Source organism: Erpetoichthys calabaricus, chromosome 6 (assembly GCF_900747795.2).
Source record: "Erpetoichthys calabaricus chromosome 6, fErpCal1.3, whole genome shotgun sequence".
NCBI lineage: Eukaryota > Metazoa > Chordata > Cladistia > Polypteriformes > Polypteridae > Erpetoichthys > Erpetoichthys calabaricus.
The window spans coordinates 152,550,727-152,622,815 of NC_041399.2; the positions used below are offsets into that span (position 1 = coordinate 152,550,727).

A 72,089-nucleotide genomic window follows, 5' to 3' on the forward strand; every position below is an offset into this window, starting at 1 on the left:
TGGAATCTGTGGTGGCCAAGCCTCAGTGAATTTATGTTTGCGGATCCTGTTGCCACTGTCAGCAAGAAATTTTACTGTTCTAAAATACTATTATTCTTATTTCAGGGAGGCACAGTGGTGCAGTATTTAGCACAGTTTGGCCATAATACATGGATGGCAGACACTTCCCTAGCCCTCAGGGATACTTAAAAGTTCATTGCACCGTTATAATCCACTCAAAACTAGTTCAGTTCACCATTTCCTTGCATTTAGCCAAGTTCTGTAAGATTTCAGTGATTTTGCCAAATTAGAAGCAAAGAAAAAGAAATGGGGTTTGCTTATCACTAATTACCAGTAACGACAAAGACTTACTAAGAGGAGAGCAGCATATACAGAGAAAGAGTAAAAAGAAGCTTCATTTAAAATCACAGTGCAAATATTGAGATATGCAAAGTTCTACTTGGTAAAATTGGTCTTTTACAGCACCACTAATGAAAATAGCAATAAGCAATAGTAGAGACCTCGTTCTGTTGAGAGCTGCCAGGGAAGAGGAAAAGAGGAAGGCCTAAGAGAAGGTTTATGGATGTGGTGAGGGAGGACATGCAGGTGATGGGTGTAACAGAACAAGATGCAGAGGACAGAAAGATATGGAAGAAGTTGATCCGCTGTGGCGACCCCTAATGGGAGCAGCCGACAGAAGAACAAGAAGTAAAGACCTCGTTCCATCTCTGTCGGGTAGATCTGTTATGAGATAACCAGGTATCTCTTCAGTATAGTGAGTCTCCCATTAGAGGAGAATCTGTTGTGGAAAAAACTTTCCTCCATCTTTAAAGAAAGCAGTCAAGTAGCCTAGATAAGAATGCAGAACATTTCTTTATTTTCACTGAGTTATGCACAACTGTCTCAGTCCATGGAGTGAGCAATCACTTAAACAATTCATAGGTGTTTCTACTTTTTTCTGATTACATCACCTCATCTAATATGTCATGCCATCTGAATCTTAATATGCTCCTCCAATCATCTAACACCACCAGTAATTTCTGATTCCTATTCATCCTCCCATTACTCTGAATGCTGTTTTGTTAAGATGGGTGTTTTGTGGAATGTCCTATTGATCTTAGATTCATAGAAGGGGTTATGGTCTTTCCCATTAGTTTATTCCTGCTTTCTTAAGGGGGGTGGGGGGGTTTGCTACTCATTTACTTCATTCTAACCCTGGAAAATCACATTGGTAGCTTCTCTAAGAGAAAGCAGAGACCTCATGCACTTTCAGATTTAAGTTGCATCTAGTTAACCCTTGAGTTATATTCAGTCCTTTTCCTTGTGTTTAATAATTCATTCTGTTATGGCTTCATATATATATATATATATATATATATATATATATATATATATATATATATATATATATATAGTGGTGCCCGGTGGGCACCCATGCCCGGCCGGGATGCCCAGGAGGGTTGGAGGAGGGCTTATGCCTCCTCCAGGACACGAGGGGGCATCCTCCCTGGTGGCTTTGGGGACCATGGGTATGGAGCTTGGAAGCTCAACCCTGTAGGGGCCCATGGTCACCGCCAGGGGGCGCCCCAATGCCTTGGGAGTGTTGGCCCTCAGTTCTTCCGCCACACCGGGAAGTACTGGGGGGAAGAGACTTGAAGACACCCATTGGACTTCCGGCTTCACCATGGGAGCTTCCGCCACACAGGGGTGTGGCTATAAGCCCTCAGGATGCACCTGGAGTCCTTCTGGGAGGAATAAAAGGAGCCGCCTCCCTCCAGTAAGAGCGAGAGTCGGGTGGTAGAGGACGAAGCTTGGTGGAGAGGAGTGGAGGCAGACCAAAGACTGAGAAAGGCATTGTGCGTGTGGCCAGGACTTAAGGGGTGACTGGTGCTGAGGTACTGGGTATGTGCACTATATATTGTATAAATAAACACGTGTGTGGTAAAACCATCATGTCTGCCTGTCTGTGTCCGGGCTGTTCCCCACAATATATATATATATATATATATATATATATATATATATTTATATATATTTTTATATATATATATATATATATATATATATATATATATATATATATATATATATATACAGTATATATACATATATATATATATATATATATATATATATATATATATATATATATACAGTATATATACATACTTGTAATAAAATATAAAAGACTATTATATATTAATTAAAAATTCCATAAATCCAGCCTGTGGACATTTTACCGGGGGATAATACATGCATGTCCTTTAAGATACAAATGCCACAATCAAATTTTAGCAGCTGTATCTAAATGCGAGCTGACAGCATGTTTTACAAATCAGAAAGGAATGAGGGGAAGTGTAAAAATAGGTGGTTTCTTTATATATAATCAGTAATTGTACAATGTGTATATTATGATTTTGATTAACCAACCATTTACTTTACACCTAACTCTAACCACAAGATCTAAAAATAATTTGCCAAAAAAAAAAACTTTAGCATGGTGCAGTCAGCCAAATAAAAAAAATGTTCTATTTGTTGTGTAAGGTTGCAGATTCACTGATGTTAGTTTGTGAGTGCTAGACCAAGTTATAAACAGAAACAGAGGCTGGAGTCTATACCAGAAGAGTTGAAAACATTTAACAATTAATTTTACGTAACAGGGACTGACACAGAAGCAATATAAAAGAAGTAAGGTTTAAAAACCATGAGCATATTACAAAAAAAAAACTACACAAATAAAATCAAGAATAGCCAGAACCTTGCAGAGGCAAAATCTAGAATTCATTTCCACGTTGGTGCAGGTGCCTTAGTTGTGCTTCATGCTATACTAATAGCCATTGCCCACATGGAAATGTTGGCAACAAAAACATAGATGTAGGCAGGTGGTACCTAGAAAAGGGCAATCAGGAACAAGTCAAGTACTCATATATAAGGAATATGCCCAATGAGAAGGAAAGCAGGAACAAGAATCACAGACACACAGCTTGGGATTTAGCTGACAGTGCAGACAATCTTGACCAGTCCCCAGATGGTTTTCATGAGAACAGTGGGCAACCCATACTTGACAAGGGGTAAGCAGATATAGGTATAATATATACAGTAAGTATAGGAACTGAATGAAATAAACAAGTAGCTATCACACTGTACAAAATGAATTGGGAACAACTAAATGACGGAAAGAATGGAGCTATAGGTTTGTGTCCAACAGCTCCCAGACAAACCAACCCAAGATGAAGCACCAAAACAAAACTAGAGCACTAGTAAGAATGCCTTGCTCACAGTCCAGCTTTTACAGTGCCTGTGGCATCATTGAGGTTCCATGATGCATGATACTGTAAACAGCCAAAACAAAACAGGGACAAAAAATAAATGTAGAAACAGAAGTAAAAGATCCTGACAACTGTGGTTACTCTTGCTGGAGATTCCAAGTTTCCATAGATATATAATATTTACAGGTCTTACTCCAGGAAATATTTTAGAAGGGGATCAGGTAGGTGTAGAACCATGAATGACAAAGAAATTTGGGTAGAGAACCTAGTTTATTTTTAAGTCCATCCATGTGAGCAGATACCTGTTGGTGGCATGCTGAGGAGACTTCAACAAGGTGCAGTCATCTTTGCTGACATCTGATGGATACTATACTAATAGCACCTTTCTTACTTTAGATAACTGAATGCTGATGAGGTAGAATCCTTTTTTTGTTTGTGTGATTTTGTTTTACAGGTATGTGGCTTTGGTTTTATTTCCTTGCCACTGTGTCTTACAATAGAGACTTTCAATGACTTTGGATGTTTTTTATGAGTCATGGTTTACTGAGATTTTAAATTGTTCTAAGGTATTTTTCCTTTTTTGTAGCCAATTGGTTTGTAAATGTAATTTCTATGTCTCATTTTGGTTTAAATATAGGGTGTGTTAGGTCTCAGTAACTCTTGCTATTAGATTAGTTTATAGAACTGAATTAGGGCAATTTTTTGAATATTCCAAGCAAACTTGGTTTAATTTTATTTGAGTCAGATTGAAAACTACTTTGAGGTGGTCTTGAATAGTTCAGAAGGGAACTGAGAAAAAGTGCCTGTCACATTTCTCTGTTCAAATATCTGTGGTTTGATACTCCGTCCATATTTGACTGCCACAAACACGCACCTTAGGCAACTTCCTATATTTCATATAACAATGGCTAGCCTAGTCCTGCTCAGGGGAATAAAGTTTAAAAAAGAGTGGCAGAAAATGTGTCCTATGGTAAATATAAGATCTATAGTTGTCTGTAGAGCATAACATAAAGGGCATATTTTGTATCTTCCGGACAACAATGCTAGTTCTCCAGCAAGACATGCTCATACACAGACTAGGTCAAATATTAGAAAGAGTATGAACCACAGACATCTTCACAGATAAACATCCGCTGAATCCGAACACAGGGGTCTGCTGGAGCCAATCCCAGCCAACACAGAGCACAAGGCAGGAACCAATCCTGGGCAGGGTGCCAACCCACCGCAGGACACACACAAACACACTCACACACCAAGCACACACTAGGGCCAATTTAGAATCGCCAATCCACCTAACCTGCATGTCTTTGGACTGTGGGAGGAAACCGGAGCGCCTGGAGGAAACCCACGCAGACACGGGGAGAACATGCAAACTCCACGCAGGGAGGACCCGGGAAGCGAACCCAGGTCCCCAGATCACCCAACTGCGAGGCAGCAGCGCTACCCACTGCGCCACTGTGCCGCCCAACAGATAAACATTACAGTTACTATATCTAATTTGGAGCAATGTGACACCATACAGTGTGTGATTAACAATAAAATAATACATAATCACTCTTATTATTCCTGCCACACAAAAAGGAGTGCAGGCTTTAAAAACAACACAAGGCAGATCATATCCCTTCATATTTCTGGACCCACTGAGTTGGCCTGATCCTTGGAAGCCTAGCCCCAAACTTAAATGGCAGGCAGTTTTTAAAATAGCTAAGTATCAACAATGTTCAAAACAAGAGAAAAGGAAAACCATGAAAAGCTCAGATGTAAAGATAAAACTAAAATTCTTTTCATATTTAAGTATTGTAAGATTCAAAAAGGAAGCATAAAAAGTAAGCACAGAAAATAAGCAAAAAACAGGTAAAAAGACAAACAAATCCAATAATTGCAAAACAGATATAGTACCTAAAAGTTGAAGCAGGGGTCAAAGACAGACTGTCCAAATAAGAAACACAAAAATCACAACAGGAATCAAAAGCCAAAAAAACACAATTCTGAAGCTACAGTGCTTCTTCCTTTATACAGCTCAGGGTAGTCGCCAGCTACATCTTTCTGGTGGCCCCAGTCCCTACTGCTCTATATAAAGGGGGCAGGGCCAAAAATAAATAAAACCACCAGCTGTAATTTCAACATAATATAAAACAGCCACAACATTACTAAATCTCTCTATTACCAAGAGTCTACAAGACTTTTTCAGAGAGACACTTTCACATCCCGCAAGACAAGACTTACTCTGGGAAATAACGGAACAGCAAAAAGAGATTGAATATATTGTTCGGATTTAAACTTTAAGTCAGAGACCTGTAGATCGTCTAATTCGTGTTGCCATCAGGGAAAAGTAGTTTTTCTTCCCAATGAAGAGGCGTATCCATGAGAATTAAAAGATTTGTTGTATGGTGAAAGTGAAATCCACATACGCTGTCACGCTTGGGTCACAGAGTTGCAGAGATACACAGGAGACTTTAGAGACAGAAACATTATTCAAACACTTCAAACAAACATAAGTCTCTTTCAGGAGTGAATCGAGCTCCATGTGTATTCGGTGGGAACAGTTCCGTCTCTCAATTAAAAGAATTGAAAATCTTCCTCTTCATAGGGGCACACCTTGGGAGCGGGACCCCCAACAGGAGCAGAGGATGTCTGGGGGAGAAGAGAGACAAGGCAGTGAGACAAAAGGACAGCTGCTGTACAGGTTTTTAAATGTTCGAAGTGCCACGTGAGATGCAGATCACACGGTACGGCAGTAGCAGCAGCAGCAAGACAGTAGCTGATCGAGCAAAGAGGAGGTTAAAAAAAAAACTTGTTTCCCATTGTATCACCATTTAAGAGGGGGTTTCAGAGGAGAGACCGCGTCTCCTTGGGGTGCGTTCAGCCCCCCGCTTCACAATGCGAGTGGCAGAGATGCAAAGTGGCTGGCGCATAGCACAAACTGGGGGGTGGGTTTGGCAAGCGAAGCGAGCAGGGGGCAAAGCCCCATTAGTATTATATTATTGTAATGTAATATAAGTGAAATAAAACCAAAAACAAAATAAATAACATACTTTAAAATGAAAGTTATTCAAAAGATAATACACTGGCTGAACCATGGCATACACATAAATATTAGGGAAAAGAAAATAACCTTACTGATAATAAAATTTTAAAATATGCTTATAAAGAGACAAAACATTTGACAGTACATCTGTGTTTCAGTGTCTCAGAGAAGAAGTGAATTTCTACTTCTGTCAGAATTATAGAGTTTTCAAATTTAGATAGATAGATAGGTAGATAGATATGAAGTTATGGGAAAGAGTAGTGGAAGCTAGGTTAAGAAGGGAGGTGATGACTAGTGAGCAGCAGTATGGTTTCATGCCAAGAAAGAGCTATGTAATGTTTGCTCTGAGGATGTTGAAGGAGAAGTTTAGAGAAGACCAGAAGGAGTTGCATTGCGTCTTTGTGGACTTGATATTTAAGAATAAGGGGGATGTGCAGGACTACAGTAACTACAGAGGAATATAATTGATGAGCCACAGCATGAAGCTAGGTTAAGAAGTGAGGTGATGATTAGTGAGCAGCAGTATGGTTTCTTGCCAAGGAAGAGCACCACAGATGTTATGTTTGCTCTGAAGGTGTTGATGGAGAAGTATAGAAGTATAGGAGAAGTTGCATTGTGTCTTTGTGGACCTGGAAAAAGCATATGACAGGGTGCCTCGAGAGGAGTTGTGGTATTGTATGAGGAAGTCGGGAGTGGCAGAGAAGTACGTAAGAGTTGTACAGGATATGTATGAGAGAAGTGTGACAGCGGTGAGGTCTGTGGTAGGAGTAATGGATGCATTCAAGGTAGAGGTGGGATTACATCAGGGATCGGTTTTGAGCCCTTTCTTATTTGCAATGGTGATGGACAGGTTGACAGATGAGATTAGTGGACTATGATGTTTGCTGATGACATTGTGATCTGTAGCCATAGTAGGGAGCAGGTTGAGGAGACCCTGGAGAGGTGGAGATATGCTCTAGAGAGGAGAGGAATGAAGGTCAGTAGGAACAAGACAGAATACATGTGTGTAAATGAGAGGGAGGTCAGTGGAATGGTGAGGATGCATGGAGTAGAGTTGGTGAAGGTGGATGAGTTTAAATACTTGGGATCAACAGTACAGAGTAAAGGGGATTGTGGAGGTGAAAAAGAGGGTGCAGGCAGGGTGGAATGGGTGGAGAAGAGTGTCAGGAGTAATTTGTGACAGACGGGTATCAGCAAGAGTGAAAGGGAAGGTCTACAGGAAGGTAGTGAGACCAGCTATGTTATATGGGTTGGAGATGGTGGCACTGACCAGAAAGCAGGAGACAGAGCTGGAGGTAGCAGAGTTAAAGATGCTAAGATTTGCACTGGGTGTGACGAGGATGGACAAGATTAGAAATGAGTACATTAGAGGGTCAGTTCTGGTTGGACGGTTGGGAGACAAAGTCAGAGAGGCGAGATTGTGTGGGTTTGGACATGTGCAGAGGAGAGATGCGGAGCATATTGGGAGAAGGATGTTAACGACAGAGCTGCCAGGTAAGAGGAAAAGAGGAAGGCCTAAGAGAAGGTTTATGGATGTGGTGAGAGAGGACATGCAGGTGATGAGTGTAACAGAACAAGATGCAGAGGACAGAAAGAGATGGTAAAAGATGATCCTCTCTGGCAAACCCTAAGGGGAGCAGCCAAAAGAAGAAGAAGATTGGTAGATAGATAGACAAAGCACTGTTTGTTCCCAGGGGAAATTTGGATTTTAATAGATGGATTTTTTTTTTTTAGTACACCTTTTGTTACTACAGTGCGGATTACATCTTACTACTTAAATGGTGTAAGAATTAATTCATGCTGTCAGACTGCTCACTAAACACTCATCAAATTATTTTTATTACTTCAAGACATTACTCCCTCATTCCTGTCTGTTTCACTTCTGATTCAGTCTAATAAATAGAATAGATTTTGAGTTTTTATGCAGAATGATGAAGAGTACTTTAGAGGGAATTTTGGAAGAGCTGTCAAATAGGCTAGGATCAAAAGGTAAAATCCAAAATCATCAAGCAAGTTTGAAAGTCAAATACAAACTCCAACTCAAGAAACCAATGCTTGTAATACCTAAAAGTGAATTTCTTTGGAGAATATTATTCAATAGTTATTTATTTTTACAGAGAGAGTTTTCCTTATTTTTTTTAAATCTAAATGATACACGGCCAACCTTAATAATAATAATAATTCTTTGCATTTATATAGCGCTTTTCTCACTACTCAAAGCGCTTAGCAATTGCAGGTTAAGGGCCTTGCTCAAGGGCCCAACAGAGCAGAATCCCTTTTTTGGCATTTTATGGGATTCGAACCGGCAACCTTCCGATTGCCAGTGCAGATCCCTAGCCTTGCTGGCTACCTGTGATTTTATACATAATGTGCAAAACACACACACCTATCAACACACAGTGTCACAACAAAAAATGGGAAACACACAACAGAAAGCCATATTCAGATATAATATACCTCAAGGCTTCGAGCTGGGACCAATTAATTTATCTCCTTCTTAGCCTGTTGGAGATGTCACATAAAAACACAATATTACACCAACTTTGTTTGTATGGGTTGTAACACTCCAATGTATTTTTCAAAAATACCAAGCAATGTTTCTTCAGTCATATTGTTATTTATTTAAAAGTAACATGAAATAGACGGTAATTATTATTTGTCTATAAATTTAAGGAAAAATAAATTATTTTAGTGGGCAGTATTTCTGCAATGATAAGGTGTGCAAACCATACTCTAAATGACCTCTATCAAATATCCACTATATAGTAATGTCCCAATCACATGTATGGTATAGTAGTATAATACACATGCAGAGCTATGTATTGTAAACCCCAAATATATTGACTACATACATAAAATATTTCAGGTTTCCCTTTGCATCATCTGCAACTTTAAAACTCAGTATCATGCACTCATTCTGATGTTTTTTATTTTATTTTTTTAATGGTCTGTTGGTTTGGGGATTTCAATAGTTACCGAATGATTGAGTAGATCTGGTCTTCATTCTTTGTGGCTGTTTCAATATTTACCTGAGGAGAGATACTGCCAATTTTCTTTAATGTAGAATTTAATTGCTGCCTTAAGCCTGTATTGCTGTCATTGGTAAAGACTGGTGGTGTTTCTTCATTGGAAGTCTTGGTTTTGATTTCTTCTTAATGACAAATAACCTCTTCTGGCTTTTCTGCCACTGGTGGACTGTTTGACAGAAGAGGACTCTGTGGGTCTCAAGACCACTATGGCGGCATGTGTCCCCATCCTCCTCGACAAGATCAGAACATGGTGCTACTGGTTTAAATTGCTGCCCAGTTTCCTCTCACCTGTTCTGTCCACTTTTAGATGCAGATATACTCCCCCACCTGCAGGTCAGGAAGATCCCTAGCTAAATAATCATATGTGAGCTTTGCTCCTTGCCTTTTCAGTTGCAACTTGTCCTGTACTCTACCCACAATGCAAGACTCGAGCAGCTTGTCTGAAACATTCACCTTTCAAGCAGTATACGGGAATGGATTACATTTCCTCTGTATTTCTTCACTGAAGAATATTTTTCCATGGATAAATTGCAGCTTTTTTTGCCCAAATTCTTAACTATTTTCACAGCTGATGCAGAGTTGCAATTAATTCTGGGTGTCTGGAAGAGGTAGTGCTATGATGAAACTTCAAGTCTCTAGCAACACACTTAAACTATTCACAGGAATGGTGTGGCCCATTATTGGATAGCACATGATTGTTTATCCCATGCCTCTCTTACCAGTTAGTAAAAAATCTTTACCAAAATCCTGAAACAAGTCAGTGCTAACAATTTGCCATGTACATAGAGCTGATGGGACATCATTGTCTTTTCTTGTTGTTCATGTTCATTTTCATTCCATGCAGAGCATTAGTTGACAGACTTCTTGATCTCTCTTTGCATGTTTGGCCAATAGAGTGTCTTGAGGTCATGCCTATAACAGGCACCTACTCTAGTGTGGCTTCAATGGATCAACACCAGGGGCCTCATGTATAAACGGTGCGTATGCACAAAAATGTTGCATACACCCGTTTCAACACTCACATTGCAATATATAAAAACTAAACTTGGTGTAAAGTCATGCACATTTTCACGCCAGCCTTAACCTGTGCGTACGCAAGTTTTCAGCTTGGTTTTGCAAACAGGCGGCACCCAGCATCAAAGCAGTGCTGCTGTTCCTGTGTGGTTTCCCTTTATTTTTTAGAATCACATCCCTAATGCAGCTTTTTCAAATACACTGAAATTAACTGCATATCGATTATTAGTTTAAGGCATCTGATTGTAACCAACCTATAACAATATAATGGTTCATGGAATTGCCAAACTATTCCAAATACTGTAGCTGCTTTAGCATTATTAATCTTAGTGCACCACTCAGAGTATTTTAACCCACTGTATCTGAGTATGGAATCACATCTCTACAGCAGCTGATTGGAAAGAGGATTATTGGGATACAGCATCTAGCACATGCTGCTTCGGCCATGTGCACAGTATATTTGAAGTTCTTCCATACATCAAAAGCTTCAGATCCGGGATCTGGTGGTTCAGAAGTATTTTCATCCCAAGAGTTTTAAACACACTCAATCAGTCCATCAAGTGCTCCCAGAAGAACTGTTTGCACTTATAAGTACAATTACCTCACTTTAAACTTGCACTACAGTTGTAATATTGCACAACCTGAGCCACTTATGCTTACATATTGTATATTTGTCATTGTTTTTTTATCGTATTATTATTATTATTATTATTACTGTTGTTGTTATTTTATCATTTTATAGGAAAATAAATTTATGGAGGATTTGCATATTGAATCTCATTATACCATACAATAACAATAAAGGAATTCAATTCAATTCAATAGAAGAGAGTGCGTATTTGCAGATGATAATGACTGGCTTCTAAATCGATTTAGATTTCCAAGCACTATCTTCTTGGAACTCTTGATATCATTTTTAAGATGAAATGCAGTAAAGATATGTATATTACATTATACAGATACATTTTTAACTTCATTGCAGTAGCAATGAGCTAGCGGCCCTTTCAGGGATTGTTCCTGCACTCGCGCTGTATGCTTGCTGGGACTGATGTGACCCTGGATGGATAGATGGATGGAATAATAAAGCATGTACTATGAAGATATTTCAATGCTCCTTAAAAGTTTTGAAAAATCAGCTGTTCTAATCTTACAGATGGCTTGACATTTATTAAGGAGCTGATTGTGTGGCGATTGGTTACTTGAAGAAAGAAAAGGAATGACTGTAATTGGGGTTTAGTACATTTGAAAGAGACAGTACTGCTGCAATAAATTATTTAATTGAGGTCGCGCACGGTGCAGCAAGCATCTTCCGGGTGGCAGGAACAATCTCTGGATGGGGCGCCAGCACGACGTTAACACTGCGCAACCGTGCCCTCTTGTTTAATACATGCTTTAATTCCTATCATCCTGAAAATTATATCAAGTACAAATCTTATTATTTACATTGTTCAGAGATCTATAATATCATGAATGTAATGTATTCTGTGTCCTGTCGGTTTAAGAGAAGAAGCTTGTAGTGATTTACACACAGAGTACATAGAAGAACGCATATAATACGAAGTATTTAATGAGCTATTTTAGTTACGATGAGATTTGAGAAACATAGTAAATTCAACAATTTTAAGGTGGAGTTTACAACGTTCTTTAATGACAAAATAAACTATGAGATTGAAGTGGACATTCTGACCTTTTTTTAACTGTGTCCCTATTTTTTTCTTTTTTCTGTACCCTAATACGCTTTTGTATGGCACTCAGTGGGCAATGACTCACCTTTTTTACGGCAACTTTATTTATTTATTTATTTATTTATTGATTTTATTGAAATCACACAACATTCCATACAAATACATCAATTTTACAAGAATAGGATTGAAAAATGGCAACTTTAATATCTTTGATAACTTGAACTTTCGAGTTTCTCTATCACTCTGTCACTTGATCAACTTCTTTTTGTTGTTTACACCACTGCTTAAACCAACAAATAGTTTTTCCTTGCCTCCACTTGGTATTAGTTGAAATTCTTCTATTTTCCCTGTGGTTTTACCATTGCCTTTTCACAGAATGCTAAACTTAAGGGATATTTATATTGATTTGTATATTAAAATATGTGAAATTCTGAGAGGAGTCGGGGTGGGGCGGCAGGCGCGTGCATGAGCATTACATTTCATGCTGACCGGAATTTATGTAACAAAGTTCATGGAAGTTGGCGTATGGACAGTTTTGTGCATCTGAAATTTTTTGTGCGTATGCACATTTCTACTTTTGTCCTTACACCATGTTTTAGTGTGAGTTCTACACACAGTGTTATGCATGAGGCCCCAAAACACATGAGGCAAATGCAACTGGCCACCCTGCAAGTGGCAAAAGCCTAACCTATCTGAATCACTCTTTATTGTGACAAGCTTGAATGGATAACAGTACCTAAGGACAAGGGCTGCTATTACTGGGCACTTCATTTTATCTACTGCTGCCTCATGCTTTGGCAGACAGTGCCATTTCACAACATTTGTCTATTATTTTTTTCATAGTGGCTTATATATATCTAAGAAATGGGGCTAAAATGTAGAAAGGTATGTCACAAAACCTATGAGGTGCCCTGCTTTGTTGGCATCTGTTGGTGTGGCATAGTTCATACTTCTGGTGTGGTATCTTCAATTGCCTTCTCCTCATTAGGGTCTATGTAAAAGCCCTCTTGTTAATGGTATATGTGAAAGTATATGTCCAGTCACAATACAAAGCTCAAGGCTTCCTCATCTTGAACTAAAGTTTCTTTAAACCAAGCCATAATCTCACCAGTTTGTACTTGTCCATCATGGCCTCGATCAGCCTCTGTATCCATATCTGCACAACCTACAATTAGTATATCATCAGCAATGTGTTCCACACCATCTAACCCAAAAAGGAGTTCATGCTGGTTCCCCTAGTAAATTCATGGTGCAACTGAAATACAAAATGAAATCTTTAGTCAATGTCTTCTACCTCAAGGGTTCCAGAATGTTGACATATGGGTGTTTTGTTCATGAATTCTTCACTGAAGGAATGCATCTCAGGCATCTGCAAGTGTGAAAATATGAGCTTTGAGCAGCTTCTATAAAAAGTCTTCAAATGTTGGCCTGATGTAATGAGGTCTACATAATGCCTGGTTAAGGAATTTAGGGTCTGTGCAGATTCTTAGCTTGATGAACATCTCTAACTATAACTATATTACTGTTCATCTTTTACACGTTTGTCCAACATTTTGTTGTTTTACATTTGTTGCGATCCAGATTTAAAGAGTTAGGTGCCAGGCTGAGGAGCAGAACTGGCAAGGTTTACTTCTCTGGAGATCTGTCTGTGCCAGGTAAGACTGAGATAAGATTGATGAAATTAGAAGGCTTACTGTGCGACTCAAATCTTGGTGTTGGGTAGAAGGGTATAGGTTTATTGGGCATTGGGTCTCCTTTTGGAACAGATGGGCCCAGTTCCACTACGATGGGTTACATCTGAATAAGAGCACCAATGTGTGAGGCATATGTGTAGGTTAGTTGAGGATTGTTTAAACTAGGGTATGGGGGAGCAATGAGTTTTATACAGGCCAGATTTAGAACTGTACATGGAGGAAGAAACAATTGTGAAAAAAAATGTATAGTAATACAAATTCTAATCCAATGTTTTAATGCAAAATTAAAATGAGCAGCATGTTAAAAATAGCTTGTCTTAATGCTAGAAGTATCAAAAATAAAACAAGTGAGTTGGAGTTGTATGTAGCAGAGCATAATTATGATATTATAGCAATGGTATAAACCTGGTTAAATAACAAAGATGAGGATGAGTATAACATAGAGGGATACACATTTTTAGGAAGGATATACATAACAGAAAAGGAGGTAGGGTTGCTGTTAATGTCAAACAGAATTTCAATGCAAGTCCTCTTCAGTTGGATGAGGAGCCCCATCTTAATGAGGACATGTGGCTTTGTCTGGAAAGCATTAGGGAAATAGGCCTTAGTTTAGGAGTGTGTTATAGACTGACCAATGCAAAGTGTAATTTCAATACACATCCTTTTGGTTATATTAAAAAGACAAGTTTAAAGGGGGATATTATACTCGTGGGGACTTTAGCTACTTTAATATTAACTGGGATAACCTTGCAAATAGTTGAGCACAAGAGCAAGAGTGTTTAGAAGTTATCAGTGACCGATTTTTAATACAGTAACTTAAAGCACCAATGTGGGTTGAAGCCGGTCTAAATTTTGTAATAATCAGGATAGAATTGAGGGTATAGAGTTGATTAAACTGCTAGAGTCAAGTGACCATAATATAATACAGTTCTCTGTGTTTTGGAGAAGTGTGAATGCTAAGACTAAAACTCTTAAGTTTAACTTTGGTGGGGTAAGTTTTGAGCAGATGCGGAAAAGTCTAAGGAGGATAGACTGCTGGTTAATAAGAAGTTGAAAAAGAAGCTGCAAAGGAGAGAGAGCTGTATAAGGTTTATAAGACTAATAACTCCAATGTGAATCATAGGGCATATGAAAACATGAGGGCAACAATTAAGAAGGATATTAGGGAGCCTAAAAGTCAGTTAAAGAGGAATACAGCAGATAAGGCGAAAGATGACCCAAAGAGATTCTTTTAGTATTTTACTAGTAAAAGAAAAGTCAAGGAGGAGGTGAAGTGCATCAGGAATAGTAAAGGGAAATTAAAAAAATACAGACAGTGAAATAGCAGATGCTCTAAACTCATATTTTTCTGAGGTCTTCACATGTGAGGAAGTAGATAACCTCCCAGTGGTAAAAGCGACTACTAAGGAGGTACTGAGTGATTTGGAAATTGTAGAGGGAGAAGTGCTGCTCAGATTAAATAGGCAGAAATCAAACAAATCACCAGGATGAGATAATATTTGCCCTTGAGTTCTTAAGGAGGTTTCCAAGTACATATATACATTTTTGACGCATTTTTTTTTTTTACACTGGGAAAATTCAGACAGACTGGAAAATGGCTAATGTTACCCCATTATATAAAAAGGGTGACAGGGCAGATCCAAGCAGCTATAAACCAGTAAGATTAATGTGCATCACAGGTAAATTAATGGGAGGAATTATTAAGAATAAGATTGACCAACACATGGCAAGTACAGGAGTTTTACTGAACAGTCATCCTGGGTTCAGAAGAGGGAGGTCACGTTTTACTCACATGCTGGAATTCTATGACAAAGCAACGAAAGGATCTGATCAAAGTGGAGCATACTGTATCTTGACTTTCATAAAACATTTGATAAGGTGCCACATGAGAGGTTAGGCATCAAGCTAAAAGAATTGGGAGTTTAGCATGTTGTTTGTAGATGGGTGCAAAATTGGCTCAGACACAGGAAGCAGAAGGTCAAGGTTTGAGGAACCCTATCCACAGGGTTCAGTGCTAGGGCTGCTGATATTTTTAATATGTATAAATGATTTGGATAGGAATATAAGTAACAAGCTGGTTAAGTTTACAGATGATACCAAGCTAGGTGGATTGGCAGATAATCTAGAATCTGTTCAATCATTACAGAGGGACTTGGGCAGCATACAAGCTTGGACAGATTTGTGGCTGATGAAATTTAATAAGTAAATGTAAAGTATTACACGTAGGAAGTGAAAATGTTAGGTTTAAATACACAATGGGAGGCCTAAAAATCAAAAGCATACCATATTAGAGGGATTTAGGAGTTGTAGTGGACTCTATGAACTGCCAGACAGTGTTCAAAAGCCATTAAGAAGAATGTTAAGTTATATCACACAATGAGTAGAGTACAAGTCCATGTAGGTTTTGCTCAAGCTTTTTAAATGCACTGGTGAGGCCTCATCTGGAGTACTGTGTGCAGTTTTGGTATCTAAACTACAAAAAGGACGTGGCAGCACTAGAAAATGTCCAGAGAAGAGCAACTAGGCTGATTCCATGGCTACAGGGATGAATTTTGGGGAAAGATTAAAAGAGCTGAGGCTTTTCAGTATAAGCAAAAGAAAATTAAGAGGAGACATGATTGGATATTTAATATTATGTAGGGAATTAGTACAGTGGATTGAGACTGTTCATTTAAAATGAGCTCTTCAGAACAAGGGGACACAATTGAAAATTTGTTAACGTTTGCACAAACATTGGGAAGTTTTTCTTTACACAGAGAATCATAGACCAATGGATTGAGCTTCTAAGTAGTGTGGTAGACAGTAAGACTTTAGAGACTTTCAAAACTAGACTTGATGTTATTTTGGAAGAATTAAGTGGATAAGACTAGTGAGCTTTGTTGGGCTGAATGGCCTGTTCCCATCTAGACTGAAATTGGACTTCAGCTGGAAGGTGTTCCGATAGGTCAATAGAAAACATTGTGATAATTTTCAAGCCTTCACTGCATAGGGTACAGTTCACTGTGGCCAATGTAGTACAAGCAAATTGGGCTAAGGTTCTCGCATATTGAACCTGACAAGAATGGCCTCTGTTGGTTTCCAAAATTTCAGATTGATGTGGATGATTCCTAACTTCCATTATACACTGTCTTTTAAGCAGCAATAAGGAATTCAGTCAGTCAGTCATTGTCCAACCCGCTATATCCTAACACAGGGTCATGGGGGTCTGCTGGAGCCAATCCCAGCCAGCACAGGGCGCAAGGCAGAAACAAATCCCGGGCAGGGCGCCAGCCAGCCCACCGCAGGGCACACACACACCCACACACCAAGTGCACACACTAGGGACAATTTAGGATTGCCAATGCACCTAACCTGCATGTCTTTGAACTTTGGGAGGAAACCCACACAGACACGAGGAGAACATGCAAACTACATGCAGGGAGGACCCGGGAAGCGAACCCAGGTCTCCTTACTGTGAGGCAGCAGTGCTACCACTGCACAACCATGCCACCCATAAGGAATTCATGATGGCCCAAATATAGCTTTAATTTTTTTTACTTGGTAAATTGGCTCACATCCAGTGCCAGTCTCATTTTGCCATTCCTGCTCATTAAATCACATGTCACCCCAGTGTCAAACTGGAGTTTCTGTTTACTGTTATGTATCTAACGACTGACAAATCATTTAATTCCTGTGTACTTTATAGCTTCTATGCTTTCAGTTGAATACAGTATATCTGTGCTCTGTTTATCTCCTCATCATCATATGTTGAAGAGATTTCCACCGTGTTTAACTGGAAAGGGTCTAATCTTCTTGAGCTCATTATACATATTTAAGCTAAGTGGTTAGACTATTTGAATGTTTATGAATGAATGTATGAGTTGTTTCCTCCTCCACTTATTTACAGCTTTCAAACAATGTAGCGTTTGAAGATTTTGTTTCTTACTTGTTTGATATATTTCGCAAATGTGGATAATATAGCTGCCACATCTTTTCTTGCTGTGTAGACAAACTACGATTGCACTTATAAATGTGTCAGGACTTAATTCCCATTACTGTCCTCAATGTGGGGGCTTGAATACCACTAAACATTTCGTACTGCCTTGATGGAAGTATAAATATTCAAATTCAGCTCTAAAAATGTCCCAGTTTTATTTAAATCTTTACATGGCATTTGGAGGTGATATGTTGGAAGCCATGTTCAGTAGATTTGCTGTCTTACTTGTCTGTCCTGTAGTTCTTGAAGCCCTGTGCTTCAGACAGTACTTAAGGCATCTATCATGAAAGTATTTCCTAACTTCAATGTAATGCTGGCTTGACTATAAGGTCAGACACTTATGAAATATTTCTAAAGCCAAGCAGAAAAATTAATCACAAAGACCACTTCATCATGTGAACTAACTATATTCAGCAACAATCAACTAGGCTCGTCCAAGACAATAAAACAGTTGTCTGCATGAAGACCCAGAACGTGACACATTTAACCACACTCTCACCACATGTATTGCTTTAGTACCTAGTAGATTAGAAATATTGCAAATTCAAAGTGATTTCCTAATATGCAAAATATGCCTTGTTTGTATGAAGCCAAATTCTCTACTGTATTTCTTTATTGACAATTTAACTGGAGTGTTTAAATTCTTCACTTACTACTCTATGGTTCATTTAATTTAAAAGTTGGCAGCAAAGAGAAGTAGGATGTCCCACTATACAACCCCAGTTCATAAAACACAAGATTAGATTAGATAAACTTTATTAATCACCATGGAGAAATTCAGAATATTAATGTCTAGTAAAATTTTGAGTCAATTACAAAATCCTCATTTTGACATATTCATTTTATAAAACTTTACCTTATCAATAAAAAAAAAAACAACAACAACAACTAATGCCTGTAGTCCAGAAGGCACATTGTGATCTGAAGATGCAGGCCTTCTTAAAAGTCCAACGATAAATACAACTGTAGGAGACATTCTTGAGAGAGCAAAAACATTATAATGGCTGGACTACCAATATTAATAATTCCCAATAAATCTCAGTGTTTTTATTAAGGTTAAATATCAGTTATAAAAATGTAATGTAGTTGTATTAGAGATGCTAATGATGTTGTTCAGGTTTCTATTTAAGAACTGATGAAATGTATGTTATTAGGGTTTATTGAGGAGACCTTCCAAACCTCTTCATCTTCTTGTTATTATGCAATGGATTTTTGAGTTATTGCCTTTTTAGTTAATTTTTAATTTACTTAGTGCTAATGTAAAATGTTATGATACTTGTCATTCATGTAAGGGGTTACTTAATTGTATATTACTCTGTCATGGACCTCTAAAATTTAATTTCCATGCATTGAGAATGTTAGAAAGACATTTTATATACATCTTAGATGTTTGGTTTGCATTAACCTTCCCTTTCTGTTGGAAGTCTGTCTGTTCAAACAAGCCCACAAGGCGTTTGACCTCCCTTACACCAGCTATCTTGTACAATCTTAATTTCTCTGAGGTTAGCTGTACTTTAGAAGGTCTGACATCATCAGAATGAGAGCTGTTATTTATTCTTTCTTTTTTACTACCAGATGAGGAACTCTTCATTTTTCTGTATCAGATTTTTTTAATAGACACAATTTTTGTAAAAGGTGTCAAATTACCACATTTTTCTGTCTAATTTATATCAGTGGATCAAGTGGGAAATCATGTGATGGAGGTGTTTATTAAATGCTCACTTGTCTTACTCATATCTAAAAAAAAATAAATGAATAAATAATGCACCACACTGTTTATTTACAAGCAGTTACTGAAAACAATCATCTATGGTCTTCCTGTAGCTCTTTGGCGAACGGGTCTTTCCCCTCCCCCAGTCACAGCAGACAAATACCAGAGGACCTCGTGCACGTGGGTTTTTACCTGAATCCTGTGTTTTCCAGCAAGAGGGCCAGGAAGCTGTGTGGGTAGCCCACCGTGTCTTTGTCACAAAGATTATTTTAATTTACGGTAAAGTTAGTCACTGTGCAAGCTGTGAGAAAACTGGCCTCTCAAAGACAGGATATTACGCACATCAGACCAAGACAGTAAATCCACACCGAAGACACTGTAAAATCTACCACTGCCTAAGTTAGCAGCAGCAGTTACATTCACAAAAAATAATGAACCACATCTACACAGACGTTTGCAAATGTTAATGCTTGTGATGTAGAAATCAACTATTTGGAAGTGGAGGACATAACAACTCATTAATTGAACGAATAGGTACACCTAATAATAATTAAATATGTCTTTGATTTCCTACTATAAAAAAGTCAAAAACACTTAAAAATGTATTATCAAAAATACCAAAAATAGGTATATTTTATTCCTTTTTGTGTTTTTCTTTGTGAATATATCAAAATCAATCCATAATCCAGAAACAAAAAACAGCAAATAATTGCTTATAGGTACAAAGAAAAAAAAACAAACAAACCAGAGAGTCTTTTCTTATAGCACTCTCCATCTGTTTGTGGACTGTATAGATTTCAATTTAAGCATTGTAGCAAATGTCCGTCAGTGATTAAAATGTTTGGGAAGTTTAATAAATGAAACTGTATAGAAAGCAATAAATTCTGAATCCTTTGTGATTCTAATATAACACCAACTTGTTTTCCATGATATTTGTTACATCTTTTCAGCATTTCTATAATGTACAAATTACAGTAGGTTTATGTTTCCCTGAGAAAAAAGATAATAATAAAATATTGATTAAAAAAATACAAAAATACTGAACGAATAATAGCAGGGTAGTATACCCTATATTTTGTTTTCTCCATGTCTCTTTTTGAGAGAATATAAACATTTTTCTTCAGTTTTGAGGAACAAATATTGTAGATTTACAAAAATCATTTGCAGAAAAGTACTTTTTAGTTTGTCTCTGTCAGTTTTCATTGTTCATTAATTTTCCTTTCCACGCCACCTTCAACAGAAATTGGCTTTGGTTCCCATTGTTCATGTAACTTCCCTTTTATCTTAAGACACAATTTTGAATCCTCCACAGAAATTTTGGAACCTTGGGTATCCATTGGTGTTCTACCAGATCTTTTCTAAAACAATCTTAGGCATGCCTTCATTCCTGAATCGAAGGATGGTGAATGGATCTTTGGTAGTTCTCGGGGCTAGCAATGTGTTCGGATAATTCATATCCTCGAATAAAAGGACTGCTGTTGTGCTGAGCGAAATAAAACAATTGCTTGGCAAAAAGGGGCTCTACCTGTAAAATGAATTGATTAGAAGAAAGGTTAGACAAATAATGTCCTTTACCAATTGACAAAGTCAAATTACTAAATCACTAAAAGGTAGGCATTTTACTGTCTTGTATTATTTAGATAATTCCATCTAATACAGAAAAAAGCTGAGTCCGCTTTTTCACATCACACTGAGGGCTAGCATTTTGATTATACAGTGTATGTGAGTTGCCTTAATTCACCCACACTTAAGGTTTCGCTATTTTCAGAGATCTACATTATCAGTGTGGCTTTTGTCTTGACATTTTAAAATGTCCACATGTTTACATATCACCAACTGTATCTGTTGAAGCTACAAGGCTAATGATAAATGTTGTGCTGTCCGATCCAATAAATGTTTGAAAAGAACACAGCTGATCAAGATCATAGGCACAATATTCATTCATTCAAATTTGAATGAATGAACCAAAATGTTACATTCTTTCACTTATAAAAACTATAAACAAGACATATTGCAGTAAACGTTTGAGAATCTATTTATAGCTTACTGCAGTGGGTTGGCACCCTGCCCGGGATTGGTTCCTGCCTTGTGCCCTGTGTTAGCTGGGATTGGCTCCAGCAGACCCCCGTGACCCTGTGTTCGGATTCAGCGGGTTGGAAAGTGGATGGATAGATGGATGGATTTATAGCTTACTTCGGTACAAACAAGATTTTTTTTTAATATGTATATGTACTTTGCCATCACTTTTATATGATGGTGTATCATACTTAGTAATGCTTTATCGGGGGGGTAAACGTTAACATTTAACATTATACAAAGTTATTGTCTGTTTTTCACCTGCATTATTTTCATTCTTTAATTTAATATTATTTATTGTATCAGTATGCTGCTGCTGGAGAATGTGAATTTCCCATTGGGATTAATAAAGTATCTATCTATCTATCTATCTATCTATCTATCTATCTATCTATCTATCTATCTATCTATCTATCTATCTATCTATCTATCTATCTATCTATCTATCTATCTATCTATCTATCTATCTATCTATTTCTGAAATCCACTTTTCCATTAAAGCTTTGTGGAGAGTTAGAGACTAACACATCATTATCAGGCACAAGGAAGGAAGAAACCCAAGTGTTTGATACCTGTCCATCACAAAGCTCATTCAAGTACATGCACACTCTCGCACATACATTGTCAATGTAAAGGCACTAATCAACCAGTTGTACATGTCTTTCAGATTTGGAACGAAAACCAAGTACTGCAAGAAATGCCAATGGAGACAAAGAAAGAATGTAAAAGATTCACAGACTGTGACCAGGCTGGGAATTTAACCCAGGTCTCAGACGTTGTCACACGTATATACTGCCCAAGTAACAAAACTGTATACTGTATTGTATTTTAAAATATGCATTATTTTAAATAATCTGGAGTGGTGGTTGTGTGGGTAAGGACCTGAGCTGGTATCTGGAAGGTTGCCTGTTCAAATCCCATTACTGCAAGAAGGGATCCAACTCTGTTGGGCCTTTCAGCAAGGCCTTTAGCCTGAAAATTGCTTAAGGGGTGCTGTACAATGGATGACCCTGTGTTCTGAACCCCAAAGGTCATGCCAAAAAGACAATTTCTTCTCACGAGATTAACAAAGTATATCAAATCAAAAAATCAAATATGATGTGAAGAAGAAAGTAAATAATTTGGAGTTGTATGGAGAGCAACTAGTAGTAATGTTCATGTTTTCAGTGAGTGGGGAAGTTGTTCATATTAAGTGAAACACTGCTTATGTTTTTAAATTAAATATTTGTCCTCAAGGAAACAAGGTCAAGTCTCGTTTAAATATGAGGTTCTCTCCAGAGTGTAGCTGAAACAGGGGAATTAAGAAAAGTTCAACAGCTAAACAATGTGTCTAAAGAAAATGGATTTTGAAATGTTGTTTCTGATTTCTTTACCAAGATGTCATTGATTAGTCTTTCATTTTTAAACATGTTTAAAAAAATAAATGATTGAAAAAGAAGTGCCTTAAAATAAATAATGATGAATGTTTTCTGCCTTGTGTGGAATTGTTAATTTACAACAGGACTAATATACCAGAACAAATCCATGAAAAGTACTTTTTCTTTAATATAAGTATGAGATAAAAGAAAGAATGACTGAGTAGCATTTAATGCAGTAGCATTAGTTCCATATTCAGCCATTAATGCAACATTCAACCAATGAGTTTTATATCATTTATTGTAATAGTGTAATTATCAATCTACATAATAACATAAGATCACTTATGGCATGTCATAAATGTATGTAAAAAGTGAAATATGCACCTGTATTTGTGGAGTGCTTGAGTTGATCTTCTGTATCAAAAGACACAAAATAAGTTGAAGGTTATTTTATAATGCATGTTAATAGTTAATTAAAAAAGATAAGATTATGGGATTTCACAGCAGCTTCTAGAGCATACTATGCAGACCCTATATTGATTCAAGGACACTTGGTATTCAGTTGAACCCATTCAGTGTGGTGTTTATTCTGCTGAATGGTAAATCTTCTTTCCCCTACTGTTCATTATTTTCATGGTGAGAATATCTAGGAGCACTTGAGGTTTTGAAGAGTTTGGGGACCTAACAGTTGTGTTCCTGCTGTCTGCAGATGATGTTGCCCTCTTGGCCTCATCAAGAACTGTGTGATGTGCTTCAAATGTATATTATCTTCTCCAAATATGAAGCCATGGTCCTTGTCCCAGAAAAGAAAATTGCTTGCAAGCAGCTGCCCCAAGAGGAATTCAAGCAGTCTGGACTTTTGTTCCTTAGTGATTGCAGAGGTGAGCCTGAGACAATGAATCAGTGCAGTGGCAGTAGTTTAACAAATCTTTTACTGAATGCTCAAGTACAAAGCTATCAACTGACCACTCAGTCTGCATTACTGTCCTCAACAATGGTTACAAGCACTGGGTAGTGAATAAAATAACGAGATTCTGAGTGCAATAGACCAAACCATTGTTGCTGGGCCCATTCTCTGTGACAGGATAAAAGGCGAACCTAGAAGAAGAACCACTATTTCTTTGCATCAAGAGGAGCCAGTTGACATGATTGGGCCATGTGGTTACAATGCCCCCTTATTGGATACAAGACAAAAATGAATCATAGATGGGCTGGCACTCAAATGGCTCTTTTTACAGTGGGCTACTTTAGAGTCGCCTGTTAACCTCACATACCCTGATTTTGGATGTTAGAGGAACATGTAGAAGACACAAGCACAAAATGAGATAGCATGCAAAACACCACCCAGACAGTCGCCAGGCAGGGAGTTAAACACAAGACTCAACGGCCATATGTGCACATAAAAAACAGTCACAGCAAAAAATGCATACAGGTAATGGATTGTTCTTTCCATTTTTGAGTTGCTGTGGGGCAAAGTGCAGGATTGTAATTTAGTGATCACTTATAAGAATAATAAAAAGCTTTGCATGCACCTTAAAATGATGTTAGCTTTAAGTTCTGTGCTTTGTGACCACTGCTTTTGAAGAGCTTGTGAATACTTTCCCATCAAAGCTACAGATGTCCATCATAATCGCTATCTGCAACAGCTAATACCAACCTATGGGTGCTGCTTTTGGATTTTTTGTGAGGAATTGCGCATAATGTGGTACCATACTGTATATTGCACAGTACAAGTATGCTTTTATTTATTTGTTTTAATGGTTTCACTTCATTAATGTGTAACATTTCTCCTTGCATTAACATGTTTTGCTTAGCCATTTTTTCTTTATTTTATTCACATTACTTTCATAAAAAGTAACGGCTTTGTAGTAAAAAAAAGTCTTTTAAAATGTAAAATCTCAGTTCAAAGGAGGTATATGCAGCATATCATAGATAACACAAGGCAGCATTGCTAACCACTGCATGACCATGTTGATCACTGATGCAAAATATAGATATAAGTTACAAAGATGCTTTTAACAGAAAGGAAAAAAAAAATAACATACATGTGCTGTGATAAGCTTCTTCTGCCTTTGTGGGTCAGGGAATTCATCTCCGAAGCACAACACAATCTGGAAGCGAGGAACCAAACGTCCATCGTGTGCATAGGCCTGAAGTTCTGCAGAAAAAACGATTCAACATTAAAGAGTTGATTTTTCTGTTTTCACAGATTTTGTCAATCAGTGGGATTCTGATGAATAATTTTTGTTAAGTTAAATCATTCACATTTACAGGTTGACAATCCTTCTGGACATTAATATGTCTGTCCATCTATATGAAATAACTCAGCTCTCAGTGGACCAATTTTTTTGAGGTTCTTTAAGGAAATTAGCCTGGAATGTTTAATTTCCATTGTGATATCTCTAATATAAATTTCAAAATCTACTATTTAAAACCACTGGTGAATTTGCAATCTTGTCTATCTTAAAACAGAGAAACGTACTGTGCAAGTTCAATTTTGGATTAGATTACTGTTTCAAATGTATCTTATGAGATGTTACTTCAACTTGTATATTTTGTATTTTTTCCTCCTTTTTTTCTCTGTCCATCAGCCATTACAAACAAAAAAAATGGATCTCCAGTAAAAGTTAATCAAAAGCCTGGAAAGGACTGCACGCGAAAGCTGTTTGTACATCAACTCACTTTTCCTACCGATTGAGGTAAGTAAAAAAAAAAAAAGACATTCACTTCTAAATATATAAAACAGGAAAGGAATCATGTAAGCCTGAACAAATATGTACTTAGTATTTATGTTTCACTGAAAACATCATTACAATTGCATTATATTCAGATTATAATGATTCAGTACTTCTTTGACATCATAATTTATTGGCAAAGCTTCACACTTAGTCTCCATCAAGGTATGAAGTAGCCAGCAATTTTTCATTGAGACTTCAACAGAACCCTTAACTAAAAAAATGAATCAACTTTCAAATCAGTTAACTATGTCCCTAAATGCACTTGTTACGGTATACATACACTTTCTAAGTTGCTGTATCTGGAGCTGATTGGTTACTTAAGTGGAGTTTTCTATTAGGTACTTAAAAGTAGTTACAGTAATTATTCCAAGTACAAAAATGAATGAATCCATGGTAATTTACATTATGCCTGCTGGTCATTTGTATTTCTCCTCCTCATAATAACATAACTCACAAGTGTGATGTACAGTACTTTATACCTTTAATTGCTTTTTAAGACAAATGGAACTTGCATTGATCTAGCAACAATGAATTAAATATTCCTCTTTGTTGATTGTATCTCTTTACTAATGTTGTCTTTAGTTCCACAACACGGCATTAAATGCTTGGGTAAACCATAGGCAGTGATGCAGTTCACTTCCTGATAGAAAGCCGCATGCATGCTTCATTTGTTAGTTTGCATATAACTGGCTACCGGGAGGGCAAATAAGACTGCTGATTATTTTATTTTATAAAATAACTCCATTATACTAGACCTTACCACTTAGAAACTGTTGAGTGTCGAACAGCTTGCAGATCTGTTCTTTTTCAAGTTTATTAGGTCGGTCACTGTAGGGTGCAAGAGGTCCTTCCCAATAAATACGACTCTGACAGAGTCTCTTGGCATACAGTCCATCAGGGGTCATCCATAACAATACCCCTCTTTCCAGGTGGTTTGGGAGCTTCTCCATCCCTTTTCTTTGGGAAGTTGGAAAAGGGTAGGGAAAAAGCACAAGGTCCATAGAGCTATGCAGAAAGAGTTTGTCATCGGCACTTGAGCATGAGGATATTCTGCAGCCATCGGGACTTGTTGTTGTCACCTCTTTGACCATCATCTCTCTGTAGTACAAACAAATGTGTATACGACAGTCTGTGGGGAGAAAGAATTGGATAAACAAAGAGTAAACAAGGGGTCACTTGTTTGTGATCAGAGAAACTGACCCTTCCCTGTGTTAGTCAAAACATCAAAACCACATATTAAGCTGTCATTGAAATACAATTCATGTATTTGACCTGCTTAATCTAGTTGTGTGAAAACCTACAGACTGTCACTTAAGTGCTCAGCATATCCCTAGATAGGATGCCAGCCCAACACTGGGCAAAGTCATGTATACAACACCACCTACATTCACACACACTGGGGGCAATTTAGAATTATAAATTAAAGTAATACACATACATTTGTGATGTTGGGAAGTCAAGAATCTCAGAGAATAACACACACAGATATGATGAGACCATGTAAATTACTCACTAATAAACTATGAAAGCGCATTATTAATCACTGTGCCACTCATCAATAAAATGACTATTAAATGAAATATATTCAACATGAGTCCCTTCATGGTGGCGCAGTGATGGATTTCCAGCAGGACCTGGTCTATGTAGGGTTTTCACATTATCTGGATATCCTGATATATTTTCTCCATTTCCTCTCACACCTTAAAGACACACATATGGATTATTTAGTGACTCTAAATGTGCCCTCTGTGACCACACAGAGTGTGGTATACTGGTATTTTGTCCAGAATTGGGTTCTCTTTTGCATGTGCTGCTGTTTGAACTGGCTGTGGTTCCTTAATACACAATAATGGAAAAAATTGGTTCAGATAATAGTTGGGGTCATCTCAGCTGGTGTCTGCTACTGTCAGAGTAGACGTATTTATGAAAGAAGGGTCAGATAATGAAGGATATACACACATCATCATTATAATTCAAGCCTGATCTTAGAGATGGGGATAAATGAAAAATGAAGGCAGCCCAAAGACATTAAGTGCATGCCTTTGGAGGTAATGCAGATTTTAAAAAGATAAATGATTTGAGCACAGGTTTTATATCATTACTGGACTTGATCTAGAAATGTGAACTGGGACAAGCTGCTCTACTATAGTTGATAAATACTGTGTAGAAATGGCTATTTCACTTAACTCCACTGACACTCAAAGTGAATCAGAGCAAATACTGAATTGTTAATTGGTTACCTTTGGCAAACTTGAAGAAGAAGGTAAAAGTTGTAAGAATTACATGGGGAAAATATAATGTTTATGAACAAAGCAACTGCAAATACTTAAACTGGATTTAACATTAGCACAATTAGTTGAGCACACACAAAAACATTTCATGTCATTGAACCTTCAATGTTCACCCTTGTAATAGTCTTTTCTATTTGTTATATCTCATGTGATTAGCAATGGCAGCATGTAACTGTGAAGTTTAACAGCACTAGCTCCCAGTGTCGAGTCCTGGGTTTGTTTTCTTTGAGTTGACTTAAGTTTTCACTCTGGTTCTCCAGGTCAAGCACTGCTGAGTTGAACTGTGTGGCTGAAGTGCCTCTGTATGAATGTGTTTTCTGATACCTTTCCATGGGCTCAAATCAGAACTACTGCAGCCCAAATAGACCACAACCAATGTATAGAGGGTTCAGAAAATGAATGAATAAAACAGAAAGCTCTCATTTCATTTACCCATAGCTAACACTTTATTTTAAAATCAGTATTCACTAGCAGACAATATCACCAGAGTAAATGACAGACAGTGATCCTAATCCAGTTTCTGAGGGACAAACAAAAGCAAAATTACACACACATACACACCTGCCAGCACAAAAGCAGCAGGATAAAATCAGCATTTTTGCTTCCTATATAATGCAGATTTCCATTGAATTCCTATATGCATCTCATTTCCAGTTTTTTTCACTTCTGGAGTCTACAGATATGCAGCATTGCTATTAAACAGCCAACATGTGCTTAATGTGGGCAACATAAATATTAACTATGTGTATGCGCAAAGAACTCAAGAATCTTTGATAAAATAGAAACCTGAAGTAGAGTGATATGTGGTTCAATGGCAGGAAAGAAAATAAATGAGAAAATCAACAAATGTCAACAGAATCTTAGGAAGAATTCATACGATAAACACAGTGTTTTTGCTGCTGGTGAACTTAAACAGAATCAAGATGGAAAGAAGTTAAAGTGATTCATGGGAAACACCAAGTGAACAGCAGATTAGAATGATGCAGATCAAGTAAACAACCAAGGAACATGTTGTAAAGCAGTAAGACAGTTGTAAGATAAGTGCTCATTGATCTGCCCTGAGATATGTGTTTTATTCAAAGGCACCGATGAAAACATTCTTTTAATCAGAAAAATGTACAAAAGTGACTTTAGAATTTAACATTATGGGCTGGAGCTGCAATGAATGATGCAGAATAATACTGACTCACCTGTAAGTGCGAGAGCTTCTGCAGATCTCATGGCAGGGTCCAATGACAGCCCCTGTGTTTGAGACTCACTTGATGGACAAGCATAAAAGGATCCTGTAATCTGATATCCTGTAACAACATGGGGACAAAAGTGAAATTTATTTACGCTTTAAAATCTTTTTCATAGTCAATGGTATTTTTATACTGTTCACAGGATGGTGAGCTACATGAGTTTACAGGTAGCAATAGAGAACCAGATAGTATTAGGCAGCATAGATTCCTCTCATAAAGCACCCAAGGGCAAATCCAAAAGTGACCTGCAATGTTTCTAATGCTGTTCTTCATTTCAAGTTCTGCCTACCTATTTGGCAACACAGCACATTTTTGATAAACATAAAAGATGACATTAATAACAAACACCCAGTTTATATTGACTTGATGGAAAATCTTGGTAATAGAAAGCTAGGCACCCATCCAAACAATGTTGTGTAGTGGCTAAGGCACTGGACCGAAAATCTAAAATGTGTTGTTTCAGTTCCTGCCTGTCACTCAAAAAACGTATGTAAATAACTGCATTGAATCCTATACTTGCAAGCTGCCTTAGATTAAATCAAAGGAGAAATAGACAGTAATAATTTTTCACTAAATGTTTTCAGAGATATTAAAAAAAAATTAGATCACTACTTGCCCTATCCACTTCACAGGTATAAATCACATTAATTTCTGTTCTTCCATTTCATCCAAGATGGGTTCCTGCCTCATGCACTTTGGTGCAAGGAAAAGCTTTTGCCATTTAGCCAAAAACTGGATTAAATGGGTCAGGAAATGAATAAAGGAATTTCTGCTAATTAGGGTCTTAATTCAGTATGTACATAATGAAAAAAGACATTGGTTGTAACCCAATTCAAAACTAGACAACCGTGCTCCCAGCCATGATTTTTCTGAACCTTTTTCTAACCAGCACAGAGTTATGTAGTCAGGCAGTCACACAAGCAATGTGCCAGAATTACTAAACACAAAGTGTGCAAGTTTAGCTCCTTCTTCTTACCCTCAATGTAAACCGTAATAAGTCACTTACTTTCACTGTGCTCCAGCAGTAACAACATGCATTTCAACAGGATTACTATGTATCTAAACTTGTAAAATGCCTTAAGTGTGACCACTGTCAAAGGTTTTTATTGGCCCTGTCTCACAAGGCAGGAACCAAACCTGAATGAGTACCCAAAGTATCAAATGGCACCCTCACACATAAACCCACACTTACTTGTAGAGAGAACATATAAACTCTACAAAAACCCACGGCTCTGGAGCTGTAAGGCCTCAGTGAGAAATAAGTGCCCTATCATGGTGTCTTATTCTTTGGATGTGCAACAGTTAAAAATGTTCTGGCCCAGGGTTTAGACAATCAAAAACTATAAATGAATTCATCAACCAATCCTCAAATTTCTAACCATCTTTTTTACAGAATGCTTCTATTCTGTTTTTAGGGCCTATCATCACAATACCAGATGCAAGGCAAGAACCAATCCTGCATTCAGTAGTAGTCCATCAAAGTGCATACTTACTTGCATGGGGTCAATTAAGTGTAACCAATCAGTCCAACCTGCACATCTTTGAAATATGGGGAAAGCAATTGACAAACACAAGCAGTCACGAGAAAAAGAAGCAAACTTCACACTGACCATTTTCAAACCATATATTGACCATAACAGAGTCTAAAAACCAAACATTTGTGGAATCTTCAGCAAGTCATTTAAAATAAATTTGCTCTGATTGCTGAAATAGTATGCCTAGTGTTCTCTGTAACCTATGCTGTCTCCCACTTGGAGGACCCATAAACTCAACAATCACACACATAGTAGGTGCTTCAGAAATAAGTAAAAAAAGGCTTACCATTTTCACATGCCCCTCCTTGCCAAGGATGATTTCGTGTTGGGTATGAGCATGGGCTGTAAGGAATTTCAGGATGAGGCTGCTCTGGGACATACTCTCTCCAGTTGCGATCATGTGAAACCATGTAATTGGGCACCTGAAAGTATGACAATAAAATGACTGTCTGCACTTTTATTAGTTTGATGAAGTGAAAGCTTCATGTCTTATTTTTGATATTAGAGCAGAATGTGAGGAGTCTGAGCAGGCGTTCTCTTTGCTGAGATTAGTGATATACCACTAGAAGTAATGTTTCCGACCACATTATTGTAAAGTAACAGTCAAATTAAGGTGAGCAAGTGTTTATTCTTACTTCTGTGCAATATACTTATCTCTATAACTATCTTTAACTTAGGGTGTCACTGTTGCTTCTTGGCTGAATCTTCTACATACCACAGGTCTTAAATATGATGCTTGTGTACTCTTATTACACCAATTACAGGTAACACTACAGATGGGTATATATCAATCCATTCTGTTTATATGCATCCTGTCTTTCTGTTCATGTTCATATTACATAATTACTGTAAGCTAGACATTACTGGACAAAAAGACAAGTGGTTACACAGTTATCACACAATATGGCCATTATATGGAGGACAGAAAAGTTGCATGTAGGGAAATGGTGTCAAACCAACAAGTAAAAGAATAGACAAAAGATGAATACCATTCATAGAAACTTTGAAGTTTTTGGGTGCACATCAGACTCCCTCTTCATATTGTGGTTCAGGAGGATTATTTACAAAAGCATCAGTGTCTGTTTTTTTTCTGCGTTTCGTTCTCATGTATTGACCAATGATGGACTCAGCCCCAGTAGCGTATCTACTATTTTATTATTTTAAACCTGTTCTCCTAGTGCAAGTTTTTTAAGGTCTCGTTTCAGTGTGAAATTAAATACTGCATGATGAGCATCATTAATGAATGTTACACCACACAGCATCCACAAATTTTGTTGCAGATAAATCATATTTAGTAAGCCTGGTGCTACAATGATTACATCTACTACTTCACAGCACCAGCAAACAGAGTCCATATATCAACCTGGACACAATCTGAGCGAATTTTGTATATTCTTGATGTATAAATGTAGATTTCTCTCAATTTTACTTCCCACATGCCAAAGATGTATCTTGCAGTATTGCAGTTAATATGTTCAGGGTCAACTGTCCCACTATGTATGAGTGTGGCTCTGTGAGTAAGGGTACCCTGAGACGGATTAGTGATACTTTTAGGATGACATCCTGCCTTGTGCACAAACCTAGCAGGATTGACTGTGACTCCCCCAAAATCAGAAATTAGATCAAGCTGGTTTAGTGATTAGATGGGTGGATGGATAAATCTCAATTGACTTTGTTATATACAGTACTAAGTAATATTCTCAGTTATCTTTGTGTTATTTCTGATTTTTGATTAATATTCCATATTTGTGGGTCTTTCATAGTAACCTACTCATCCATTTTCTGAGCTACAAATTCTGACTCAGGCTCACGTGGAACTGGAACCCATTTCCAATAACATCATATTCCAGTTCGGAAACAATTGGGATGGGGCGCCACTTCACTGCACTGCCTACTCGACACACATTTATGTTAACTCATACCAGACCAATTTACAGTCAGCTATAACTAAGACTGCATATGTTTGTGAACTGAGACAAAAAGTGGAGTATCTGGAGAAAACCCACACAATGGCAAACACAATGTGACAACTCCTCAAAGCCAGTGACCAGGGCTCCAGAGATGTGAGACAGTAGTGCTAACTACTGGTGATATGTTTCAATTTTATATATAATTTTATTATTCAATTTTTTTTTTTGTAATCTCTCATTATGCCTCACAGGGAAGAAGTGAGTAGAGATTCAAAGTAAAAATGAGTTGATAGCATTCCTTTTAATGATCACCACTGGATTCCACATCAGACAGGCAGCACTGTTTGGCTGTCAGTAGCAAATGTCAGCCTACCTAAGACTTATAGGAAATGAGTAATACAAGATTTGCCACCATTCAAGCTTATTCAGTAGTTCTGACCTTTTACTTGGAAATGATTTTTACATACAGGACCCTTTATCAGATATGGTTTATTCTTCAAAGAAAAGGAAAACAGTGTTGTGCTTTAGACTGTTAAAGCACTTAGATAGACCCTTACTTTAAGATTCAACCTCCCTGCCTTAAGCAAAATGCTTCATTCAGAGAAACCAAGCAGTGTGGAAATCATTTTCTAATTAATTTAGTGAGTCTATTCATATCACATTAAGAATAAACAGTGGTGTAATAAATCTATCATATAATCATACTGATCAATCCTTGATTAGAAGGCAGGATCTTACCTGAGTCTGGAGAGAAGAGAAGGAAGGGTGCACAGGATAGCTGATGGGGTTCACATGGATGGACTGCTCTTCCATACCAAGCTGCTTTGCTCCTAGTGTTGTAAAAAACTAAATGATTATGCATGCAAAGTCAGTTGCATTTTAAAAATGTTGGAGCCTCTGTTTCAAGTTGGGCTTTCTCTTGCAGCACCAAAAGCTGTATTAAGATTAGCTTTCTATTCTTTTGAATCAAAATAACCTACAAGTAAATTAGAACTTGACCTTAATATCTTAAGCTAAGGAAATATCACAATTCAAAGTGCTAGTATTTTTAATGCAGAAACATATTTAATGTATAGTCTTTTAGCATCATAAAGATTGGTGGCAACTACATATTGTGTCATGATGACCCTGCCATTCATGCTCTAAAGAAGATGACGACAAAAATACATCTACGTTTCATACTAAAACTAAATATGCACCGTCACGCACACCCAACCACAAAGACAAATGTGAAAGGACTTACCTTTCTTTGCACCTTCTGGTATAATCCTGTAAACTTTGTAAGGATCAGAAATATCCAGCTGACTTCTCTCAACCAGCTCCTCAAAATCGTTACTTTTATTCAAGGCACATCTTAATCTTGTTTTCCATGTTGGAGGATCTGGTTTATCAATGCCCTCTCTGTACTTCCCTTTGAAAAGCGCCCATGCCTACACAATAATAATGGTGTGAATTTAACTTCTGTCAGTGTTATTGTAGACCAAGTAAAACACCAAGAACATGACTAGCATCGCCTACACTTTAAAATGAAACAATGACTGAGGAAAAGCAATCACATGCATTATTCTTCATTTACACCTCGGCATACCAGTGACTGAAGTGGCTGAAAACAGTATCACTACATGTCCTGAATTAAATTCATAAAAGAGAGAAGTACTCAGAAAGTGTATGCACACAGTAAACAATGATGAGAGATAGTATTTCTGGAAATTAAGCCAATCCTAGCAAATTATGTTCTGGTTTCATTAAAATAATATGTGAAATGATTCTGAAATTGGAGTTTTAAGATAAGTATGCACTACTGAACTCATGTGTGGAGTCTTTGGAGTATGCATGCATGTTGTCACACTCAACGCGGTTAGCTGCATGCCATACAGTGCATGAAGTGAAAACACCTTACAACACTCTCTGTTTTGGTCAACAGTCCTCACATTTTTTTTGCCGCTGGTCAAGAACAAAATGTATTAAAAAAATAATTTCTTGTCCAGCATTCTAAAGATGTAAAATTGGGTGAAGGCTTCCTGTACGCCAACACTGAGTGTATACTGCACTCTCACATAGTGAAAAGGAGCCATATAATTGATACAAAGTATTGATAAGTTACAAAAGTATAAACTAGAAAGGAAAACAAGTGGCATACAAAAATACATCTCCACGACATGTAGATCACATTGTGCATTACACAGTGTGAGAGTCTGAACACACATCACTACTTGAAATCTAAACATGAATTGCATAATTTTTTTAATTTTTTGGCTTCTGAGCTACTCCAAAAAAAAAGTTATATTGTTGATATTTGTTCAGCCACATTCTACTGTATGCAGCAAAATATCCATTACTACCTTTAAACTGTACATCATAGCTTATTTGAACTTTTTGAATCAATGACTGCTGTCACGTGTTAATGACTAGGTAGAGGAAACCAACAATGCCTCAGTGGTATAAATAACATCAGAATTTTACCAGAAATTAATGCATTCAGTGCAACTATACCTTGCAAGCACAGAAGTGGTGTAGCAAAAGTACTGCTTTAGAAATTGTTGTCTTTGTCAAAGTGTAAAAGCAGCATGTCTCTAACTTTTCAAAGGATATACAGTATTACACTTTGTATGTCTCAGTTAAAAAGAGAATAATTTAACTTATGTAACATTTGGAATAAATACACATAATGTATATAAAGAGAATAAGAAATGAGTATTGTAAATACATTAATTTACAAATTGTTGAAATTCTTATATTCTTCATATACTGTATATAGAAGTTAGAGAAACAAAATACTGCACAATAGGAAACACTTTTTAAAAGTGTGCGTTGACTTAACAATAGAAAAGATGCAACTATAATAATGGAAAAAAGAAAGTAAAACAGAATAATAGAAAAAAAGTAATAAAACTGTTTGAATTCACATTCAACCAGATCTTGCTAATATCATGATCCCTTGTTCTTTTATGAAAGAGTTGAGAAGGTAATACTACCACCTTGTCCGTTTCAGTGTATCTGTGGTAGCTGGAGTGGTGCTAAATAAGTGCCTCCTAAATATAAAAACCTATTCTCACATTATTATACTGCATGATTACTGCGTAACCAATATGTTCAGAGCGCACATATTGTTTTATATATATATATATATATATATATATATATATATATATATATATATATATATATATATATATATATATACTGTATATATATATGAGATGAAGTTTAAACTTAACAGTTTAAAGGTTTCGTGATGTGCACATATTACAATGGACCAAGCAAATTACAAGATCAAGGCACCTGATACTTTTGACAGATGAGTGTCAGGAGCAGGAGTCATGCATGTCTAATATATAGCTAACATGACATAACATTCTCACACCTGCATAATCTAAGTCAAGGCTTTGGAGGGATTCTCATTGCAGGATTCAAACACGCAAACGTCCACACGCACACTCACACGCTGGGCCAAACTGAAATCATCTTGCAGCCTCACACACAAGATTCTGATGGTGTGGGAGGCAAACGGCAATACCCCGAGGAAAATCCAACTCAGGGTCGCGGGGCTGTACGCAGATAGATGGATCTTTTCCGTACCTTAAAGAGCGCGGCGTCCTCGTCCCTATTGTAGTCTTGTTTCCCGGCATGTTTCCATGGAATCCTGAAAATGCTCTTCTCATCATTTTCCCAGACCAGCCCCGGGTATTTGCCGCTGTCAATTTGCTCGATGAGCCACTGCCTCAGCTTTCCATTGCCACAGTTGACCGACATGCTGAGGTCACTGTCCAGGTTCATCTCTGCGAGCAACACAAGAAGCTGGTAAAACGTCTGTCGGGATGAACTCTTGGTCACTGCTAACACTTAAGGTGAGGCAGAGACACATATTTCATCTAACAAAATTAAAATAAGAAAATTGGTCAAAAATGTTTAGACTCCGAGTACAAAAAAAGGACCACTAATAGTAGCAAAAGTTAGGGCCCAGCAGCAGGTGTACAGCAGCGTGGCAAGAGCCTTACACTGCATGTAGGAGGCAGGCGTGCCGCGCTACGCTGGGCGCCCCCAAGACTATCATCTCATTGACAGCAAGAGCACGTCTATCTGCACATGGCAGCAAGTGAGCAGTGACCGATCAGGAAGAGCCCGGTTTCTGCAATGGAGTTATGTATCGCTGTCATTTCTGCACCCTTTCTTTTTATGTAAATGTTTAGGCTATATTCTTACCTCTTCTTTTTAAGGATCTTGCGATTTCAGAAATTTGTCAGAGTCTCACCCGAAACAATACGAGTAAAGGGAACTTTTGTTTCTTAAATAGTTTCATAGTAAAGAGGCGTGACGGTGGGAGGAGCTTCTACGAAATTTGAGGTTGTATCTAACAGGATGTTGGATGCGTTCGTTTCGATGAATTTAATCTAGCTATGATAATGAAGGCGAGAGAGAGAGAGAGACGCTCTAAATACTGCGATTGCTAGTAAGCCGAGGGAAATCCCACGACCACTGAAGCAAATATGGAAAGTTCGATATAATTTGAAAATACAAATATTCCACTGTGCGACTTAGACAGTTCATTTTGCACTATAAAATAACAAGAGTATAAAATAAACAAATTATGATTTCACTGTAACGTGCAGGTTGTGAAGGTGCATATCGCAGGGTAACGCGATTGATTTGGTGCTAGAAAACAACACACGTGGAGACACTTGGCTAACTTTGAAAAAAAGCCCGCGACTGAGTGATGGGGACTTGGTTTCATATAATGATAAAATAACCATCATCTCTCGTGTTTTTAAAGTAAACATTTTAGTAGCTTATTGCTTACAGGGACAGAGGTCCTCTGCATCGGAGCAGGTTATCATCCCGTTAGTTTACAATTTACATTAAAGCATTAAATACTTGGTCGCCACCTTCTGGTGGCAAAAATTGTGAACACCTACAAGAGGTGTACCAAGCGGAGAAAGTTAACGGTGTTTAACGTCTGTTACTGTCAATAATAATAATAATAATAATAATAATAATAATTATTATTATTATTATTATTATTATTATTATTATTATTATTATAATGGACTGAGGAAAGTTCGTCGCTTTATTCGTATGTATCATTACATGTGTTGCATCACCCAACAAAAGAAGTCTTAGTAAACACCGTTTTATAAGAACGGCAAACACCGTTTTATAAGAAATTACATTATGAAATTGACCCGAAAATTAAAAGCCAGCATGGTTTTCTGCATTTCTGACTTGAAAACCCCAAACTTTAAACCTGATATTACTTAATATACAAGTCCACTGCTAACACTGAAAACGCGTATAAACTGTCGAGAAAGTAATGTCTTTATTTTAGCTACAGTATATGTTATTTCAGAATAGCAGCGCAGTGATCGTTTCTCTCGTTGAGGAGTTCGCACGTTTTTTCCCGTGACTGCGCAATTTTCCGTTAAATTCTTTAAAACGTGCAGGTTCGGCTAACGGGCAGCTCTCAACTGTCCGAGATTGCGTGTGGGTCTGTGCGGTGGATTTGGCCGTCCAGTGCTGTTTCATGCTTTTTGTCCAGTCCTGTCGGGATGGGATCCGGCCACCTCCCTAACCAACACACAGAGCCATACCTTAGAAATAAGATTATTATAAAGCTTCTATTGCTTGTTATTTTTATTTTTAAGATGGGCGTATATTAGTTTAACATAGTCTTAAAAATAAAGGTGCCTACTGGTTCTTCGGAGCGATGCCATGGGGAAACATTGCTGGTTCCCAAAAGAACTATCTGCATGAAGGTTTCAAAACCTTTATTTACGTAGATCTGAAACAGGCTCAAAACATAACCGTGAACAGACGATAACGATCTGTGGAATACCACTGAGTTCACTTTTTTAAAAGGACTCTTGCTGCACAAAACAGCACAGGTTAAGTGCGGATTTTCTGTATCTTTTAGTATAGATTTGCATTTCCACACATATTAGGAACCTTTAAAAGCCACACGAACTAATTCTGTATGGAAAGAACCTTTCATAGAATTAAATGGCTCTTTGTCAAGGAATAGTTAAACGAGGAACCACAGTTCCATTACAGAACCAATGTTTTTGAGAGTGTACCAGTAAACGCATTACGAACGAACACTATAGTTATACAAATACATTCATGAATGAAAAATGTTAAGTTAAAAAGCAATAGTAGGGCACTTTTAGGGGTCGCATACTGTTTAAAGTAAAGAGACGCGCCGCTCGTATGAATAATGTTAAACAATCACGATTAATTCTACTTGGACAGCCGTAGGGTGGCGCTGTCGTTAAGAGACCGGGTTCAATCTGAAGCCCGGTAAATGTCCGCGTGCCGTTTGCACGTTTGCTTTTTTCTACTTGTACTCGTACGTGTGCTCGAATAACTGCCAAAACGAAGTGAGTGTGTACATGTGCACAGTTCCCGACTCGCTGCTTGAGATCCTGAATTAAATTATACCGGTTAAAAAATGGTTTGATGGACGTTGTTTCCTGCAGTTAAAGCAGGAAAGTGAAATTAAAACGATCATATGAAAATCATATATTATGGACAGAACTACTTAAAAGCAGATACAGAAAAAACATCAGTTTAGATAAGCAGACATACTGTTTAGTGTGCTGTGATCGCATGTTATATACTGTATGCCGAGAGTTTCAGTGATTTTGCAAATTGATCAATCACATTTATACAGCAAGCACGTTAAATATTACTTCGAGTAGCGAAGCACCGCACAATTTAATACCATTAGCTGGGAAGTCATGTTAATAAATTCTGGGATGGAACACTACAGTACAGTATATGAACTGATACCTGTCTTTTTTCAGGGCACTGAGTTGATACATTGGAAATACGTATCATGCAATTTATACCCGGTGATGTACTGAAAAAAGAGAAATAATTCTATAGAGAGGCAAGTTTTTGGCCAGCTCGAAAATTACCGTTTTTTTAAAGAGCATTCATGGACACTATAATAAATTGTGCATAAAAATTGTGAGGCTGTAACTTTGAAGTTGGCTTAATACGAAAAACACAAAAATCGATTTCTTTCTGTTTTGAAATATAGCATTACTGGTAGTGTATCTCGCTATCTGCGGAAAGAAGCTGTCACACTTTGTAGACAATCTTTGCTCAAATGTTACCTTAAGGTTCTCAGTGTTTAGGGGCAAATAAGCAAACATCTGTCGGTATGTATTTACATTGCATTGTACGTTTTTAGTAATGTGAATTTCTTTAAAGAGGGGGTGCATGGCGCTATACACACTGACTGGTGATCACTGCAACTGTTACAAAGAACAGTGAAGTCAGAAGGGTGGCAGTTAGTTTGACTGTTTGTTTTTTACAGGACGCAGGGAAATTTCAGCGCACAGGCCATCTCGGGTTCCTGTGTTTAGTGTGACAGCAGTGCGCCATGTCAAACATATGCAGGTATTGTGGGCTGGAGGATTAATGGCCATGTAAGAGGGGCTCTGAGTGCGCTCTGATTCCCATGACCGTTAAGCAGATTGAAAGGTTTTGATAATAAACGAATGAATTCGTTATACTGTAATATTGGCATTGCCATATCAAACAGAGATTTGATCAAATGTAAAATTAAAATGATTGTAAGTGCGCTGGAGAATCGCAGTACTGACCAGGGATCATGTTTCTTTGCCACATTTTCTTCATTTTGGGTAAAATATCTTTTATCATTGACATTAACAAAGTCCCCTGCATTCAACTTGTAAAGATGAGTCCTGGTTTTGCTAGGGGGTCCTGAGCATGGTTCTGTCCTGCCCTGTCCCTTCGCCGTTTCTGTGCCATTTAGAGGCACTAGAGTTTATCTCCGATATCAACAGACGTATTATCCGGGGATGTTATCATTGTTTTTTCTTTTCGAATTGTTAAAGTAACACAGAGAAATGCTATAAATAATGTATCGTTCATGGTTCGCTGAAGGTTAGCCAGTGACGTCCGTTCTGTTTTTATGATTATTTAATTCTTGTTTCCCCTGCTCCTTTTGCTCACAAACCCGTTTTTACAGAGACACCTGACTCTGTTTACGATCATCCAAGCAGCGCAGCGCATGCAGGGCGACGGAGCTCACTAAAGCATTAAGGGGCTGTTTAATCGGCGAGAACTTCTGTGGCTTTGTAACCTTCGGCGATTTCTCACGTTAACACTAGGCATCCAGAAAAAATAACAGTCCACTTAATAGATGATTTGCTAACTTCATATTGACAAATAATGACCAATATGCGTCATTCTGCGTCTTGTCAAATGTTCGTAAAGAATGGCGGATCCTGAAGTTATAGTTTAAAGACATATTACAGACGTTTCTTCTTACCGATAACATATCAGATGTTATTGCCTTAGTGATTACAGTAAGTCTCAAATCGTCATCAGTGTACAATTAGTACTTTTCTCAATGACTTTTTAAGCAGGTTTTCTAAAACATATTTTCATTATCTATTACTTTTTTGTCATTACATTGCACTGCAAAGATGGAAGGTAACGGTATTAAAGTGAAACAAATAAGATTTTTAACACAACGCAGGTTATTTTATTGATCAATAATAACACATTTTTTATTTTGATGGCACTACATTCCTCCTAGTATTTTATGTTGTAATATCAGCATCACATGCACGCATCCCTATGTACTGTATTTATACATTATATGAGGTTTATCTATACTGTTTATACCAAATAATACTGCAAGAATACACACAAATGTGTACATAAATGCTTACAGTAATATACACACACATATATATTGAAATCCATAAATACAGTATACATACATATACACATACACACACACACATATATACATTACACACATACAGATGTACAAAATGATATATCTCAATGCTAAATTAGATTAAATGGATCAAGTAATGGATGGATGGAGATTTATGTAAGTGTATTTATTTGATTTAGCAGAATGAAAACAGAACTGGTACAGAATGCAATTTAAGAAGTTATATCTTCACCTACCTGCCAGTTTGTCAGTTTAGTGGTCTACTTGCTGATTCTTGAGTATCAAGCAGCATTTTAAAATCACAATAGAAAAAGAAGAGTTCATTTCATCAGCAGCAGCTGCATGTCTTCAAACTGTAGCCTCAAGCGTTCTGATTAAACTGTTTTTTCCAGGGTGCATATATTTTTTAAGCTTTATGCATGGCTACTCTTGTTTAAAAAATTAACAGGAAGAGCACTTGTAAAGTTTGTTAGTCCTCAAAGTGAAAAGTTTAAGAGAACATTCTTTGTCAGAATGATGACAAATGTGATTGCGTGTAACAAGGTACAATACAACCCAGTGTGAGAAATACCCCTAAAACTTCCCAGACAAAGTGAAAGCTTAATGGGCAGGAGTTACACATTCATGCCTGGGGACTAACTGATCACTGGAGCAAAAGGTAGACATGGTCCTAGGAAAAGAAAAAGTTCAGTTTGGTATTGTGGTACCCACCATGTCTTGTTTACGTACAATGGGGCACATTGTCTTTGTAGGCCTGGCATGCTTTCCATATTTTTGTGTGTCTGTCTGGGCCTCCACTATGGATTCTGATTCTCATTCACAGTCTGAAAATAAACTCAAAGTGTTTGCTTGCATTCTTTATGCACCCATTCAATGGACTGCCACCAGCCTGAGTTGTTTTCTTTCATCATACCCACTGTGACTAGGACAGCTTTGGATTCCTTAAGGCTTTCACTGGATGAGGTTGCTACAAGTTCCACTTTAAAAGCTTAGCAACAATAAAAAGATAAAAAAAGTTGTGTATTACTTGGAAGGTACAAATCAAATATAACCTGAAAAAGAAGTCATATGTTGAAACAGGCCAAAGCAAACCAACTCTTTCAACACCAGCTTTATTAGCTGGATCATATTTGCAGATTCTTCTGCACTACAGATAATGAATACATCCCCTTGACTTTTTTGGCCTTTCCTTTACTTTTTTTACCCCAATGTGAAACACCACAGTGGATGGTGTGGTCAAGGATTCGTTACCAGAAATCTTTAACCCACATTGTGGTTCTGCCTCCTGAAGGCCCCACCAAACACGTCAACAAGGACTGAAAATACTCATAACACAGTTAAATCGTGATGAACACACATGTCAATGAATGACTTTGCTTCCTGCTTAGGTAAAGTGGAGTCATTTTTATCAGCTACTAGCCGTCCCCTGTGGCTCCACCCGCGTAGTAGTGAAACAGGACAAACTTCAAAAATCAATAAGCAAAAAGGTATCGCTAGCTAAGCAGAAGCAAGGTACACTCCAAAACGCAGAGGTAGACCGACTCCCCACTCCTGACGTTACGCTTTCCCCTCCCCTCGGCCTGCAGCCTTTGTCTCAGATTAGCGTGAATATATTGCTCCTGCAAGCAAACTATGACTCTTAGCGCGATGAGAGGAGTCACAAAATCAACCGTAATGTTCAAGCAAATTCACAAAATCAACCGTAATGTTCAAGCAAATTCTATAAAAAACCTGTTCCAAATCCATGAAGTAGTTCTCTCGTTCGCTAGCTAAGTGGATGTAAGCTACACTCTGAGGCTGGTGCATGAGTGAGGAGGGCCCCAGCCCCCCTACCCTTGCCAAACTACGTCTCTCTTGGATTCGCAAAAAATAAATTGGTACCGCAAGCAAACTATCATGCATAGCGTAATGAGAGAAGTCACAAAATCAACCGGAATGTTCAAGCAAATTATAGAAAAAAAACAATCTAAATCTGTGAAGTAGTTCTCTCGTGAAAGGAGACAGACAGACAGATGTTGGATTCTATATATATATATATATATATAGAGAGAGAGATTTAGATGAAAATGATGAGATCTCTGACAAATAAGTAATGGATCAAATTATTAGGCAAATTGTAAAGTATAATTTGCCTAAAGGTCTTTGAAAAGCAATGCATGTGTTATGGAAAAAGTGAATGAAGAATGCAAAAGAAGGTATATGTGGACACCCCTTCAAATTATTACGTTCAGGTGTTGAAGCCACACCCTTTGCTGATAAACATTGGCATTAGCTTGGGTCACACTGAAAAGGTCAGTGGCATTAAACATGGCACTGTCATAGGATGCCACCTTTGCCTCAAGTCAATATATGAAATTTCTGCTCTGTTAGATCTGGCCCGGTCAACTGTAGGTGCTATTATTGTGAAGCGGATGTGTCTAGGAGCAACAACAGCCTGGCCACAAAGTTGTCGACTACGTAGACTCCTAGAGCAGAGCCACCAAGTGCTAAAGTGTATAGCATGTAAAAATTGGCTATCCTGTGTTGCATCACTCACAACAGAGTTCCAAACTGCCCTGGGAAGAAACAGCACAAGAACGGTGTGTCAACAGCTTCATGAAATGAGGCTGCACACAAGCCTAAGATCACTATATGCAATGCCAAGAGTCGTCTGGAGTGGTGAAAAGCACACCTCCTTTGGACTCAGTAGCAGTGGAAATGTGTACTCTGGAGTGATAAAACAGTAGGTTCAGCAGTCCACTTTCGCAGAAATCAGGATTTTTAAAAAATTTGTAACACCAGTACCTGTTGTGATGAAGTGCCTTCTCATACTAAGATAATAAGTGAATGGACTGGATGTGACAAGAGTGACTGTTTAGACCATGTACACGTCCCGTGATCTTACTGGGTAGCTCCAGGATCTGAGGACATCCCATGAAAGAAAGCAAATCATGTTTTGAAGTACCCGTGTTGTGCTTTTTGAAAAGACAGAGTGGACGGTGAAAATAATACTTTACTGCTATTACTACCATTACACACACACACACACACGCACACACACACACACACATATATATATATATATATATATATATATATATATATATATATATTGTGAAGGATTGCCGGCTTTCTACTCCGGCCCTCACCCCCAGGCCGCCAGGAGGAGCTCTCCCGACAGCATGAACGTGCCCCGAATTCCAGCAGGGCCTCATGGACTCTGTAGTTGATATGCACAGCCCTACTGGATACCATGGGGGCCTCCAGGAGTCGCTGTAGGGAGGTTGTCGGACTCTTATGTGCCCTATAACCCGGCGGTGTGTCATGATCACATGACAGGAAGAAACGACGTGCCTCCGGGGTGAAGAAGAGTTTTTATATGACCCGGAAGTGTTCCTAGTCACGTGGAAAGAGAGGGCGAAACACTTCCGGATCAGGACTATAAAAGGACTATGGGAAATCCCAGACGTCGAGCTGAGCTGGGTGGAAGGGTGGCAACGCGTCTGGGAGTGAGGAGGATTATTGTTATTATTGATTATTGATTTATTATTTGAGTATTGTGGAGTGGAGGGTGCTTTGTGCACATAATTGTCTAAATAAATATTATATTTGGACTTTTACCTGGTGTCTGACGTCTAGTCTGAGGGTTCAAGGGGTCACGGAGACCTTAATCTATCACAATATATATATATAATAGGCGAGATATGTCATGTCATGTTGTCACCAATGTCATGTTTTTTGAAAAAACAAACACAGCAATACAATAGGAGAGCTTCATATCTGCCGTCAAGCTCAGTGAAGAAAGGTGATGAGTTGGGTTGGAGTTGTACTCCTATTCATCTTATGCTCTTTTATTTCATTTTGTATTTGTTTTCAGGGTAGGACTGAATCTATTTCAACAAAATATACATTTAACTTTTCACCTTTTACATAAATAGGGATTTTTTTTCTATATCATTTTCAGTAAATTTGAATTTATTTATTGTAGAAAACAAAATATTTTTTTCAACAATGTGGGCTATGAATAAAATGCCAAATACAACTGTTATCCTGGTGATTCACAAATAAGCATAAGAAAACATGTATTTAAAGTTCATGGGACACCTGCAAGAAAGTATTCATGTGTCAAGAAGAAGTGTTGTAAAACGACACCTCCCAGAAACTCAGTCACATACAAAGCAGGGGTTGTCACTCGCTCTGTTGGCTTTAATATGCATATTGGACAAAAGTTGAGAGAATCCCAGGGCTGCAGATGTTCAACATGTGTAAAAATGAGAGTTTGCACTAAGTAGGATTCAGCATTGAGAATCTGCATTCATGACTAAACTTTAGTGACGTTCACTTATTTTTGAAGTCAGTCATTTAAAATGGTACAAGGGAAGCTTAACTTTATACTTTACACAGGTCATAGGATTACAGTGCCTACCTTCATGAATATTATTTAGTCAAGAAGAATAACAAAATAATAATAACTGCAGAAAAATAATTCTTTTCTTTTTAATACAAAATATGAAATTGATAAATATCCACACAAAATTCTGTAAGATAATGTATTTTATATAAATCATATCTGCATCAACTCCTGTGTAAATTTATGTTAATTTTGTGGCAACACGCTGTCCAGGACCTCAAGTGAAAGTGGCCTGGTGGCAGAGGGATGCCATTTCATTACTTCAGTCTTTAGAACTATCTTTTTTACATATTCTGTATTATGTTTTATATTCTATTTACAGACCATAATAACTGGTCAAAATCATTTAAGACTTTACAAAAGAAGAATTTAGTTAATCTATTCCTAAACAAAAGCAAAACATGCTAGCAATGGTACCTATAATAAGATAAACGAACTGTGCATGCAGGAACTCTCTGAGTAAAAGAAATATGCAAAATGTTGTCGTCAGTTGAGGGAAGGATAGGGTCTGGCAGAAATGTTGGGGTGTCAGCCAGGCCACCCCATTTACTTGCAAAATAAAAGAACTGAGAATAACAGGCATGTGGTGCATCAACAAAACCAATCTTTAGCCATTAGCTTCAAATTGATATGCTCTGGAGAGTGGTCTAGACACAGCGTGGGAGCTGCGTAACAGAGGTAACTCATCTCATGACTGAGACACCACCTTGGGAGAGCCCCACTTTTATAGCTCCTGGACAGGGTCAATTACCCTCAATGGGTGTCTTCTCTGTGCTGTGGACGATAAGAGAGATAAGAGAGTTAGCGATCGTGCACCCCAGAGTCCCAGGGTGGTAATGCTTACCTCAGATGAGCCTGAAAGATGACTTTTAGACGAGCATGCATGACAACATATCTTAACATACCATAACATTCTCATACTTGATTGATCCAGTGCAGTCATGGAAGGCCAGAGCCTACCACAAAAGCATTAAGCATCATACAGGAGTAAGCAATATGGTGTCTGCCTATTGCAGGACCCACACAATCAATCACCCTCACGTGAGGCCAGTTTAGAATCACCAGTTCACCTAAAATGCACATGTTCATTAGTTAGGAGGAAAATGAAGAGTACTCAGAGAAACACAGTGAGAACATGTAGACTCCACACAGAACACAAACATAGGACGCTGGACTGGTGAAGCAACTGCAGCACTAACAGGGATAGTTAAGGACATGTTTGTTTGAATAACCTAATTCTAGATTTCTTCATGCCGTAACTTACATAAAGCCCTGATAACGCTCTGAAAGAAGAATTTGAGTGAGAGGATAATCAATAATCAGAGGAAACCTATTGTAGTTATTATTGCAGTGACATTTTTATTGTAGATACTAAATTGCAATTATTTAAAAAATAAATGAAAGAAATGTCAACAGGTGCCTTTTATAAAAAGCTCATAAAATTCAAGATAAAAAGTATGCCAAAGCATTTTAAAGGCACTAAGTGTAGCTGCCATACATACTGTATGTAACTGTATTAGATATGCACATATCAGTTATAACATTTGACTGTTCTAGACTTGAATGCATGGGCCCAGAGACCACAAGAATTCATCTGGTTTTCTTTATTGTTAATATTTACTTTATTTTCTTAATTTCTTTCAATATATTGGTAACATGAGCCAGACCACTGTTAGATCTGCTTGGTCCCCCTCTTGCTGTATGGGTTTTCCTCTCATATTCCAAAGTTGTGCCAGTTTGGTTCATTGATGACTGTAAATGATAGGTCTTCAGGGATTAAACAAGAGATATGAGATATTTATCTGCTTTTTGATATGCTGCTAGGTTATGACTACTATGTTCTGAGATTTGTAGGTAAGGAAGACTGAGATTTCTAAGTAAGTTAGTTAAGTTGTGCTCACTAATCTTGGCGCTGGCAAGTCGCCAGATGTTGAAAGTTGTTACTGAGCTCTGTATACATGGTAATAATGACCCTCTAACCCTAGAACTGCTGACCACCTTAAAATTTCCATCTGTAAGTGAGAGATGGACAACAGTTAGTAACTGATCAATTTACCTCCATTGAAACAGCATCACTTGCATGACCAATACACAGGCACCAACTGAAAAATTCAGTCGGAATTCATAGAAAAGCTGAGCTGAACAGCAGTAAATATTTTGGGAATAAAAACTGTGAGACATTAGTAAAACATAAAATTTATTATTATTTGGCTTTCTATAGATGCTTCTGTTAGACTAATTTTCTCCTTTCAGTGAAGTTCATCATTGGTAATTTGTTAAAATGATAAAACAGTGCAATGAAAAACATTCCTGACCCTTACTGATTTCCTCTGTTGTTTCAAATATTTAACCCAAATGTTTTCAGGCCTTTAGTCAAACATATTAGTTTTATATGATTTTTTTTTTTACTTTACTTTATTAAACCCCAACTGGCACTGTGTGAAAATGTAAAAAGTAATTGCACCCCCCCCCCCCCCCCCCCCTTACGTATAACTCATGCTACTTTTTGCTGTAACAGCTGCAACCCAGCAGTTCCTATAATTCAATATCAATCAGTCTTTCACTGTGGAGGAATTTTATCACATTGTTGATCTGCTTAAATTCAGAAGCACGGGGAGTTTTTAAGCATGAACTGCTTGATTCAGATACTACCACAGCATTTCTATTGAGTTTACTGGTTTAGCCTTTGAATTTTGCTTCTTTGCAGGCATTCCTATGTGGACTTGCTGTTGTGTTTTTGATCATTTTCTTGTTGCATGGCCTAACTTCACTTCAGTTTCAGTGCTGAGATGGATGACCAATTTTGCAATATGGAGCAGAATTATGGTTATTTCATTTATAACAAGTCATTCAGGTTCTGAAACAGCAAAGTATCCTCCCACCATCACACACCCACAACCATATTTGAGTTCTGCTATGATGCTTACTGCTCTTGCTTTAAATTGAACATTGTACAAACTACGTTGTCCAAATAGTTTCATTCTTGTCGTATTCGTCCATGGGTGTTTTTCACAAAAGACTTGGGAACCATCTAGGTGCTTCCTAGTAAACGATAGACAAACATTTACAGCATATGCTCCTTGATTTCCATCTTACTAGTTTGCAATGAAATCAATTTTTGGCCATTGCCTTTACAATTGTGTAGTCATGAACATGGGCCTTGGCTAAGGGAAGAGAAGCCTGAAATTTTTTGGATGTTTTTAAGGATTCTCTGTTACTACCTGGATTATTTTACACTGTATTCTTGGACTGGTTTTGTCAAGGAAGATTCACTACTGTTCCAAGTCTTTTCAGTTTGAAGATTATGGCTCTCACTGTGGTCTGGTGAGGTCCCAGAGCCATAGAAATTGTTCTATATCCCCTAATAGATACCAACATTTTTTATGATGCTGTATATTCAGGAATTGCTCTGACCATGTCTTTATGTGCTTTTTGATTCTTACTATTCCACACTGTGACAAGTGGTGTTAGATAAATTTGTTCATTGATTAAATGTGGTATTTGTTCACTCAGGTGCTCTCTGTTATAGATAACTGAAAGTATGTAGTGTCAAAAAGTGTGCTATCATCAAACAAATCAGAAGAGGAAAAATACTTTTTCATGGTACTGTATGCAATGTTGGCATGGTGGTGCAGTGTTCATTGCCACTACCTGATAGCCCCTTGAGAATGGCTTCAAACTTAACTGTCTCCAAACCTTTAGAGACTTTAATTTCCTCATCCCAAAATGTGGTAGTCTTTGGGGATTAACACAATGACAGCCAGATCAATACAGGTAGTCACTGACCAACGACCCCGTTTGGTTCCGACGGACCAGTCATAAGTCAATCTGGACATAAGAAGGACCGATATATGTATTCAGACCTGATCATATGTATAGTACTGTATAATAAGTCTCTTAAGTGATATAGTTTGTCTTATATCCTACCCAGGTCTTCGTCCCCCCAGCACTTCCGCCAAACCCGGAAGCCTTTGCAGACACACTTGAGAGAGAATGATGCTGCCACCACCATGCTTCACGGTGGGGATGGTGTGTTTTTCATAATGTGCAGTGTTTAGCTTACTCCAAACATGGCCTTTAGTCAGATGGCCAAAAGCTCATTGACTTCAGGATCTCTTATATCCCTTCTGGCAAACTCTAGACAAGACGTCATGTGTGTGTTTTTTTGTTTTTTTTAATAGTGGCTTTGTCTTTGCCATTCTCCCATAAAGCTGCGACTGCTGAAGCACCCGGGCAACAGTTGCTGTATGCACAGTCACTCCAATCTCATCCACTTCTTTAGCGATATCATTGGTCCATAGGTGGCCTTCCTCACTAGTCTTCTTGTTGCAGGATCACTCAGTTTTTGTGGATGGTCTGCTCTAGACAGATTTACAGCTGTGCCATACTCTTTCCATTCCTTAATGACTGAGTTAACTGGACTCCAAAGGATATTCAGAGGCATAATGTAAAATTAAAAGATCATAGAATTGATCTTATAGATCATTAAAACAATTATGATTTGCAATCATAAGGCACACTAAACTCCCCATGCTAACACACAAAGAGCTAATTAGTAATAAAAAAGAAACAACCCGCTGTGTTATACAACAACCTTTTATTAATTAAAGTCATAGTCGTTTAGCGGAAACACAGACAGGAGTTGAGCAAACTTATTTTAGAAGAAGATTGATGAAACCTTGTTAGTTCTACAAAAGCTTGGCACAGCTCCACACAAGGAAATTCTGATATTTTCTAGAGTTAAATAATATAAAATATCAGGTAAACTTTAGTTTAGGAACTGCAAAAATGCATTAATTTCTCATATATTGTTGTGTAATAAGGTCTTGAAAAAGACTACTTTTATACTTAACACTTAAAAAGCATCAGTAAAGTAGTTATTTATCTCTTCATTATGGCCTGCTAAAATAATTACACTTTGATGGGATGGGATGAAGATCATCACTGGCTGCAGCTCGAAGCGGGGTGCCACCATCGAGAGAGACGTGAAGAGAGCAAACCAAATGAACAACTTCTTTAACAGGTTTAACCACCCTAACCCACTCTCACCTCGGAGTACTGCACCCTCCACCTATCCTTCTGCTGATACCAGTATAGGAGAGACATCCCCACCCACAATTACAGCAGCGCAGGTGAGCAGAGAGCTGAAGAGACTTCATGCCAGCAAAGCAGCGGGTCCAGATGGAGTATCGCCACGACTGCTGAAGATCTGTGTGTTGGAGCTAGGGAGTCCTCTACAGCGCATCTTCAACCTGAGCCTGGAACAGGGGAGAGTCCCGAGGCTTTGGAAAACATCTTGCATCACCCCAGTCCCAAAGATATCACGTCCTAGTGAGCTGAACGACTTCCGGCCTGTCGCTCTGACGTCACATGTGATGAAGACCATGGAGAGGCTGCTGCTTCGCCACCTGAGGCCACAGGTCCAACACGCCCTCGACCTTCTGCAGTTCGCATACCAGGAGAAGATGGGAGCGAGGATGCCATCATCTATATGCTACACCAATCACTCTCCCACTTGGACAGAGGCAGTGGTGCTGTAAGAATTATGTTTCTAGATTTCTCTAGCACCTTTAACACCATCCAACCTCTGTTCCTTAGGGACAAGCTGACAGAGATGGGAGTAGATTCATACCTAGTGGCATGGATCGTGGACTATCTTACAAACAGACCTCAGTATGTGTGTCTTGGGAACTGCAGGTCTGACATTGTGGTCAGCAACACAGGAGCGCCGCAAGGGACTGTACTTTCTCCTGTCCTGTTCAGCCTATATACATCGGACTTCCAATACAACTCGGAGTCCTGCCACGTGCCAAAGTTCACTGACAACACTGCTATCGTGGGCTGCATCAGGAGTGGACAGGAGGAGGAGTATAAGAACCTCATCAAGGACTTTGTTAAATGGTGCGACTCAAACCACCTACACCTGAACACCAGCAAAACCAAGGAACTGGTGGTGGATTTTAGGAGGCCCAGACCCCTCATGGACCCCGTGATCGTCAGAGGTGACTGTGTGCAGAGAGTGCAGACCTATAAATACCTGGGAGTGCAGCTGGATGATAAATTGCACTGGACTGCCAATACTGATGCTCTGTGCAAGAGAGGACAGAGCCAGTTATACTTTCTTAGAAGGCTGGTGTCCTTCAACATCTGCAATAAGATGCTCCAAACGTTCTATCAGACGGTTGTGGCGAGCACCCTCTTCTACGTGGTGGTGTGCTGGGGAGGCAGCATTAAGAAGAAGGACGCCTCATGCCTGGACAAACTGGTGAGGAAGGCAGGCTCTATTGTAGGCATGGAGCTAGACAGTTTGACATCTGTGGCAGAGCGACGGGCGCTCAGCAGGCTCCTATCAATTATGGAGAATCCACTGCATCCACTAAACAGTGTCATCTCCAGACAGAGGAGCAGCTTCAGCGACAGACTGCTGTCACTGTCCTGCTCCACTGACAGACTGAGGAGATCGTTCCTCCCCCAAACTATGCAACTCTTCAATTCCACCCTGGGGGGGGGGGGGGGGGGGGGGGGGGTAAACGTTAACATTATTCAAAATTCTTGTCTGTTTTTACCTGCATTTTTATTACTCTTTAATTTAATATTGTTTTTTGTATCAGTATGCTGCTGCTGGAGTATGTGGATTTCCCCTTGGGATTAATAAAGTATCTATCTATCTATCTATCTATCTATCTATCTATCTATCTATCTATCTATCTATCTATCTATCTATCTATCTATCTATCTATCTATCTATCTATCTATCTATCTATCTATCTATCTATCTTTGCAATAGTTAGAGGTGGTTTAAGTGAGACATGTTTCTCATGAAATTGCAAATTTCAGTATAAGACCTGTGACTCCTTCATATTCACAAGTAATTATACCAGCACATCAAAGGCTCTTAATATACCACACTGCTCATAGATGAATAACCACCTTACTGATGCTTTATAAGTGTTATTAAGACTGAAAGAAGCCTTTGTTAAGGTCTTGTTATATAGCATGATCAGGTAGTGACATCACACATGTGTGTATATGCCATAAATTATTGAAGCGTGTGCGAAGCAAATCAGGTAGTGCCATAAAGTGTGAGTTGGAGTACGTCTGCATGAAAGTTCTATGCATGCATAATGCAAATCAGGCAGGTAGCATAGATTGGGTAATGACATTCCCAACCAACATAGCTGCCTCAGCTGTCTGATGCCACACTGGTCTCCCAAAGCATCATGGGCTCCTGAGGAAAAAGATGTTTGTTTAAGCCAGCCGCACTGTGGATTTTCAGGGTAAAATTCTGTGAACTATGTCACCTGTTAATATATTTAATTCTCTGCAAAAAACACTTTGGCAGATGTTGCAGATCAACACTAATGGTCAGTTTATCACCAAATAGTCTAAAGTCATCTGGAATAACTCTAAAGACTTATATCCTGTACTGTTTGATAGATAACTAAAGATCATTTTCCAACAGGGCTCTTATTGTAGACAATAAACAAAAAATATATCCGAGCAAGGCAGGAGTTACCTGATATTGTTTACAATAAGGGTCAAATTCCTGATATTTTATAGTTTTAATTTGGAGGAGTGTATCCAGTATATGATTTTCAGTAATATTACAGTGTGTTTTGCACACACTGAAGAAGAATAAATGTTGTGAATTATAGAATTGCACTCATTGTCTGAGATATCGATTGCAGAGATTTCTTTCCCACCATAGGTAAAGGTGGTCTAATGTTGGGACTTTTCCCTACTCAAATTAAAAATATTCCCAACCCAGTATAATAGCTGAAAGGTAGCACCATTTTACCTTCTGATTTCGGTCTTTGAAAAGTTGATTTTTTTTTTAATACGTAGTCTGTTAGCCATCCACAAAAATGAGCTGATAATGGTATTGAGCTTTTTAAAAAAGATTTGTTAATAAGTATGGGATTACTCTGAAATAGCAACGCAAATGTTGTGAAGATGTTCATACAGTATTTACTATAATAACTTTTCCTGGTAGTTAGAGGTGTAGAGTCGACCATCTGTTATCATCTTGTTTAATGCTTTCTATCAAACCGCTAAAATTGTGCTAAAAAAGATCTTTAAGATATGTTATAACTATAACTCTCAGATATTTTAATTTTTCTGAAACATTCAGTGGACAGCATTCTACTATACTGTTATATGCTAATTAGTTTACTAAAAATAACATGCTTTTTTCCAGAATTGTTTTAAATTCAGAGACCTTGTAAAAGTCATTTTAACACATTTATTGAGATCAGCAGTGATACATTTAGGTAGTGATGAACAGAATAATATCATCTGCACAGAATGAATTTTTGTACCATTCTTTCCCTTATAATTCCCTTTATTTCTGAGTTTTGCCAAGTCAAGCAAAATGACACCTTTTATTAGCTAACTAAAAAGATTACAATATGCAAGCTTTTGAGGATGTGTACAATACATCCAACAAGTGGCAAACATTTGATGACAGTTGTCTTCCTTTAAATAAGTCCATCTTGTGATATTATTATAGAGATCACTTTTTCAATTTCATTTTGCTAGAAATGTGGCCAATACTTTAACATCGCTATCCAGTAATTACACCGGTCAATATCAGTGTTTCTCAGTGTTTCTTTTTGGTGTTGTATCCCGGTATGGGGTGGGTGGTCTCCCTTGGTGAACCAAGCGTGATCATCAGATTGGGCAGAAGTGAAAGGTGGGATGTGAACTGAGTGTGATTGTTGGTGCAGGAACCCCTGTGAATCCATTACCATTATATACAATAGGAATTTATGACCCACTGGCAGCAGCCCATGGCTTGAAATGGGGTCACAACCCCCTGGTTGAGAAGCACTGGTCAATATTATGCACATTCCAAAGTGTCTTTGTTTATCCTAGGAAAGATATTGATTGATGCCTGGCAGAGGGTGTGGTAGAACATTGTCATCTTTTGATGCTTAAAACTTGGCTAGCATTACAGTAATGGAGATAGTTTAGCAGATATCATTTTGTAAAATTCTGTTGGATATCCATCTGGACCGATAGCTTTCCCACTTTATAAGGAATTTATACTGTAGCATCCTTAATTTCAGTAAGTCTTAGTGTTTTATCTACTTCCTTAAAAAGCAGTGTACTAAGTTATGGTAAGTATTAACATGACTATCTACTTCATTGCACTCTGACATACAGTATATATATGTTTATAGTATCCCTTAAATACATTAGTTATCACTTTATCCTCACTAAATTTGTTATTTCACATTTTTAATCTCTGCTTTTCTGTTGTGCACTTCCTTTTTGTATTTGTTGACCTAAAATACCATTAGCTTTTTCTCTGTGCTTCTAATATTAGTGAATGACTTGAAGATTAGCATTCTAGTTCTCCTGTAGTCAAAATATAAAATACTGCTTGTAGTGACATCCTATGCCACAAGGTGGTTATGAATATTCTTTGCATACTTTAGAAAACTAGAAAATTAATTCTGCTATACGTTTCATTTTCAATTCATTTTTATGAAATAGTAATGATGTCATTTATGTCCTCAGATATGTTTTCCTGCTGATATGTCTGGATTTGCATTAGTCCATATAAAAAACTCAATCTCTGGTCCGGATCTGGGCCCAAACACAATTTAATCTGAAAGATGAACAAAACAAAAATTCAATTATTTTAGTTAATATATTCTTCTCCGGATAACACCACCTTATCGTGGTGGAGAGGTTTGAGTGCCCCTGTGACCCTGGGAACTATGTTGTCCAGAGAAGAAGCTCCTTGTATGGCCTCCCAAGGCAAATTGGTCCCTGGTGAGGGGTCAGACAAAGAGTGATCCATTGCCCCTAATAATGAAACTCCATAAAGATAGAAAGAGTAACCCAGTATGGGGTGACCGTGGCCTACTTCTAGAGCCAGTTTAGGGAGAAGTGCCCACAGGTGAGCGCCTAGTGGTGGGACCTACCATGAGGCCTCATCAGACACAGCTCAAAAATGTAATGTGGGACTTCCTTCCTGTGGACCCACCCCCTGCAGGAGGAACATGGGGCTGGGTGCAATATGACCTGGGTGGCGGTTGAAGGCAGAGGCCTTTGTGGACCGGAACTTTGATCACACAAATTAACACCTGGGACGTGGAATGTTACCTCTCTTTGGCGGAAGAAGCCAGAGTTGGTGGGTGAGGTGGAGAGATACCAACTAGAAATAATTGGGCTCACTTCCACCTACTCACTTGGTTCTGGAACTAAACCCCCCGAAGAAGGATGGACCATCCTTTACTGTGAAGTTGCCCAGAGTGAAAGGTATTGGGCAGGAGTGGGCTTCTTGTTGAGTCCCTGCCTGGTTGATACTATGTTGGAATTTGTCCCAGAGAACCAGAGGACTGCTTCTTTATGGCTGAAGGTCGCGGAGGGGAGGACTCTGACTGCCATATGTGCCTATGCACCAAATGTCAGTTCAGAGTACAAGGCCTTCTTGGAGTCATTGGAGGGGATCCTGGAAAGGGTCCCAGCTGGGGACTCTATAGTTTTGCTGGTAGACTTCAATGTCCAAGTGGGTAATGATATAGACACCTGGAGAGGGAGGATTTGGAGGAATGGCTTCCCTGATCTAAACCTGGGCATTGTTTTGTTGCTGGACTTCTGTGCTAGGAATGGACTGTCCATAATGAACATCATGTTTTAACATAAGGTGGCTCGTAAGTGTACTTGGTACCACAGCACCCTAGGTCAGAGGTCTATGATCAATTTCATAATCTTATCATTGTATTTGGGGCCATATGTTCTGGACACTTGGGTGAAAAGAGGGGCAACTTGTGATGAGTTGGGTCATATGGGGGTGGGGTGGGGGGCACCCAGACAGACCTGGAAAGTACTAGCGAGTAGTGAGGGTGAACTGTGAAAGTTTGGGGGAGGCCCCTGTCAAGAAAACTTTCAACACCAAGCTCCGTAAGAGCTTAGCCCACATCCCAGGTCAGGCTGAAGTCATAATGTCTGAATGGGCCTTGTTCTGAAACAGCTGTGACCTGAAGGCCTTAGGTGCCCCTTGAAGTGGCAGCCCAAAGTCCCAATTATGGACACCAGAGGTTAGGAATGCGATCAGGCTGAAAAAGGAGGCCTTCCGTTTATGGATAGTACAGGAGACTCCTGAAGCAGCAGAGAGAAGTACTGACAGGCCAAAAGGGCTGCAGCCTTGGTGGTCAAGGAAGCAAATTCCAAGGTGTGGGAGGAATTCGGAGAGACCATGGATAGTGACTATCGATTGGGCTCAAAGAGGTTCTGGCAAACCATCAGGCAACTCAGAAAGTGAAGGGAGGGATTCACCCAGACTGTTCTCAGCAAGGGTGGAGAAGTGTTGACCCAGACTGAAAATGTTGTCTTGCAGTGGAAGGAACACTTTGAGGAACTTGATGGAGATGCTCTCTGTAGAAGAGGTAGAGCTAGAAGCTGATGGGGGATCAATGTCCAAACCCATAAGGGAGGTCACTGATTTAGTTAAGCAATTCTTATGTGGCAAGGATCGGGGGTGGATGGAATCCATCCAAAAAATGCTGAAGGCTCCGGACATTGTTGGGCTGTTATGGTTAATACACCTTTTCAATGTTGCATGGTCATCGGGAGCTGTGTGTTTGGAGTGGTAGACGGGGTGATGATTCCCATTTTTAAAAAGGGGGACAAGAGGGTGTGCCCAACCTATTGGGGGATCACATTTTGTCAGCTTCCCTGGAAAAGCTTATACTAGGGTACTAGAAAGGAGACTCCACCCAGTTGTGGAATGTCAGACCAGGGGCCTCATGTATAAAAAATGTTGCTTATGCCTGTTTCCACGCTCAAATCGCGATGTATAAAACCTCGCGATTTTCATGGTAGCTCAAACCCTGGCGTACGCAAGTTCTCTGCTCGGTTTTGCAAACTGGTGGCACCCAGCGTCAAAGCAGTGCTACTGATCCAGTGTGGTTTCCCTTTCTTTTTCAGATCCACATCCCTGACGCGACTATATAAATACACTGAAAGTAACCGCATATTGTTTATTAGTTTAAGGCATCTGATTGTAATTAACCTGTAACAATATAATGGTCCACGGAATGGCCAAACTATTCCAAATACCACAGCTGCTTTAGCGTTGTTACTCTCACTGCACCACTCGGAGCAGCTGATCGGAAAGAGAATTATTGGTATACAGCATCAAGCACATGCTGCCTCAGCCATTCGCTATTTGAACTGCTCTCATCTGACAAACGCTTCAGAGCCTTTCCTGTACGGACCTCGCGGTTCAGAAACAGTTTCATCCCAAGAACTATAAATGCACTCAATCAGTCCATCAAGTGCTCCTTATAGAACTGTTTGTACTTACGAGTACAATTACCTCACCGTAAACTTGCGATACAGTTATAATATTGCACAACCTGCGCCACTTTATAAAGCGCATATTTACATATGATGACGATATCATTTTTAAGATGAAATGCAGCAAAATATGTGTATTATACAGATAAAACTTTAACTTCATTTAAATAATCTATATTGTTAATAATTAAACATGTGAGGACACGGTGCCACAGCGTGAGCAAGGAGCTGGCGCTCCGTACACGGATTGTTCCTGCCTCGCGCTGTATTCTTGCTGGGGCTGGCACGACACTGCGGAAAGACAGATGGATGGAATAATTAAACATGTACTATGAAGATATTTCAATGTTCCTTAAAGTTTTGAAGAATCAGCGTTCTAAGCTTACAGATGGCTTAACATCTATTACAGAGCTGATTGTGTGGCGATTGGTTACTTGGAGAATGAAAAGGAAGGACAGGAATTGGGGGTTAGTACGTTTGAAGGAGACAGTACTGCTGCAATAAATTATTTAATCGAAGGTTGTGCATGGCGCAGCAAGCATCTTGCAGGAGGCAGGAACAATCTGTGGACGAGGCGCCTGCTCGTCACTATCACTGCACCACCGTGTTCCCATGTTTAATAACATGCTTTAACTCCTATCATCATGAAAATGATATCACATATACATCTCAGTATTTTAATTATTCAGAGAGCTGTAATATTACGAATGTAATGGATTCTGTGTCCTGTCGGAGGAAGAGAAAGCCCGTTTAAGAAGCACGTAGTGATTCACTCACACAGCGCACATACAGTAGAAGAACATATACAAAACAAAACATTTAACGTGCTACATTAGTTACGATGGGATTTGAGAAACTAGTAAATTAAACGATTTTAAGATGAAGTTTATGATGTTCTACTTTAATGACAAAATAAACTACGTGATTAAAGTAGAAATTTCAAGATTAAAGTTGACATTTTGATGCTTTTTTCCCACTGTGTGCCTGTTTTTTTTCTCTGTACTCTAATAAGCTTTCATATGACACTCAGACTGTGGGCTACGACTCGCCTTTTCGCGGTGACTTTGATATCTGACAACTTCTTTATTTTGTGCACTGTGCGACATTGTGAACTTGAGCTTTCGAGTTTCTCTGACACTCTATGTCACTCGATCAACTTCCTTTTGTTGTTTATACCACTGTTTAAACCAATAAATAGTATGTTTTTCCTTGCCTCCACTTGGTATTTGCTGAAATTCTTCAATTTTCCCCTGTGCTTTGCCATTGTCTTTTCACAGAAGGCTGAGCTTAAGGGCTATTTAAACTGATTTGCATATTCAAAGAGGCGTAATTCTGGGAGGAGTTGGGGCAGAAAAGTAGGTGTGTGCACGTGTGTTACTTTTCACGCTGATCGGGATTTATGTAGCAGAAGAATGTAGAAGTTGCCGTTCAAACAGATTTAAGCATCTGGATTTTTTGTGCGTAAGCACATTTCCGCTTTTGTCCATACGCCATGTTATAGTGTGAATTCTATAAACGGTGTTATACATGAGGCCCCAGGAGAGAGCAATATAGATTCTTTACCCTCATGAGGATTCTGGAGGGGGCATGGAAGTATGCCCAAAAAGTCTACATGTACTTTGTAGACTTAAAGAAGGCATATGACCATGTTACTTAAAGGATTCAGTGGGGGGTTCTGGGGCCCCTAATAAGGGCTATTCTGTCTCTGTATAATCACAGTGAGGGTTTGTCTGCATACTCAGAACAACATCAGCACCGCTTTCAATGGAAAGCAGCCTGGGAGAGGAGGTGGTCCAGTTTGGTAGCCAACTGTGTCACTGATTTTTGCAGATAACGTGGTCCTGTAGGCTTCATTGAGCTGTGAACTCCTGCACGCATTAGCTTGTTTTACAACTGAGTGTGAAGTGGCAGGGATGAGAATCAGTACCTTCAAATCTGAAGCCATGGTCCTCAGTAGGAAAAAATGGACTATTCTCTGCAAGTGGGAGGTGAGTTGCTCCCTCAAGTTGGGGAGTTTAAGTACCTTGGGGTCTTGTTCTTGATTGAGGGGGACTGAGAGATCGACAGACAGATTGGGGTGGCGAGTGCAGCTATACGGTCAATATACTGATTTGTAGTGGCAAAGAAGGAGCTGAGTCAGAAGGTGAACCTCTCGCTTTACCAGTTGATCTACATCACTAACTTCACCTATGGTCCTGAGCTTTGGATAATGACCAAAAGAATAAGGTCACATGTACTAGTGGCTGAAATGAGCTTCTGCAGAGTGACTGGGCTCTCCCTTTGTGTCAGGGTAAGAAGCAGAGACATCCGGGAGAGGCTCAGAGTAGAGCGGCTGAACCTCCCCATTGAGAGGAGCTAGTTGAGGTGGTTTGGACATCTGTTATGGATGCCTATATAGATGCTGTCCTATGGAAGTTTTATGGGCATAACCAGCTGGAAGGAGACCTCAGGGAAAAGCTAGGGTTTGCTGGGAGAATTATATCTCCCAGATGGCCAAGGAATGCCTTGGGATCCCACAGTATGAATTGGCAAGTGTAGCTGGGAAAAAGGACGTATGTATGTGCTTCACTGCTAAGACCGTTGCCCCCATGATCCGGCTTTAGATTAGCAGTGGAAAATGGATGGATGGATGGAGTGGAAGGTTATTTGTTGTTGGCACACACAAAAAAATTAGCACTATGTAAACTATTTGTCTTCAAAGTACGTGTTACAGGTGTTCTTGTATCTGGTTCAATTTCAGAAGTTACAACTGATAAAGATAAAGTCCTTTGTAATTATTGTGAGAGAAGAGAATACCGAGTATTCTCCAAGAGTAATAAAAATAAAGTACTGAAACACCACCTAACTGCCCAGTTTTTATTACCATTTTCACTGCTAACTATTTCACACAAGGATTTTTTTTAGAATTATCCACTAAGGGATACTAAACATCAGTAGCATATTTACCACAGAGATAGTTGGCTTAACCCCAGGGTTGATCCTTGGTCAAAACACACACACACAGTGCCCCAAAGTGCTGCTGAAAACAATACACAGGAAATTGGTCAGGTGACAAACTAACCACAGTTGCATGTCATGTGACACTCCAGTGCAATAAAAAGGTAAATTAAATCAAAACATAATCAAAATATGCAACAACACTTTGTCTGTGAACTTGTTAGCTGTGTTTAGACAGTATTAGCAGCTCTGTCTAAAAATCTGCCATTCCTCAGGCTATAGGAAGGATATTCTTGGCAAGCTGACAATGGTTTAAATTTGTAGAATAAAATAAAAAATGAATGTTCAAAAATATTCATCACAAAGAAAAGGAAAGTTGACAATGTGCTTAATTTTTCATGAAACAGCTATCATTGTAAAGAGTAGCAATGTGAAATGTCACTATAACATCAAATACACACATTTTGAGGAAAACTATCCCCAGGACAATAGGAAAGCAGCCACAAAATTAATCCAGCTGGAGTAATTTTATCAAGCTATAAGCAGAATAATTATTAAGCCAATGACTCAGCAAGAGCATGCAACGGAAGCCTTGCTAAGATGTTTGTGGGTCTTTGAGAGTATAAGAAACCCTTCTCAGATGCTGAAATAGTAAAAGAATGCACAAGTAGTGATATGAGCTACGCTTGTCAGAAAACTAAAGGATGCAATAACAGAAAGTAAGTCAAACACCCTGTTTAGACACTAGTGTAGCAAGAGAAACTGAAATACTTGCTGAAAATTTGCTTAAGCTACTTAGTTATACCATTAGAAAGGGAAAGTTAACTTTGCTAGCTGTGAATGAATCAATAGACAGCACATATAATGCACAATTGATTGTCTTTGTTAGATTTTATGATGATGAAAAAGCAGAGTTTTGTGAGGATATTTTCTGCCTGAAAACTCTTCATGGCCACAGAAGAAGGAAGACTATTGTGAAGCAATAATTCAGATGCTGAGTGAGAGAGAGAGATTGACCTGAAGCATAAAGTGTCGATAGCTACTGATGGAGCATCTTCCATGACAGGAAACGAGAAGGGATTGGTGAAACACTTGAAAGATCATCATCCAGACCTGATATCTTATCAGTGCATAATACACCAAGCAGTTTTGTGTGCCAGTTTAAGCAAAATGTACTCAGCTGTTGTGACAACAATGATAAAACGTATCTGTTATTTGAAAGCTTCACCTGCAATGAATGCAACATTGGTTATTGGGTATATTCCTAGCAGAAGTCAGTGGAACATTTCCTGATTTACTTCTCCACAATAGAGGCAGAGCGTTGGTGCATTTTGGGTCATTACGAAAGAACTGCTAACTTTTCTGTTTGAACAAATTTGTGGATTTTGTGCAGAATGAAAAGAAAACAAAGTTGTTGCCTTTTCATCTGATATAACATCCCGCCTCATTGACCTAAATGTCAAGCTCCAAGATAGAAGCACCACAACATGTGACCTCATATCAGCAGTGTGTTTTTTCCAGAGAAAACTGGAGGTATTTAAATATGAAATAAAGGAAGGTCTACTTCAATTCCCAAAATGTTTGGTACAAACAAAAGGAAAAGATCACCTTCAGAATTATGTTGAGTTCCTGCAGAATTTGTCTGAAAATTTCAAAACTTGTTTTGAAGATTTTGATCTGGGAAAAGAAGTCCTAGTGTTCATTGAAAACCCAGTCTGCAGTAGAAGGTGTCACAGAATTCTCCATGGATGCACAGAAAGTCTGCCAATGGGTCAGTGCTGCTTCAATATAAACTGAGTTGATTGACCTCCAAAAAAACCTTCTTCTAAGGGAAGCTCACTTTGACAATATCACATTCTGGACAATGGTGGTTACTGTAGCAAATGTTCCATTCCTGCAAAAAACTGTCCCTTTAAATTCTTATCATGTTTGCCTTGACGTACTGCTGTGAATTAGCATTTTCAACCATGACTATGAATAGATTCATCAACAGCCATTTGGATTAGTGTCTCCACTTGGCTACCTCACCTTTTGTGCCAAATTTGAAGGCTTGGTTACAGAAAGAAGGTGTCATTTTACTCATGAGAACTGCAATACTTAATTTGCACATAGTTCTTAAATTTTTGGAACATTGTTTTAGACATAGTTCTGTTCGATGTATATTTGTTCATTGGACCGTAGTCCTCGAGACCTTTGTCTCAGGAGAAAATTTGGTAACTGGAACTTTAAGATTTATATATCAGTGCCAAGGCCCTAGAATTAAAGGATTCGGTTGCCCAGTGATTTAAATTCCATAACAAGGGGAGCATAATCAGAGATGACAATTGCATCTTATTTACAAGATTTAAGACATGACAAAAGTTTTTTGAAAATAGGGAGACAGTCAGTTTGTGAATCACTATGATGTACTTTAAAAAAAGAGGAAAACTGCCTTGAGTAAAAGTAAAGAAATCTTCATGGAATTAGAGATTATAATCTTTCAAGAAGTGTAAAATAATTCCAGCAATTTGGGAATTTCTGGTAGCATCCATTGTTGATCTAAAACAGGATCAAGTATGCAATTAAAATGCCCTTCCAATATGTGTTAATGCAAGTTCATATTAGGAATTGCCACTAAGAATTTGACTATTAATTCTTTATCAATTGAGTACAGTGTATATATGTTAACCAGACCTATTTTATTTTTTAAATTTCTCTATCACCATAATATAGAACAGGGGTGGTAAACTCCGATCCTGGAGAGCCACAGTGGCTGGAGGTTTTTCAAATCCAGTCCTCACCAGTAACAGATCTTATTTAATTTCATACCTTGTTAATGTTTTAACTCTGCCATGTCAGTTCATTGTTAAATCATATTATTTGTTTTCCTTCCTAGTGATCTGGGTATTTTCCGTTCATCGCTTAAATCATCCGAGATCAGATGCCTCATCTTGGATGAGTTAATGCCGGTGAAACTCATCCAGGATAAGTCGGTTTCTCAAATGCAGCCATGTAGTAGATTAGTCTAGCTGGATCTAATCATCCGAGATGAATGCGCGCGCCCGAGCTGATTGAAAAGGCCATATATATTGAGTCTAGAAAACATGATCAGCAAGTCTTTCATAGGCTGTAACAAAATGACAAAAGAACGGGCGCATTTTTTTTCACACAAGCGGAGCAAGACCGTTTATTCGAAGGACATGAAGAATTTCAAGATTTAATATGCACAAGGGGTAACAATGCAAAAGCAGCCCAAACCAGAAAAGATGGCTGGCAAAAGGTGGCCGACAAATTAAACGCTAAGTAGTGTGCGTTGTACTTACTGAATGCAGCATTTCATTTCCTATGTGTCAGATTAATTATTATTTAATATGTCATAATTCCAGATCAAACATGAGCACAAGGAGAATATGGGAACAGGTTAAAGTGAAGTACAAGAATATACTTCAAACTGGTAAATATTGGTATAGAACTATTTAAAGAATTGTTGACATAAATAATCATATATAATATAAAAAACATAAATTTTAAAGATAATAAGAAGGCAGACAAGCAAAAAGAGTTGGCTATCCAGCAAAATGCCCATCGCCCTGTTTCTGAGGGCATTCTAGGGGGAAGCTCCTCCTCAGAACCAGTGGTAGGATGCAGTGGTCACTTAATTTCAGGTAAAGGATGGTCATTGCATATATTTGTCCTCAATGTGTGCTATAGGTATGTTCCATATAGCCCACTTTTTTTTTGTTGGGTCAGTCGCAGGGAATGTCATATCCCTAGAACTTGTGTCTGACCAACAAGATATTGACGAAGGTCAAATATCTGACAAAGACACTGTCTGATTATTCATCAGGAGGAGAGGTACACTTTCCAAATAATGTTTGATCAAACTCCACTCTGATCAGTCCCATGTGCTCCAATCACATTTGGAAATCCTGGTTAATGAGAATTTTAGGCTGATTGTGAGATTCTTCATGGAACTGTGGGTGTTTCAGCCTGTGTATTACCTACCTGCAATGGCATGAAACGCCTCTTTTATTGTCTGCACACGCAGGTGTCCAGGAAACACTATGAAAACCCGAAGGAAATATTTCAGAGCCAAACAGAATTTACGAATTGCCTGGCAAACTGCACTTTTAGATAGATTTTCCGCTTCGCCTACAGTTTATAAAAAAAAGTGCCGCTTGCAAAAAATCTCAAAGCAATGCATACTGTCTGTGTGGTTGTGAGAGCCTGACTTCGCCTAGCTTGACTTCGAATATAAGGTGGTAATAAATCTTTGAAGTACAATATTCCCCCTCGGCTAAAGCGGTATCTTTCGAAAAGAATTTCCTCCAGGAGCAATAAAGGATCTTGCCAATCACGCAAAACCCTCTCTATATGAAATTCTCTTCTTATAATTTGCGCACCGATATCAATTGGTCGCTCATTCATGAACGGCGAAGCCATGACTGAATGAATTCCATGAACAGACACTGATTAAGTGTGTGAGCTAATCCTTGTTTACATAGAACAAACCTGCTCCAAGCAGGTTTGAGGATTTGGATGTGCTGCTATGACAACACATCCAGCAAGAGTTTCAAAAAACCGACAGACCAAGGATCATGCCATATCGTCAACAATTACATCCGGCTAAACGAGTAAATCACGTATGATAAATCAGTTTCTTCACTTTCTCTTCAGTTTCCTTCTGAGTACTTAATTAGACCAAATAGTGAATAATGAATACACATGGGTGGAAATGGAGATAAGCTAATAAGAAGCAGTTAAAACAATGAATACAACTGTTCAAGATTAAAATAAGCAATTAAATGTTCAAAATCTTAACAAGTCGGACAACTAAAATGAAGCAGAAAAATGTCACTTGAACAATAAGTGCTTCATCAGCAATTAACGATTTGTCATGAAGCAACTGGGTTAGAACAAAAACCTAAAGCCACTGCAGCCCTCCAGGACTGATGTTGTTCAGCTCTGATTTATAGGGTCTGAGTCCTAAATAGCAAATAAATTAAATGCAGTTAATTAGTATCAAAAACTAGTCACTAATTAAGAAAATGGTTAGAATAGAAACCTGTAGCCACTGTGGCTCTCCAGAATTGGAGTTGGCAAACCCTGACATACAACCTTCTGGATCTGCTATTTTCTCAGACGGCACAAAAGAGAATGCCCAGTGAATTAAAAATTCCACACTCCTAAAATACTTGTCATAAAACAGAGTGTCTTTTTAATTGAAACTGAAACATGGTAGTTAGATACATCTCATATAACACAGTACCGTATTTGGTCACCTGGAACTGAGATGTGAACATATATTTAAGCTCATGATGGAGGCCTTTAACATTCCAGGTTACTAATTTTAATGACCAGCCAGTTTTCTGTGGTTCTTGTTTCCTAGAGTTTGCCTTCCTATTTAGAAGAAAAAAATAACATCCCTAGATGTTAATCCCTGACCAGGATTTATGTAGCGGAAGAACATGGAAGTTGGTTTATGATTTATGCATCTGGATTTTTTGTGCATACGAACATTTCTGCTTTTGTCCGTATGCCATGTTTTAATGTGAATTCTACGCACGATGTTATGCATGAGGCCCCTGGACTCTGTTAAATGCCTAAGGGCCTATACTTTTAATTAATAAAAGGTTGCATAACACATCAGGCCTGTTTTATTATTAATTAGCTCTCTGGTTTGGGTTTGCATTTGGGTAGGGGTGGGGGTTTTAGTGTGTTTATGATTAAAATTCATAATTTCTTTTTGCACTATATGGGATTGATTGTATTTCTGATGAAGCAGAATTTTACATTTAAAAAGTTTGTTTTACTGAATCTTATGACTGATTGTCATATTATAGTAGTACTTTTGTAATTTACATTTCTGAAACAAAATATTTTGAAAAAGACCAGTTTCACTCCTCAATAATGATGTTAAGATACTAGTGAAGGTCATAGCTACAAGAATTGAGAATGAGATTTCTTCTGTAATATCACAAGAAAAAAATGGACTTATTAGAGACAGACACTTAGTGAATGTAATATCCTCACCCTCACCCACATAATCTGACTGTGCAGTGTTTAACTATTCTTGGTTGCAGAAAAGGCCCTTGACAAAACTGAATGATTTATTTATTTGCCACACTGTAAAAACCTGGGCTTGGCCCCAGTATATCTGCAAGGATTAAATTATTTTGCACTACTCAAGAAGACTCAGTCCTTTTTAATAATATGAGCTTTGGCTACTTTGAATTAAAGTGTTGAACCAGACAAGGCAGTCCCTTATCACTAGTACTTTTTGAGTTTACCATTGAACCATTACCTATTCATCTCTAGAAACAATCAGAAATAAAGCGGATCATTAGAAAAGGTTTCAAAGAGAAAATATATTTTTATGCCAATGATATGACATTCTATGTCTCAGACCCACCACCATGTCTTCTACTAATTTTAAGACTGCTAGTAGTATCTACTGGTTCAAAATTAATTTGAATAAAAGTGTGATTGTTTCAGTGAATTCTCTGGCATGTCATATCAGGCTGGAGATCTAAAACTGGCACTACCTAACTTTCAGTTTTTACTAGCGGGTGGCAAATATTTGCACAATTAAATGTAAGAAACTGGCAGAAATCTGCAAATCTACTCTATTTTGGTTTGTAATGGAAAAAAAAATGCTATTCTAAACCTTCTTTGCATACCCTGCTCTTTACTCCAGTCAAAACGAATTATCATCATTTTACCAGAAACCCAGTCTTCCACCTCTAACCAATGATATGGAATCATTGTAGGATACATTCTAAAGCAGAGGAGCCTTATCTGTTATGCCTATATATCATTATCATCTTTTTCAACCTTCTTTAACATATGCAGTGTTCCACCTATGGAAAAAAAAATAGATTTGTGACATTTAGAGATCTCTATGTTTATAATGAATTTGAATAATTTGAATAATTGCACTCAAAATTTAATCTTACATTTACTCTTTTTCTTCTGTGCAAAATCTAAATTTTGTTAAAAGGAACCTGGTCAATTTCCCACATCTCTCACCCGTATCTATCCATATTGGCTAGAGTATACAAACATATTTTCAGGAATTTATTCTTTAATGATCCTAGGAAATGATTAGAAAATGATCTCTTAATTTGAGTTTTTGAAAAGGAATGGAATTCAGCCAATCATAGAAAGCCACAAGTCAACTAAAAATTTTTCATTGATTTCATATATCTTGTGTAAAATAATCTTGAATGTACCCAGGGAAGAATGTAACTTGTGAGTGTTGTTATCCAGCATGTACATCTCTAGGCCATATGGGGATGTACTATACGTAAATAATTTTGGTAATTTTTTAAACTTTTTTTTTTTGATACCCTTGGATGTAAAATCTTTTCTAATGTACTAATGTCAGTATCTAGATCATTACCAGAAGACATTAAAGTGTGCTATGAAAAACTGCTATTAATATCCTATAACACTAGTGGAAGAATTCTAATTTACCAACTTGTTGGGAAAGTTATGTATTACATTATCTGTGTAAACCTAAAATAGGCATTCTGGGCTTGTGTTTAACTTTCTTTCTTTACTTGCTGGTTTATCTAACAAAGATTTATTTCAAATGGGATTATATATTCATATTATTCTCTTTTTTCTTTTTCATTTTTTCTTATTTTGAATTAAACTGTTGTATTTGCTATGTTAATTTTATTTGTTTGAGTTGTATTCTAATGTAATGTTTTGTTCCCAAATAAAAGGAAAAATAAATCTAGCAATGCATGAAGGGTACTAACATGGGTATCATGGGTCTTTTTAAGGAGAAGCACAGTATTTAGCTATGTAACAACTAATGAAATCTGCTTCTGTTATGAAACAATTCATAGCAAGCACATAAAACCCCAATTCTAAGGAATCATCTTATTTCTATGTAACACAAACACAGCCTTTGTTATTTGAACATTAGAATAATGTAGATGAGAACAGGCAATTCAGCCCAACAAAGCTCACCAGTTCAATTCACTTAATTCTTCCAAAATAACATCAAGTTTTGCTTTGAAGATCCCTAAAGTCCTACTGTCTACCACACTACTTGATAATTTACTGCACGTGTCTAAGGCTTTCTGTTTGAAGAAAAATCTGCTAAAGTTTGTGTGAAATTTACTCTTGACAAGTTTCCATTTGTGTCTCTGTGTTCTTGATAAACTCATTTTAAAGTAACATTCTCCATCCACTGGACTAATTCCATTCATATTTTTGACCACTTCAATCATGTCACCTCTTAATCTTCTTTTGTTTAAGCTAAACATTTCCTCAAAACTAAAACCACATAATTTATATTTATTAAAATAAAAGCAGCCCTGGTACTGACTGCTGAGGAACACTACTCTTAACATCAACCAGTTCCGATAAGGTTCCTTTCACCATAACCCTCTGCTTTCTGTGTTTTAACCAACTTTATACCCATTGTATAAACACCACCTTGAACTTCACTTCTTTTAGTTTGATGTCCATCCTCTCATGTGATACTTTATTAAAAGCCTCCTGAAAATCAAGATACGGGTAAACAATATCATGCAAGTACCTGTATATTTAACCTGGATTTCGATGTAACTCTGGAAAATGTAGTGTACAACTGGCCATGGGTAAATACAGGGCCTGGCAAATAAACACCGGCGTTATTAAACGTTTGTTGTTGTGACTTGGTGATAGTCATAGAATATGCTAAACTAACAGGGAATTGCCTACACTATATTATAAAGGGAATATCTTGTTTTGAGTTGTCAGTGTTATGGAATTCCTGTAGTTTTTCCTTCGTAATGTTTTTTGTTGTTTGGTAGTTTGCCCCTGCTCTTCAGAAAGGTTGTGTGTGTAATTCGTTTTTTGTTCACTGTCTAGGTTCAAGACTTGCTGCCGCTGATCTTCGGATAATGTCGCTATGTGGTTTGTCATACATTGTCTTTGTTGTTCTAAGGCATCTTGCCTGTGCTGGTTGGTCTGGCGTGAAAGCGCTATATAAATGTAATGAATGAATGAATGTAGATGTTTCTGCTTCTGTGCGTTGCTGTGAGTATGTATGCCGGCGAGACTGTTTCTGGTGGTCGCAGCTAGGCTGTATGTGCCTTTTCATTTTATTGGTCAGCGTACGTTGAAGTGAAGGAAAAAGGAGGTGTAAAATGGTGGTGTCATAATGCAGTTTCTATGAGTAACAAAGTATGCACCGAATAAACAGTCAAAAATACCACAGTCATTAATTGGTCACATTAAAGAATTGAAGACTTGAAGATAAGCCTAAGACCAAAGCTCTGCTAGGAAAATGGATTCCTCACTATAGTTGTGGAGGGATATAGTAGTTGTTGCAACTGTTGTTTATATCGAGCACGGATGGACACAAGCGAAATAATATAAGGATGCACACACTCTGAAGTACTATATGCTTTTGTTGCTACCACATAGAATTCTAGCATATTAGTAAAACACGACTGTCCTAATCCAAACCCATGATGACTGTTCAGTAAAACTCTTTTTCTTCCCATGTGTTGCTCAATCTTTTCCTTAACAATTCCTTTGGTTAATTTACCTGTTTATAATGGTAAGCTTACTAGACTATAATTCCTTAGATCTGTCCAATCACCCTTATTACATAACAGGATCATATTTGCCATTTTCCACTGATTCAGAATTCCCATAGTGCGCAGTGACTTCCTAAAAATACAGCATGTGTCAAGGGTTCATATATACACAAGCTAGCCTCCTTAAACACTCAAGGATAAATATTTTCTGATCCTGGTGATTTGTTTGATTTCAGGCTACTTAATCTAAGCAGCACTTCTCTCTCTACAATTTCCAAATCACTCAGTACCTCCTCAATAGTCCCATTTACCACTGGGAGGTTATCTACTTCCTCACATGTGAAGATATCAGAAAAATGCGAGTTTAGAGTATCTACAATTTCACTCTCTTGTTTTTTAAATTCCCCTTTACTATTCCTCATACACTTTACCTCCTCCTTGTCTGTTCTTTTACTACTAAAATACTGAAAGAATTTCTTTGGGTTGTCTTTTGCCTTATCTGCTATATTCCCCTCTAAATGCCTTTTAGCCTCCTTAATATCATTCTTAATGGTCACTGTCATGTTCTCATACACTCTACAATTTGCATTTGAGTAATTAGTCTTACCCGCTTTATACAGAGGTTTTTTCCTTTGCAGCTTTTCTTTCAAATCCTAAGTCACTGTGGAGTTTTATTTTTATTTTTATTTACTAATTCCAAATTTTGGGATGTACCTCTCCTGCATTATCTATAATCACATTTTTAAACCTGTTCCATTGCTCCTCAACTGTCACCACACTTAAAAGCTTATCCCACTCTATCCTCCTTAGACTTTGCTGTGTCTTTGCCTTATCAAAGTTAAACTTATCAGTTTTGGGGGGTATTTTTCATACGTGAATTACTCGTTTAGCTGGATGAAATTGTTGACGATATGGCATGACCCTGGATCTGTCGGTTTTTCGAAACTCTTGTTGGATGTTTTGTTATAGCAGCACATTCAAATCCTCAATTCTGCTCGGAGCAGGTTTATTCTATGTAAACAAGGATTAGCTCACACACTTAATCAGTGTCCGTGCATGGAATTCATTCAGTCATTACTTCACCGTTCATGAATGAGCATCCAATTGATATCGGTGCGCAAATTATAAGAAGAGAATTTCATATAGAGAGGGTTTTGTGAGATCGGCAAGATCCTTTATTGCTCCAGGAGGAAATTCTTTTCGAAAGATACCGCTTTAGCCGAGGGGGAATATTGTACCTCAAAGATTTATTACCAGATTTATTACCACCTTATATTCAAAGTCAAACTAGGCGAAGTCGGGCTCTCACAACCACATAGACAGTATGCATTGTTTTGAGGTTTTTTGCAAGCGGCACTTTTTTTATATACTGTAGGCGATGCGGAAAATCTATCTAAAATTGCAGTTTGCCAGGCAATTTGTAAAGTCTGTTTGGCTCTGAAATATTTCCTTCGGGTAAAAGAGGCGTTTCATGCCATTGCAGGTAGGTAATACACAGGCTAAAACACCCACAGTTCCATGAAGAATCTCACAATCAGCCTAACATTCTCATTACCCAGGATTTCCAAATGTGATTGGGGCACATTGGACTGATCAGAGTGGAGTTTGATCAAACATTATTTGGAAAGTGTACCTCTCCTCCTGATGAATAATTAGACACAGTGTCTTTGTCAGATATTTGA

At 38.1% G+C, this 72,089-nt stretch overlaps 1 protein-coding gene across 2 annotated transcripts; it reads right to left on the reverse strand.

The window, feature by feature from the left end:
• Nucleotides 1-19,986: 19,986 nt before the first annotated feature.
• Nucleotides 19,987-41,613, reverse strand: irf4a (interferon regulatory factor 4a). Of its 2 annotated transcripts, none has more exons than XM_028804001.2 (9): nucleotides 41,484-41,613; nucleotides 36,114-36,313; nucleotides 33,778-33,964; nucleotides 33,273-33,364; nucleotides 30,911-31,046; nucleotides 29,039-29,146; nucleotides 26,318-26,686; nucleotides 24,865-24,977; nucleotides 19,987-20,910 (listed from the first exon to the last, which is right to left on the reverse strand). In XM_028804001.2, exons 2-9 carry the CDS (start codon nucleotides 36,309-36,311, stop codon nucleotides 20,767-20,769), a joined length of 1,347 nt encoding a protein of 448 aa, XP_028659834.1. In that variant the 5' UTR covers nucleotides 36,312-36,313; nucleotides 41,484-41,613; the 3' UTR covers nucleotides 19,987-20,766. The 2 variants fall into 2 exon arrangements, with proteins under 2 accessions (XP_028659834.1, XP_028659833.1); XM_028804000.2 differs by lacking the exon at nucleotides 41,484-41,613 and adding an exon at nucleotides 36,738-36,825.
• Between the last annotated feature and the right edge of the window lie 30,476 nt (nucleotides 41,614-72,089).

What these genes read in the sequence shown, in the direction of transcription:
- irf4a (XM_028804001.2), bottom strand. Translation starts at nt 36,311, where the DNA reads ATGAACCTGGACAGTGACCTCAGCATGTCGGTCAACTGTGGCAATGGA. An exon ending in AGGACGCCGCGCTCTTTAAG is followed by an intron (nt 33,965 to 36,113) that starts GTACGGAAAAGA and finishes ATTATTGTGTAG; the next exon opens with GCATGGGCGCTTTTCAAAGG. An exon ending in AGAAGCTTATCACAGCACAT is followed by an intron (nt 20,911 to 24,864) that starts GTATGTTATTTT and finishes TTCATTTTACAG; the next exon opens with GTAGAGCCCCTTTTTGCCAA.